The following is a 72,089-nucleotide window of genomic DNA, read 5'->3' as shown; positions in this document are numbered from 1 at the left end:
AAACCATAATTTAAAAAACTTTTTTTTAAATCGGAAAACTATTTTTTTTATAATACATAAATAACTTTAATTTAAATTAATAAAAATTTGTGGTGTATTTTTTCTATTTTTTATTAGAGTTTTGTGTGTTTGAGGGGGATTCTCATTCATTCTCATCCAACTTACGGAGTTCCCATTAATATGAATAAAAACATGCTTTACCTTGATTGGCTGCACAGAGCCATGTGACTGCAGCTCCAGCCCTGAGCATGTCCTGACATGCACACGTGGCGAAGCGCAGTCAGTGGAGATCTCAGGACTGGGAACTCGCGTGAACGCAGCAGGAATAGATAGGTGCGCTTCTTTTTTAAGTTTTCCCCTCGATCGCTGACGGGAAGCAGACGACCGGGATTTCTGGGCCATTACGTTTTTTATGACATTGTTCTGCTGTCCTTAGGGCTGTGAAGTTAGAGCTAACAGCCTCCGCAACTTCTGTCCAAGCTAACAATTGTCCTTTGCGTGGGGCACTCGACTTTACAGTCCCAATGAGCTGCAGGCGCTTTGCCTCAACCTCATTGAGGAGTGTGTTCATGTCATCTTCATTAAAGTTCTGAGCCCTCTTTGTCATCGCAGCTTTGGTTGCTGGTTCCATTTCACTTTGCTGTTTAATTAAAATTATTTTAAAACATTTAAAAGGTTTTTACCCTTTAAAATGCTTTAAAGCTTTTTAAATGTCTTTAAAATTAACTAAAAGTTTCAAAAGTTTACCTTGAAGAAATATAGGTGATTTCAATGTTGAATCCTGTGCAGAGTGAAAGAAGCATCTGTGGGTGCAGCTTATGCAAATGTCAGTTTTGACAGGTCTTGTGGGCGGGTCTTCCCTTCCGTATGAGGCCCTACATTGCGCTCCTGGCCAGCGTGATGTCATTCGCTGCACAGAACACTGCAGCGCTGAAGGGAAGTTCTTCATCTGGGGCCCGACTGAAGGTAAGTTCGCATTTATTTCAGAGGTTGGAGGCGTACTCCAGAGGTTCGCCTCCGACCACAATTTTCAGGCCATTGTATTTTCTCTCTGAACTTGATTGCTCCGTATATTCGTATCCATCAGAAATAATTATTTACAAGAAAAGCACTGGTTGGAATTTTCTGGGGTGTCAGAGGGTGAGACCGGTGGTGGGTCAGGTGGGAAAATAATTTTTAATGTTTTAATGGGCAGATCTGACAGGCAGCGGCGGGCAACCCAACTAAACTAATTATAATGTACTTCCTGACCCTTGACAGGCTTTTTTACCTTACTTTTTAACTTTAATTTCATGGCGACGGGAACCACACTCTTCAGTGACCACATTTTTCAATCTGTGGCAGGAGTTCAGTGGCTATTGCTCCAGCTGATTACTTGACAGCTTCAAATGCTCCCACCTGACAGAGATATCTTCCTTCAGCCACAAGCTGTTCCTCACTGCATTTCCACAACAGATTCAGCTTGCTGCAAGTCGTTCCACAAGTATCCATCCAGTCTGACCGCATTACCTCTCTCACCATTGACAGATCGCTTCTGTCATCGCTACTTCACCTGCCACCTATTCCACCAGCACCGGTGCCAATTATACTGTCTCACTTTGGTCCTCAGAATCAGACCACGATGAACCCCAACACCAGCAGCACCAGGCACACCAGCAGCACCAACAACAACACCAGCATTCTCCACAATCAACTGATGCTGCACAAGACACAGGACATCAGCACCAAAGCTCATTGCTGCCCAGGTAGCCAGGAATTGCCTCACCATGGCTACATTTACTTCACTTGACGCTGTAGACCCTGCCTGCCACACGATGCGCCAGGTTGGCATCACCCCACACCAGCACCATAAAGCATCCCTACAAGTCCCCAAGTCGTTCCTTTCACACTCAATCATCATTGTGGAGTGTACTGTTATGTCTCACCATTCATTGCAACTTACTAAGCCACTTCCAAAGTTGCACACAAATCTGTCCAAGACACAGAAAGTATTGAAAATAAAGATTTTTATGTTTGACACCACATTAACAGAATCTTTACATAAACATTGGCTAAAAGACCCAAGTGGCTACCCTTGTGTACTGTTAGTTGGTATGATTGGACTAGGATGGAGGCGCATGTGAGGGGTGACTAGTGAGATGGGGTGTGATAATGTCGATAGAGACAGAGGGATGAGCAAGGTAAGTTGGTGTGAGTAAGGATGTGCAGGAGTAGGTTACAGAAGGCAGAGTGATGGGGATGTGATGAGGGATACAGCAGGATGAGGTTGAGTGTGGCTTTGTACTAACATTTTGTGGTCTAATGGGATCATTGAAAGGTTTGCGGTACCGCACCCAGGTCCTCCTGACTACATCCTTGCTTATGACCTCCTGTGCAATATGCAATCAGCTTGTTTTGGACTCCTGGGGAGGACACTTATGCATATTGGAAGGGAAGAGACCCCTGCGTGCTGTCATTCTGGAGGGAGTCATGCAAGAACCAGGGTGCAGCCCTCTGTCTCTGTTTAGTTATTGTCAGTGTTTGCAGCACTTCAATGCTGTAGAACACTGACAGCACAAACATCAAAAGTAAGGTGACCATGATCCCTTTAAGGAAACCGGTTCAAGACCCGTCATGAATGACATCACCAGACCCGCTTCCTGTAATTGGCCCGGGAAACACACTGGACGAGCTTTACAAGCCCTATCAACATAAATTAATTTTAGGCAGTAGCAGTAGGGCTGCGACCCACCACCAACATCGCCCGTACTGGACCTGCCCTGGTAAGGAAAATCCTGGCCACTGTTCCAAAATGATGACAATATGCAATTATAGGGCAAAATTTCCTCTGATCGCTAATTTTCGCACATCATTCTTTCAATGAAAATGATCAAAGCTTGCAAAGAAAATGTGTTTATGATTTTGTTAGAAATAGTGATCAGAGGACATTTTCTTGACCATGTTAGCTGTGTTGTTGACTCTCATCGACCAGCGGAAATGAAGGAAACGTGGGGAGGTTAGGTTCCCCACTTTATGCTCTTCTCTTTTGGTAACAACAGTTAGTGGTGGCAGGTATGCGGATAAATTTCCTCAGGACTTCTCCCACTGCGCTACCAAAATTACAGGGAAACTGCAGTGGAAGCCTTGTTTATGCGATCCCTGAGTGACGTCATGTCCCTAAGTTACCTCTACCTATTTCAAGTTTTCCTTTCTTTTCATCATCATAGGCAGTCCCTTGAAATCTAGAAAAACTTGCTTCCACTCTAAAAGTGAGTTCTCAGGTGAATGAACAGTCCCATACGGGAATTAAGTCTCTGTCACAGGTGGGACAGACAGTCGTTGAGGAAAAGGGTGGGTGGGGAGTCTGGTTTGCCGCACACTCCTTCCACTGCCTGCGCTTACTTTCTGCATGCCCTCCCAGATGCTCTTTCTCCACTTAGGGTGGTCTTTGGCCAGGGATTCCCAGGTGTCGGTGGGGATGTTGCATTTTTATCAAGGAGGCTTTAAGGGTGTCCTTGGAACGTTTCCTCTGCCCACCTGGGCTCGCTTGCCATGTAGGAGTTCCGATTAGAGTGCTTGCTTTGGGAGTTTTGTGTCAGGCATGCAAACAATGTGGCCTATCCAACGGAACTGGTCGAGTGTGGTCAGTGCTTCAATGCTGGTGATGTTGGCCTGATCCAGGACACTAATATTGGTGTGTCTGTCCTCCCAGGGGATTTGCAGGATCTTGCGGAGACATAGTTGGTGGTATTTCTCCAGCGATTTGAGGTGTCTACTGTATATAGTCTCTGAGCCATACAGGAGGGCGGGTAACACTACAGTCCTGTAGACCCTGAGCTTGGTGCCAGATTTGAGGGTCTGGTCTTCGAACACTTTCTTCCTCAGGTGGCCGAAGGCTGCGCTGACGCACTGGAGGCAGTGTTGAACATCGTCGTCGATGTCTGCCCTTACTGATAATAGGCTCCCGAGATATAGAAAGTGGTCCACGTTGTCCAGGGCCACGCCGTGGATCTTGATGACTGGGGGGTAGTGCTGTGTGATGGGGTCAGGTTGGTGGCGGACCTTTGTCTTACAGATGTTTTGTGTTTCTTTTAGGTTTCTGTTCTCTCCCTCTCTCTTTCACTTGCTCCCATATGTGTTTATACCCATTCCCCTTGTTGCCTCTGCCTCTCCTTTGCTAAATGACCCCTGTATTTACTGGGGCGGGTTTTCGGAGCAGTGTGGGAGGAGTTATGGTCAGGCCCAAACACCATTGTGTGTCCCTTTTTTGAACAGAGAGGCTTAGGTGCCTGTCAGGCAGGAAACGCTCAAGAAAAGGCTGCGGCCTCGGAGCAGGTATATTTACTTGTTGTTGGGGGTAGAGATCGCGGGGTGGGGTTACAGCATGATGGGGAGGGTCGTGGATGATCGCCGGAGGGTTGAAGATCGCGTAGGGTCGGGGTGAGAGTCAGAGTTTGTAGGGGGGGGGGTCGTGGGGATTGGGGACAGATCAGTGATGGGCCATAGATAGTGGGGGTCGGTATTGGGTGGGGGGGGGGCGTCGGGGGGAGATTGTAGAGGTGGGAGTGAGGTGAGGGTTTACATGTCAGCTTGTTGTTCTGGGGGTCGGGGGGATGCTCCTGCTCCTCCTGGACCACAAGTAGTGCTGTAAAGACACTTACCTGATGGATCCGGCTCTTCTCACCTCTACTTACCTGCCGGGTTTCCCAAGGCCTTGGAAACTCAGCCAACTTAGGTTACAAATAGATATCCTGTTAAAATGGAGCCATGCAGCCTCCTTAAAAGGTTTCCATGACCAGCCTGCCTCTTGGTAGCTGATTGGTTGCCTGCCCCTCGTCCCACCTTTGTTAAAACCGAAAGTGGGTGAGTTTGAGGCAGGTTGGGTTCCTGTTTTTAAATTTTAACTTCCCACCCAAACCAAACCCACCCACTTTTAGGGGTTAAAATTACCTCCTATATCTCTGGGTTCACTTTCCATAATTTGTGCCATTTTGCTACAAATTAGGAATTGTCTGGTGTGCTAAACATGTATTTTATGCTACTAACTCCAGGGTTATGGGAAATGCAGGGGACTAATTAGATAGCTCATTCAAAGAGCCAGCACAAGCATGATGGGCTGAATGGCATCGTTCTATGCTGTATTATTCTCTGATTCGAACTGTACTCCCTTCATGCTCCAGAATGTGTTTTACGGACTAGGAATTTCAACAATTGTCATGTCATTTTAAATTCTGGATATTGTGGGATTTTTGGAATGATGCATAGAAGAGACAGGATAGCAGATGGTATTATGTGAACTTTGAGACTGGACAGCAACATTACAATGTACTCTTCTGGTCCTGTGCCTTTTGACATTTCTATGTCTGCCACGTTTTCCACATGGGACACCATTTTGAAGTTACAGGTAGGTGCATTAAATTCCACAAAAATATTTGAATCTGTATTACAAATCTAAACTAATATGAATTCTTTGTACAGATGAGATAATGATTGAAACTGCATTCAATCAAACATAGAAACATAGAAACATAGAAAATAGATGCAGCAGTAGGCCATTCGGCCCTTCGAGCCTGCACCACCATTCAATAAGATCATGGCTGATCATTCACCTCAGTACCCCTTTCCTGCTTTCTCTCCATACCCCTTGATCCCTTTAGCCGTAAGGGCCATATCTAACTCCCTCTTGAATATATTTAATGTACTGACATCAACAACTCTCTGCGGCAGGGAATTCCACAGGTTAACAACTCTCTGAGTGAAGAAGTTTCTCCTCATCTCAGTCCTAAATGGCCTCCCCTGTATCCTAAGACTGTGTCCCCTGGTTCTGGACTTCCCCAACATTGGAAACATTCTTCCCGCATCTAACCTGTCCCGTCCTGTCAGAATCTTATATGTTTCTATGAGATTCCCTCTCATCCTTCTAAACTTCAGTGTATAAAGTCCCAATTGATCCAGTCTCTCCTCATATGTCAGTCCAGCCATCCCTGGAATCAGTCTGGTGAACCTTCGCTGCACTCCCTCAATAGCAAGAATGTCCTTCCTCAGATTAGGAGACCAAAACTGAACACAATATTCCAGGTGAGGCCTCACCAAGGACCTGTACAACTGCAGTAAGACCTCCCTGCTCCTATACTCAAATCCCCTAGCTATGAAGACCAACATGCCATTTGCCATCTTCACCGCCTGCTGTACCTGCATGCCAACTTTCAATGACTGATGAACCATGACACCCAGGTCCCGTTGCACCTCCCCTTTTCCTAATCTGCCACCATTCAGGTAATATTCTGCCTTTGTGTTTTTGCCACCAAAGTGGATAACCTCACATTTATCCACATTATACAGCATCTGCCATACATTTGCAATCTCACTTAATCTGTCCAAATCACCCTGCAGCCTCTTAGCATCCTCCTCACAGCTCACACCGCCACCCAGTTTAGTGTCAGCTGCAAACTTGGAGATATTACACTCAATTCCTTCATCCAAATCATTAATGTAAATTGTAAAGAGCTGGGGTCCCAGCACTGAGCCTTACGGCACTCCAGTAGTCACTGCCTCCCATTCCGAAAAGGATCCGTTTATCCCAACTCTCTGCTTCCTGTCTGCCAACCAATTCTCTATCCACGCCCGTACATTACCACCAATACCACGTGCTTTGATTTTGCACACCAATCTCTCATGTGGGACCTTGTCAAAGGCCTTTTGAAAGTCCAAATACACCACATCCACTGGTTCTCCCTTGTCCACTCTAGTAGTTACATCCTCAAAAAATTCCAGAAGATTTGTCAAGCATGATTTCCCTTTCATAAATCCATGCTGACTTGGACCGATCCTGTCACTGCTTTCCAAATGCGCTGCTATTTCATCCTTAATAATTGATTCCAACATTTTCCCCACTACTGATGTCAGGCTAACTGGCCTATAATTACCCGCCTTCTCTCGCCCCCCTTTGTTAAAAAGTGGTGTTACATTAGCTACCCTCCAGTCCATAGGAACTGATCCAGAGTCGATAGACTGTTGGAAAATGATCACCCATGCATCCACTATTTCTAGGGCCACTTCCTTAAGTACTCTGTGATGCAGACAATCAGGCCCCGGGGATTTATCGGCCTTCAATCCCATCAATTTCTCCAACACAATTTCCCGCCTAATAAGGCTATCCTTCAGTTCCTCCTTCTCACGAGACCCTCATTCCCCTAGTACATCCGGAAGGTTATTTGTGTCTTCCTTCGTGAAGACAGAACCAAAGTATTTGTTCAATTGGTCTGCCATTTGTTTGTTCCCCATTATAAATTCACCTGAGTCTGACTGCAAGGGACCTACGTTTGTCTTCACTAATCTTTTTCTCTTCACATATCTACAGAAGCTTTTGCTGTCAGTTTTTATGTTCCCGGCAAGCTTCCTCTCATACTCTATTTTCCCCTTCCTAATTAAACCCTTTGTCCTCCTCTGCTGAATTCTAAATTTCTCCCAGTCCTCAGGTTTGCTGCTTTTTCTGGCCAATTTATATGCTTCTTCCTTGGACCTAACACTATCCTTAATTTCCCTTGTTAGCCACGGTTGAGCCACCTCCCTGTTTTATTTTTACTCCAGACAGGGATGTACAACTGTTGAAGTTCATCCATGTGATCTGGAAATGTTTGCCAATAGAGAACTTCTTTTGTACATGGGGGCATTCTTTATTATTCATATTTCTATTTGGTTAGTTGTTGGCAGCCAGCATCGTGTATATATTTTATAATTATATTAAAATCTCTGACTCATTAGTTCAAATCCTCAAGTGTTTAAATGTAGATTTCAGTCAGAGTTGCCACTGGGTAAAACTTTGGTTAAAGTATAACATAGGAATGGAATCGAATGAGACTTTTTTGTTCTACCACTGATCCAGTTACAATCTAAAGATTTACTCACTGGAACCTGACTCTAATAGTTACAATCCTGGCACCATGCAGCAACCCTGGCATCGTGCAGCAACAAACTTGATCAATACCTGCATAGACTTTCAGTTTTAATAAACCACATGGTGCAAATCGTTATTGGTGAGAAAATCGATTCGTTTTTATAAATTCCCTTAAAACTGCATGATTGTTGTCGAAAGGTGAATTCCAACTGTTTGTAAAGTACTGAAGGGTAAGTAACAAAAACACTAACGAGTCAAGTGTCAGCCTTGGATCCGTTAGTAGCAATCTCACCGCCAAATTAGAAGGTTGTGGGTTCAAATTCCACTCCAGAAACTTGACCACATAATCTAGGTCGACATTTTAGTGCAGAACTGAGCAAGTGCTGCATGGTTGGAGATGCTGTGCTTTGATCCTTTGACTGGGAAGTTAAACTGAGGTCCCATCTGCTCACTTAGATGGACACAAAAGATCGCATGGCACTATTTGAAGAAGAAAAGAGGAGTTCTCCCTGGTGCCCTGCGGCAGGTCAGGGCCTTAAAAGGAGCATACCAAGCCAGGGAGCAGCGCGAGTTGGTGTAGGAGGACGACGGCAATGAAGGGGATCAATGTATTGGACGTCAACATAATCGGTGATTGGAGCATGGGCAGGCACAGCAGGAGCGGCGAGGTCGGGGTGAAGGAGCAGTGAAAGATTGCAGAGCGACGGGATCAGGGCCCAGGAGAGATGTGAGTTCAGGGCCCAGAAGAGACGAGGGCCCAGGGCCAGCACGTGCCAGCCCACACTGTGATATGTGTGCATACTAGATCCGTGCTTCAATGCTAGGGATGCTGGCCTGGTCGAGGACGCTAACGATGTCTCTGCAAGATCCTGAAAATCCCCTGGGAGGACAGAAGCACCAACATTCGCATCCTCGACCAGGCCAACATCACCAGCATTGAAGCACTGACCACACTCGACCAGCTCCGGTGGACGGGCCACATTGTTCACATGCCTGACACAAGAATCCCAAAGCAGGCGCTCTACTCGGAACTCCTTCACGGCAAACGAGCCCAAGGTGGGCAGAGGAAACGTTTCAAGGACACCCTCAAAGCCTCCTTGATTAAATGTAACATCTTCACCGACACCTGGGAGTCCCTAGCCAAAGATTGCCCTAAGTGGAGGAAGTGCATCCGGGAGGGCGCTGAATACCTCGAGTTTCACGCCGAGAGCATGCAGAGATCAAGCGCAGACAGCAGAAGGAGCGTGCGGAAAACCAGTTCCACCCATCCTTTCCACCTGTGACTGAGTCTGTGGTTCTCGTATTGGACTGTTCACTCACCTAAGGACTCATTTTTAGAATGGAAGCAAGTCTTCCTCGAATCCGAGGGACTACCTATGATAATGAGATCCGTGTACAGAGCTGGTCTCCAGTCGTCTTAGGTAATCCTTGACACTGGACCAAGCCCGTGTGGTGGCTGGTGTACAACGGCCACCACACGTTAAAAAAATCCACGCACGGCATCTGCCATCCTTCAACATACAGTTCGGGATCTGGAATATTAGATCCTTCATTGAAACACCTGTGAACTCATCCGTTTTTGACAAATCATCCTCGATATGAGGAACCGCCTCAGAAGAAGTTCTGGCCAATATTTATCCCCCAACCAACATGACTAAAACAGATTATTGGTTGTTGTCTCATTGCTGTTTGTGGAAGCTTGCTATGGGCAAATTAGCTGCCATATTTCCTACATTACAGTAGTGATTATACTTCAGATGTACTTTATTGGCTGAAAAGCACTTTGGGTGCTCCTGAGGTTGTGAAAGGCGCTATATCAATGAAAGTTTTCTCTTTCTTTCTTCTTTAAGAGTTTGTTAATGCTCGGAATGGGTTGTTAAATTTTTTGCATTAGAATAATCATTTCTGTCCTCAAACTAGAAACAATTTAAAGAGGGTGAAATGGTCATCTTGTATTGCCCAATGTTAATTTTCAAATCGAGATGCAGCTATCAAAGAAGCATATTTCCTGTGGTAAAGTTCAGAAAAATTAATTTGTTCATCTGTTATAAAGCAGTAAGAGCTCAGCTACAACAATGTATTTGAAAATAGATACATATGAACACCTAGCTATCTGAAGCAAGGTGACTGCTTTTGAAATGATGCAGGTGATTATCCCTCTGTACTTTCCCACCCGTGGCCCTAAATCATTCATGGCCCCTGCATTCAAAAGCTACCTGGGTTGTTAGAAATGAAACTCAAATATAAGAGATACTAGAATATTTTCTTTACTGGACAAACCTATTGTGAAGCGTATATATAGGAAACTTCTGCTAGGATATTGTCGGGCATGTATTTTGGGTTAGTGTTTGTGCGCCACTCACTCTTGAACCCTTATGGTAGGAGCCTTAGCTCTGGCAGTTTAATTCATCTCATTTGGAGGTGGAATGTGCAATCCTTTGGACACTGCTTGGAGGATCCTTCCTTCCTTTTGTTCCATAATTTTCACTCCAAGTGCTACTCTTGTCACTAGTCCTCTTCATATTGTAATGGCCCTGAAATTCCGGTCGGTGGCTTCTTTCGGACGAATGCCTCCTACCGGAGAATTTTTCCGAAAGTACCTGGTGGTCCCGGAGGAGCGTGGAATTCAGTTGGGGAGGCCTTCTCTTCCTGCACTGCGGAGCGCGCTCCCTTCCTCCAGGTTCCCACGCAGGAGATGCAATCATATGTGCCTGTAGGTTATGCACTTTAATATTCTTGTAAATCTCCTCTGCACCTTTCCAGTGCCATCACATCTTTCCTGTAATGTGGTGACCAGATCTGCACACAGTGCTCCAGCTGCGGCCTAACCAGAGTTCGAGCGTCGTCGGGAGGCAGAGCAGGGAGATCAAGGAGGCCTACAAGAGACTCAGAGGCGAAGAGGCTCAGGGGTTCGAGCGTTGTCGGGAGGCGGAGCGGGGAGATCGCTGAGGCCTACAAGAGGCCCAGAGGCGAAGAGGCTCAGGGGTTCAAGCGTTGTCGGGAGGCGGAGCGGGGAGATCGCTGAGGCCTACAAGAGGCCTATCGGTGTAGCTGCAGCAGGGAGAGAAGGCAAAAAAGAAGTACAAAGAAATGGAAAGGCGACGTCACAGCCAAGGGGGTAAGTGATTGGCTGGCGATTGGTAAGTAGTTTTTCTTTTTCTTTTCTTTATCAGTAAGTAACATTTAGCATTGTTGTTGCCAAATTAAGTTTTTCTAAGGGTTAAGTCAAGGCAGGAGAGCTCGGATAAGTGTTATGCTCCCCCTGTACTATGTGGGAAGTCAGGGACGCTTCCGGTGTCCCTGACGACTACGTGTGTGGGAAGTGCATCCGCCTACAGCTCCTGACAGATCGCATTGCGGCACTGGAGCTGCATGTGGATTTACTCTGGAGCATCCATGATGCTGAGAATTACGTGAATAGCACGTTTAGTGAGTTGGTCTTACCGCAGGTAAAGGGTACACAGCCAGATAGGGAATGGGTGACCAACAGGAAGAGCAGTGCAAGGAAGGTAGTGCAGGGGTCCCCTGCGGTCATCCCCCTCCAAAACAGATACACCGCTTTGGGTACTGTTGAGGGGGGTGACTCATCAGGGGAGGGCAGCAGCAGCCAAGCTCATGGCACCATGGGTGGCTCTGCTGCACAGGAGGGCGGGAAAAAGAGTGGTAGAGCTATAGTGATAGGGGATTCAATTGTAAGGGGAATAGATAGACGTTTCTGCGGCCGCAATTGAGACGTCAGGATGGTATGTTGCCTCCCTGGTACAAGGGTCAATGATGCCTCGGAGCAGGTGCAGGACATTTTGAAGAGGGAATGTGAACAGCCAGTTGTCGTGGTGTATATAGGTACCAACGATATAAGTAACAAATGGGATGAGGTCCTACAAGACGAATTTAGGGAGCTAGGAGCTAAATTAAAAATTAGGACCGCAAAAATAGTAATCTCAGGATTGCTACCAGTGCCACGTGCTAGTAATGCAATAGTAAGAAAGGACATTAGCTTGGATGATGTGGAATCGGTATGGGTGGAGCTACGGAATACCAAGTGACAGAAAACTCTAGTGGGAGTTGTGTACAGACCACCAGTAGTGAGGTTGGGGACAGCATTAAACAAGAAATTAGGGATGCATGTAATAAAGGTACAGCAGTTATCATGGGTGACTTAAATCTACATATTGATTGGGCTAACCAAACTGGTAGCAATGTGATGGAGGAGGATTTCCTGGAATGTATTAGGGATGGTTTTCTAGACCAATATGTCGAGGAACCAACGAGGGAGCTGGCCATCCTAGACTGGGTGATGTGTAATGAGAAAGGACTAATTAGCAATCTTGTTGTGCGATGCCCCTTGGGGAAGAGTGACCATAACATGGTAGAATTCTTTATGAAGATGGAGAGTGACACAGTTAATTCAGAAACTAGGGTCCTGAACTTAAGGAAAGGTAACTTCGATGGTTTGAGGCGTGAATTGGCTAGAATAGACTGGCAAATGATATTTAAAGGGTTGATGGTGGATAGGCAATGGCAAACATTTAAAGATCACATGGATGAACTTCAGCAATTGTACATCCCTGTCTGGAGTAGAAATAAAACGCGGAAGGTGGCTCAACTGTGGCTAACAAGACAAATTAAGGATAGTGTTAAATCCAAGGAAGAGGCACACAAATTGGCCAGAAAAAGCAGCAAACCTGAGGACTGGGAGAAATTTAGAATTCAGAAGAGGAGGAAAAAGGGTTTAATTAAGAGGGGGATAATAGTGTACGAGAAGAAGCTTGCCGGGAACAAAGAAACTAACTGCAAAAGCTTCTATAGCTATGTGAAGAGAAAAAGATTAGTGAAGACAAACGTAGGTCCCTTGCAGTCAGATTCAGGTGAATTTATGATGGGGAACAAAGAAATGGCAGACCAATTGAACAAGTACTTCGGTTCTGTCTTCACGAAGGAAGACACAAATAACCTTCTGGATGTACTAGGGGACTGAGGGTCTCGTGTGAAGGAGGAACTGAAGGATATCCTTATGAGGCGGGAAATTGTGTTCGGGAAATTGATGGGATTGAAGGCCGATAAATCCCCGGGGCCTGCTAGTCTGCATCCCAGAGTACTTAAGCAAGTGGCCGTAGAAATAGTGGATGCATTGGTGATCATTTTCCAACAGTCTGTCAACTCTGGATCAGTTCCTATGGACTGGAAGATAGCTAATGTAACCCCACTTTTTAAAAATGGAGGGAGAGAGAAAGCAGGTAATTACAGACCAGTTAGCCTGACATCAGTAGTGGGGAAAATGTTGGAATCAATTATTAAGGATGAAATAGCAGCGAATTTGGAAAGCAGTGACAGGATCGGTCCAAGTCAGCATGGATTTATGAAGAGGAAATCATGCTTGACAAATCTTCTGGAATTTTGTGAGGATGTAACTGCAAGAGTGGACAAGGGAGAACCAGTGGATGTGGTGTATTTGGACTTTCAAAAGGCTTTTGACAAGATCCCACACAAGGGATTGGTGTGCAAAATCAAAGCACATGGTATTGGGGGTAATATACTGATGTGCATAGAGAACTGGTAGGCAGACAGTAAGCAAAGAGCTGGGATAAATGGGTCTTTTTCAGAATGGTAGACAGTGACTAGTGGAGTGCCGCAGGGCTCAGTGCTGGGACCCCAGCTCTTTACAATTTACATCAATGTTTTAGATGAAGGAATTGAGTGTAATATCTCCAAGTTTGCAGATGACACTAAACTGGGTGGCGGTATGAGCTGTGAGGGGAATGCTAAGAGGCTGCAGAGTGACTTGGACAGGTTAGGTGAGTGGGCAAATGCATGCCAGATGCAGTATAATATGGATAAATGTGAGGTTATCCACTTTGGGGGCAACAACACAAAGACAGAATATTATCTGAATGGTGGCAGATTAGGAAAAGGGGAGGTGCAACGAGACCTGGGTGTCATGGTTCATCAGTCATTGAAAGTTGGCATGCAGGTACAGCAGGCGGTGAAGAAGGCAAATAGTATGTTGGCCTTCATATTTAGGGGATTTGAGTATAGGAGCAGAGAGGTCTTACTGCAGTTGTACAGCGCCTTGGTGAGGCCTCACTTGGAATATTGTGTTCAGTTTTGGTCTCCTAATCTGAGGAAGGACGTTCTTGCTATTGAGGGAGTGCAGCGTAGGTTCACCAGACCGATATCCGGGATGGCTGGACTGACATATAAGGAGAGACTGGACCAACTGGGCCTTTATACATTGGAGTTGAGAAGGATGAGAGAGGATCTCATAGAAACATATAAGATTCTGAAGGGGCGGGACAGGTTAGATGCGGGAAGAATGGCCCCGATGTTGGGGAAGTCCAGAACCAGGTTACACAGTCTTAGGATAAGGGGTAGGCCATTTAGGACTGAGATGAGGAGAAAGTTGTTAACCTGTGGAATTCCCTGCCGCAGAGAGTTGTTGATGCCAGTTTATTGGATATATTCAAAGGGGAGTTCGATGTGGCCCTTACGGCTAAAGGGATCAAGGGGTATGGAGAGAAAGCAGGAAAGGGGTACTGAGGGAATGATCAGTCATGATCTTATTGAATGATGATGCAGGCTCAAAGGGTCTAATGGCCTACTCTGCACCTATTTTCTATGTTTCTATGATTCTATACAGTTCAAGAATAACCCCCTTGCTCTTGTATTCCATGCCTCAACTAATAAAGGCAAGTATTCCATATGACTTCTTAACCACCTTATTTACCTGGCCTGCTACCTTCAGGGATCTGTGGACCTGCATTCCCTTGCCTTGTTAGACCTCCCCAAATGCATTACTTCACATTCATGAGGAAAAACATTTTTATGTAGCGAGTGGTTGGTTGTTTATATATAGACTATAGATATACTCTCTGTGTAGTCACTGTATAGTTGCGTAAGATGGAGACTTGTTACCTGATGTACTATCAATAAGGGTTACACTGTGTATATACTGTGCTGGCACTACTGGAGTCTGCAACTGGTGGAGACCGGGGTTTCCTGCCCCTGTGGCAGAGGCTGTCCACCAGAGGGCACTGTGGCAGGAGACCTGAGGGTCACCTGCATAGGTGTGCAGGGCCCAGTATAAAAGGCTGCCCACCATGCTTGTGGCTCACTCTGGAGTTACAAATAAAGGACCAAGGTCATTACAGTTTGAGTACAACACATTGCCTCGTGGAGTCATTCATAAGTACATTACAGACATAACAACTGGCGACGGGAATACGGACATTCATGTGATTATGGCTACTTTTGGCACACTAAGAGACTTCGCAGAGGGTGATGATTGGGATGCCTTCACGGAAAGGCTCGAGCAATATTTCGTGGCAAACGACCTGGCAGTGGAGACGGACACATTGGCGGAGAAGCTGACCAGTTGTGGGCCCGAGATCTACCACCTCGTCAGGGACTTGCTGGCACTATGAAGGCCAAGGATAAGACATCTGATGAGCTGACTGAACTAATTTGCGACCAACTAAAACCAAAACAGGGCATCCTCACGACCAGGCACAGATTCTATACTCACCACAGACCTGAGGGCCAGAAGATTTCAAAATAGGCTGCCGACCTCAGGAGACTTGCGGCACCGTATGATTTCGGCACGCACCTCACTGAAGCATTGCGAGACATCTTTGTTATGGGAATTGGCCACGAGGGTCTCCTTCACAAGCTATGATCTGCCGACACCACAGTCAACCTGCAGAAGGCCATCAGCATCAGTCTGACGTTCATGACCTCAACCTGCAGCACCAAGCAAATTATTCATCCTGTGGACTCAAACCCAGCAAGTACTGTACACAGAATGGTGCCTTTCACAGGCAAGACTGTAGAACATGGCTCTGCCCAGGGCAGAGAGCACAGACCTCAGGGTTCCAGAACTCAAAGTCTGCCGAGGGGTGCTAATCGAGTAGTACCATGCTGGCGTTGTGGAGGAAACCATAGGGCTCACCAGTGTTGGTTTGCTGAGTACGTATGCAAAGCCTGTGACATGAAGGGCCACCTCTAGCGTGTGTGTAAAAGAAATATGACTCACCGCCTAGCCGAGGACTCGGTAGATCAATTTGAATCCAGCGGGGAGTATGATGATTTGGCCAGAGAGGCAGCTCAGCCCCAAGAAGAAGTGTATGGAGTGTATACCTGCACCACCGATTGTCCTCCAAGTTCCAGTCTTCATGGAAGTGGACACGGGAGCGAGCCAATCAGTGATGACCCAGGATGCCTTTGCGAGGTTATGGAATGAAAAACGACCCGAGCTGGTTCCAGTACAGGAAAAGTTGCACACCTACACTAAGGAGCTGATCCCAGGCCTTGGTAGTGTGGATGTAAGTGTAATCCATAATGGCGTGGTGCACAAGTTACCTCTGTGGATTGTTGCAGTTGATGGTCCAACGCTATTCGGAAGAAGGTGGTTGGGAAGATCCAGTGGAAATGGGAAGACCTCTTCACTCCAGCAATCGATGTCCCCCATGCTCAGAGGCAGAGCAAAACCTCACCTACACTTGGGCCAGGCACCAGAGAACAGACTAGCGCAGCACCAGAGAACAGACTAGCGCAGCACCAGAGAACAGACTAGCGCAGCACCAGAGAACAGACTAGCGCAGCACCAGAGAACAGACTAGCGCAGCACCAGAGAACAGACTAGCGCAGCACCAGAGAACAGACCAGCGCAGCACCTGAGGCACAGACCGTACATCACGACTGCATGGCAATGATCCGACGGGAATGACCTCAAAGTACCTTCCCGGCTTAGTGGCAGGACTCCTAGGGAGGAGGATTGAATTCACAGGCACTCTTCCAGCTTTTGTGGCAGAATTGCAGGAGAGAAGGATCAAAGCAGTTGACCTCGAGGACAGAGACAAGAGGATGTCCCTGCTGCAGCGAGGTGCAGCATGGCTGAAAAAAAAGATGGCCGCGGCCATATCACGAGGTGCAACGCTGAGGGACCAACACGTGGTGTCTAACAAAGGATTTGATTGTGGTAAAGCCAGCAGGGTTCTCTTAAAGGAGACCTGCAACCAACTGAGCTTAAAGAGACATTGTATGCATGGCAATTAATGCAACGAACCGATTAAGATTGTGAACAAAATCTTGTTGCGAGATGTCGGTACCAGTCCTAATGTAAAGAACAAAATGTTGTTGCGAGATGTCGGAAATAGAGTGTCCCCAAAAGTAGCAAGCGAGCGAATTCGGGAGGGTAAAGGCGCTGACCCTGATGCCCTGCCCCACGTGTCCCCACAAGTTATAGGCCAGTGATCTCGGGAGGGTGAAGGCACTGATCCTGATACCCTGCCCCAGGTCTATCCCATGCTGCAGGCACCCGATGGCATTATTCACCATGGACCTGGAAACGAAAACGGCACCAATACGCGCAGTCGGCCGCCGTTGCCCACCACCCGGGTGGAGACGGCGCAGCCCCCAGACCCAGTCGCTGCCTCGGCCATGTCTGGGAGCGAAAGGTCAGAACCAACGAGTTCCCCAAACAGGACCTGGAACAGCCAGGTTCCCAACACCATTAGAGAGCAGGCAGAAGATTCTGCATCCCTCAAAGGAGGACAGGGAGGCCACACACATCTGTGGCTCTGCCCACCACTAGGCAACGGCAAAGGCCCTGAGTCCTGGCTAGATGAACGAACCAAGCTCACCCCGCTAGCAGGGGGCGCAGCGCCGCTATCAGACGACTAGGACCCCATCTGGTTGCTCTGAAACCTGCGTCCTCGCATACCTGTACTGCTACCTCAGTATTTACCAAAACTGAACCATGTGTGCAATCTATCCAATCCTTGTGCACGACCGCAAAACATAATGAATGTAAGTCACTGAACAAAGGTGTCACGATACAAACTGTAACTTTCTTTCTTTGTACTTGCACTGTGTCTGATCCTGTATGTTAATGAAATGGGCCTGCTGCATGATCTCGCTGTGGGGTGGGGGGAAATGGATATATGTAGCCATGGACGCACACATGGATCACACCCAGAACCCACTGGAACCTCCACTGCATCATTGAATAATTCAAACTGCTAACCACTACCCAACGTTGTGGCAAAAGGACTTGGGGGTTAACAGGGAGAGAGCCAAGCCAATGCACAGCCAAGGTGCAAGGGCTATTGGCACTTAAGTCTGGGAAGAGCTAAGCAAGAGCACATAGTGCAAAGGTAATCGACACAAAGGACTTGGGGGAGAGTGATGTTATATATGCAGACTATAGTTATACTCTCTGTGTAGTCACTGTAAAGTTGCATAAGATGGAGACTTGTTACCTGATGTACTATCAATAAGGTTTACACTGTGTATATACTATGCTGGCACCACTAGAGGGTGCAACTGGTGGAGACCGGGGTTTCCTGCCCATGTGGCAGAGGCTGTCCCCAGAGGGCACTGCGGTGAGAGACCTGAGGGTCACCTGCATAGGTGTGCAGGGCCCAGTATAAAAGGCTGCCCACCATGCTTGTGCCTCACTCTGGAGTTACAAATGAAGGACCAAGGTCACTGCAGTTTGAGTACAACACATTGCCTCGTGGAGTCATTCATAAATACATTACAGATATAACAGTTCGAATCTGGAATGCACAGCCTGAAAGGGTGATGAAGGCAGATTCAATCATTGCTTTCAAAAGGAAATTGGATAATTACCTGAAGGAAAATAATTGCAGGGTTACAGGAAAAGGGCAGGGAGTAGAATAGCTGAAATGCTCTTGCAGAAAGCGAGCACGGGCTCGACGTGCCGAATGCCTCTTTCTGTGCTGTAGCCATTCTGTGATTCTATTCTGTGACTAGTAGAAAGTTACTTTGCCTGGAGCGGAATATGATAAATTTAAGCCTTCAGATTATGACATTGGTTTTGCTGCATTTTGAATGCTAGATAATAAATGTATTATTAAATGTAAATTTATTATATTCCTGGGAAACATATTCATGTCTTGGCTAAACTTTATGCTCAGCAGTCCAAGGTTGTCCAGCCTTCTCCTCGTCCTTTACTTAGATTTTTTTTTATCTTCCACTGAGAAGAAATCCTTCACCTGCCCACTTAATAATTCATTCTCCTGCCAGGCACACACAAAGTAGATTACTCCTTCCTTTTGCAGACGGATTTTGTTGTCGTAGTGATCCTGTTGTCCGTGCCAAATTTGACAAGATGAAGATTATTCTCTTTCCTATGGGATTGAATACTCAATTATTGCAAGGTTAGCACTCTCTCCTTCAGCTGCTCTTTCTACTGGATTGTTGGAAAATGTTGTCCATTCCACCCTCTACTTTAATAAAAACAGAAAATACTCAGCAGGTCAGGCAGCACCTGTGGAGAGAGGAACAGAGTTAACATTTCAGGTCGATGACCTTTTATCAGAATATCCTCTGCTTTGCCAGGTATGTGTGTACAGGTGATTCTTATTTGGTACCATTCACTTTCATTTGGCTTACTGCATATTTTCTGACCTTTATTCTGATCATTCAGATTTCATTTATTGGCAACAGATGGGCAGAATAATTTATATCTGTGAGGCCATATTCAAAATAGTAATTCGCTCTAAAAAAATTGTCAATGATATTTAAGATGGGAAAATATACACTAAATCGCACAGAGGACAAAGCACAGTAAGTAATGCTGAAATAATTTATAATGCAAATAATATCAGAACATTTATATCTATTGTAAGGAAATAAGGACACTATTTGAGAATTACAATATAGCTAATAGTACTGTGAAAAAAGTGTAGAGGAGGAACAGATAACTGCACGATTAATAAGCTGATGATTAAATCAAGCTATGGCGGAGTGTACTTTGTACAGGATCAGGTTCTGTACTAGGAACAAAGTATGCTATTGAGTCTATCAAGCCTTCTCCATGAATCAGTACATGGTTGTATAACCTACATATATAAATGTGATGTCAGGGATAGTTTCTTCAATTATGATTGGATGCAAAAGATAAGGTATAAAATGTAACAACTAAGCTAAACTAGTCCTGCATGTAGTGTAAGAATCCAAAGTAGGCTGTGGTCATTCAACATCTTTGAATTGTAAATCATTTTTAAAATTCACTTTAGATGTGAGGGGTTACATTCGGGAGCTCCTCATTGCCACCACACAGCATAATTGTTATGCATTTTTATAAAGTATAAATACTCAGGACTAGTTGATATGTTGCATCACAAAGTAACACACTGCCAACTAATACCATGATTTAGAATAAGACCAATGACCTTCATGTTTGATTAGTCAAGCGTGCAAAGATATAAATGAGTGCTCCCCACTATAATGAAATTAGCCCAGTTAGAATTGCGGCAGGTTCTGGAATGAACCAACACGTCCTCTCTGAATGAACATAAGGTTGCCATGGTGAAGATTTTAGTAGATCAGTTGTTTGGTGCAGCCTGGTTAAGCATATGATCAACAAGAGGAGTAATCTTAAAAATATATGAATAGCCCTATTAACTGAATAGATAATGGAGAAAAGCATTTTAGGGATCGTACTATTTGCTGTTTCCTGGCTGAATTAGATAGATGGTGAAATATTGGACCCTGCTACACTTTTAATGAAGGAGCATTTTGTTTTGTAGGTCTGGCGTCAGTACAAGCTTTTTTTCAGAGTGAATTGAAATAATTATCAGTAAGATCTCAAAATGAATACTTGTTGTACACCAGGAGAGTAAAAACAGCAATGGTGGCAGCAGGAAGTATTGCTTCCGATGAACAAACCTTTTTCTGAAAGCCCATGTAGAGCCAGTCACTCTGGTATGTAAAGAGGCAATCAAAGGGAGATATCGAATTGCCCTGCTGAGTCAATACATTTTTATGTCTTTTCTAAGCTCTTTTGGGATAGACTAGAATAATTGTTTCCATTTATTTATGAATAAATTAGATTTTATCCTGCTAGGAAGGGTACTAGAAGAGAATACTCTGATCCTCAAAGGACTCAACTTGTATAACTTCGACATGTTTTCTTATTCATTTATAAAAGGGCTGACTGTCCAGCAGACTCTACATTTACCTTTGAAGTACCTTTCTGAATTCTAAGCCTTGTAAATGAAAGTGATTCCAAAGATGTGGGCAGGCTTCCTGTTCCCAACACGATCAAGTGGAATATCCGCATGTCATATCTAATTGAAGGCCTGGTGTTTAAATACCCCTGGCCTGAAATTTAAGCCAGTGGGGTAGATCTTGACTTTGTACGATGGTATAAACAGGTGATGGCAAGTTTGCACCCTGTTTTACATCTCGCCCCAGTTTTATTTGCTTCAATGGAAATGGCGATTCGCTAACACCCGTTTTACACTATTACACAAGGTCAAGATCAACTCCAGTGAGTGCCTTTTGCAGTTGCTGCACCCAAGCCTGCCTGCCCAAACTCCACTCATCTCAATGCTGTAACCCAGGGAATCCTAGTACAAAAGTGTCTGTATTGATTTTTGCATTTCACTTACAAGTAATTGCTTTTACACTTGTTGTGAATTGTCTAATAAACACAACCAGAGACCGTGAGAAGCTAAATAACACAGCTGAGAAACTCGATCCCTCCTGAAAACGGGTGTGCAGGGGCAGAGCGTGTGATGCACAGATCTGTTTAAGGGTTGCTGTGCACAAACTGGCTTCATTTTCCTATATAACAACAGTAATTCATTTGGGAAGTCCCAAGGATGTGATAAGGTGCTATATAGTGCAAATTCTCTCTTTCTAGTGGCAATTTACAGATTTTATATTCATTCCTGGGATGTGGGCATTGCTGGCAAGGCCAGCATTTATTGCCCACCCCTAAATATCCCTGAGAAAGTGGTGGTGAACTGTTGCATACTTCCTTCCGGTTTGGTACAACTGAGTGGCTTGTTAGGCCATTTCAGAAGGCAGTTAAGAGTCAATCACATTGCCGTGGGTCTGGAGTCACATATAAGCCAGACTGGGTAATGTTGAGAGATTTCCTTCCCAAATGGACACTAGTGAACCAGATAGGTTTTTACAACAATCCGATATAGTTTCATGGTCACCATTACTGATCGTAGCTTTTAATTCCAGATTTATTTAATTAACTGAATTTAAAGCTCCCAGCTACCATGGCAGGATTTGAGCTCACGTCTCCGGATCATTAGTCCAGGCCTCGGGATTACCACTCCAGTAACATGACCACTATGCCACCGTTCCTGATAACTTTATGCTGCTGCAACAAACTTTTTGTCAAAAAGTTAAAGCAAAATACTGCAGAAGCTGGAAATCCAAAATAAAAACAGCAAATGCTGGAAACACTCAACTGTTTGATACCATCTGTGGAGAGATCACTTTCCCTGCCCTCTTTTCCCTGGCTCTGATCTTGCTTAAAAGCTGTTCATCTCCAACACCATCCAGTTATGATGAAAGGTCATCGGACTGAAGTGTTAACTCTGTTTCTCTCTCCATAGATGTTGCCAGCATTTTCTGTTTGCGTTTCTTTTAGGAAAGATTGTTGCATGACTCTAAGAACTGCCTGAAGCTGCAAGTCCTCTGCATGTGTGCCCCAAGTGTGCCTAATTTTGGAGAACTAAGGAAAAAATGGGCAGAGGCTTATCACCATGGAAATGAGGTGGGAGAGGCCTCATGGGGCCTCCGCTTGATCTTTTGCAAAGAACATCAGACACATAGGAAGTTGAGTTTGTTCTGTTACATGCAGGGAATCCGCCCCGCCTGATTTTCCACTATGCCTATGTGGTCATTTATGCCCAAGTGAAAGTGGGAAATCTGTAACTATACCTTCTACATTTATATCGGACACCCCCTCAAGGAACAGTCGTCACCATACATTGTTAAATTAAGCAGCAGCATAGATGTAAATACTTTGCAATAATGTAGGACAAGCAACCCAGAAGTCAAATGGTAAGTTGAATTGAATGTGGGCTGGCACCAAAGAAAACGACCATGGAAGTAGTCAAATTGTCATAAAAATCCATTTGGTTCATTAGAGTCCTTCAGGCACAATGGCCCTAATACTTCTATGAATCTATGCGCAGGGCGGATTGCCCCACCTGAGTTGTCTCAGCATTTAAACTTTAATAGCCCGCTTTCCAGCAGAGGGTTTGACAACACATGGACTGTAAGAACTTGCTACTGTACAGTGTAAGATGATACACTAGGTTGGGCAAATGGTTGTCCATATTTGCCAACCATGTGTCTTTTTCGTGGACGCTCAGCTTTTCCAGCTCCTTTTTGCATTATTCACATGGAGGCCAAGAGGTCCACTATTTTCAGGAGAAAAGGGGAAGAGTCTTTCGAGTAACAATTGTGTTGAGCCCCGTTTGGGGAGCGATAACATCCGGGAGGTGGGACATTCTGCGCAAGGTGCGGAAGTCCCGCCCCGCTGGAAAAATTCAGGTTACTGCCCCCGAAAGGAAATAGAACACAAAATAACGTGCTCACTTTCCTTTACATAAGAACATAAGAAATAGGAGCAGGAGTAGGCCATACGGCCCCTCGAGCCTGCTCCGCCATTCAATAAGATCATGGCTGATCTGATCATGGACTCAGCTCCACTTTCCTGCCCGCTCCCCATAACCCCTTATCGTTTAAGAAACTGTCTATTTCTGTCTTAAATTTATTCAATGACCCAGCTTCCACAGCTCTCTGAGGCAGCGAATTCCACAGATTTACAACCCTCTGAGAGAAGAAATTTCTCCTCATCTCAGTTTTAAATGGGAGGCCCCTTATTCTAAGATTTTGCCCTCTAGTTCTAGTCTCCCCCATCAGTGGAAATATCCTCTCTGCATCCACCTTATCAAGCCCCCTCATAATCTTATACATTTCAATAAGATCACCTCTCATTCTTCTGAATTCTAATGAGTAGAGGCCCAATCTATTCAACCTTTCCTCATGTCAACCCCCTCATCCCCGGAATCAATCTAGTGAACCTTCTCTGAACTACCTCCAAAGCAAGTATATCCTTTCGTAAATATGGAAACCAAAACTGCACGCAGTATTCCAGGTGTGGTCTCATCAATACCCTGTACAACTTTCTGGGGCGGTAGTGTGACGGACAAATCGGGAGCAGGATACAGCGCTATGCGCTGCTGCGTAGGAGGGGCTCACCCCTTCATTAAAGGGAAGGGTCCAAGCTGCAAAGGCCTTCTGCAGGTAAGAACCAGGCCTCCATAGATCATGGGGGAGCAAGGATGCTGTGCCAACAGCCCGGCACTCAAGCAGAATGCCTGGCTGAACGATCGTGGCACGGACCCTGCGATTGCGACACCAATGGACGTAGAGCAAAAACGGCAATTCTTTTTTAACATGGCCGCCACCTCCCCTTTAAGTAGCACCCCACGAGCGGCCTGCAGCCCGGTTCATGTCCTCTGAAGCTGTCGCTGGCATCGCCTGGCGCAGCTTCAGGGGCACTCCCCAATTTTTGTTCCAGCACGAAAACAGGGCGCTGCGCAAGGTGATGACATTGTCATCGCCGGCGCAGTTGAGTGGGGCGCTACAGGTTACCGCCGCCCCTAAACACCCATGGAATTTAGCGAGAGTGGTGCCACAACCGGGCAAAAAATTGATTGCGCCCACCGAGGGTGCTCACGGGAGGCACAAATAATCCGGATATCAGCTCTGCAGAAAAGCAGAACCTACAAATACAAGTACAACTGATTATTGATACCATTTGGTTCATTTTACATCCTCCTCATCCTCGGCCATACCGTGCACATCGACTGTTCCATTCAAACTTTCATTGCAATTAAAGAGACATGAACTAAGTGTGAGCATCACAAACCAGGATCTGAAACGCAATGAGGGAGATATTTAACTTGCACCCAAAAATTGCCCCTTTGTCTTTGCCATTCCTTTTGTCTCCATTTTAACTCCACGGGCAGGAACACGGCAAAGCAAGCGGTATGTTTATCCTAGAGCTTCTGCAGGGTCTGCTGAGCCTCATTAACATGCCACTTACCAACTCACTGACAAAAACAACCGTGAGGTCGTTGGGAAGCGGTTGTCCGGTCGTCAACATGAGGCGGCCTGGGACCCAGGGGTAGGGTCCCCAGCATAAGGTAGGTGCTTCGGATGGGAAAGAAAGGCCAAGGCAGGGGAGACCCAAGGTTTCCTTGTGAGGCCCAAAGGAGCACAAGGAAACTAAAATAATAGTTTAAAATTTTCTTTGCTGGACCACTTCTGTCCCTGCTTGCTGTTCCCTGTTCCACAGCTCAGGCCTCTGGTTCAAATTGCAGATCAGCCCCATCATGACATAATCGGAGCATGATCTGCACATTTAAAGAAGACCCTGCCAGCTTGGGCCGGATGTCTTTGCCACCTGTATTTTGTCATGTATCTCACATAACTGTATTTTACCATGCTATACATGACTGTAACTAGAGATGACCTGTAACCACAAGCTTACCTTACCACCAGGGATGCACTTGCAGGAGACACTGGATACCTGTTCCACACAGGGATATAAAGACAGGTCTCAGGCAAGTGTGGCATTCGAGAGCTGTGTAATAAAGGTGCAGGTCCTGAGTGACCTTGACTTCAGCATGTGCCTCGTGTGAGTCTGTACTGCAGGGACAGGACTTTACATATTTAAAATTGCAATCAGCCAGATCAGGGCAGGATAGAGCTGGGTATGTCCCTGACTCCATGATAAATGCCCCCCTTCTGCTTTCCACAAGGTTGGGGGAGTTAAAATCATGCTCTTTGTTGTTGTCATTTTCCGTGTCTGTCCCTGTCCCTATCATTCTTTATATTCATACTATTATTCTGTTTTTATCCCAGTCCCTGTTTTTATCCATCTCTTTATTGTGTGTCTTTATTGCTCTCATTCTAGCTTTGTCTCTGTCATATTTTGTCTCCATGGCCAGAAATTCAGACGAGTCAATTTTTCTGTATGTGGGGGGTGGGGTTTGGGGTACAGTGTCAAATGCTCTGCACCTGAATGGTGAGTCCCGAGGCTCCCCAGATATTGGGCCGTGGGCCTCATTATAATGAGGCAATTTGAACCTGCCAGTGTGTGCAAGATCAGCCCTCAGGTAGGTGCATCCGGAGGGTTGAGTCGGGGATCAGGGCTCAGAGCCTAAATCCCAGGGGCCGGAGATCTGTAGGCCGGAGATTGGAGATTGAAGGTCCGGGCGTCAGGGGTCAGGGCCAGGATCCCAGGGGCCGGGGATCTGTAGGCCGGAGATCGGAGATTGAAGGTCCAGATTCAGGGGTCATGGGTCAGAGCCTGGATCCAGAGGCCGGGGATCTGTCGGCCGGAGATCGGAGATTGAAGGTCCCGGGGTCCGGGGCCTGAGTGTGCAGCAATAATGACAGTACTTTGATTTTTAATTGAGCAAAATACCTCTTAAAATCATATGATCATAAGTACCAAAATGCAAAAAGCCATATTTTATTATATTTTCTATGAGGACTGTCCGTACAATAATTGAGCATCAAAAACAGTCTGTGCATGTTTAAGCTGCTTTATATTGTATAGTATCCTGGATGTTGGAACATTGGTTCACGTAATTGAGCCACATTCTGCATCAAATTAATGATTCTAGTAACTAATGAAGAAGTGATAATTACCACCTTTCTGCACCATTGGGCAAAGTACTAAGATTCAGATTAAAAAATAGATCATAAGGGCTTGATTTTGCATGTCATGCTCTGCTCTAGCGAGGTTCCACACTGGGACTGGAATCTTACCAGGCCTACGACTGCGGGTTTGGAGGCAGGCCCGCTGTCAAAATGACCCTGATTGACAGCAGGGCGGAATCCCACTCTGAACCCGCCTCCATGTCAGTTTCCAAGTGCCAGGTCTGGCTGCGGTTCACAGACCCAACACCAAGCAGCGGGCAGCTAATTAACATCTTTAAGTGGTACTTTAAAGGTACATAAAAAGAATTTTACCAGGTACTTAACATTTTTCCAAGTTTTTCAGGAGTTTCCTGTCGTTCGGGCTTCATGTCAGGTAAGTGTGTCGGGTTCTCAGTGACTCACCTTTGCTTTGACTAGTTGACAGCTGCAGAAGTGATATAAAAGCTACCATTTCACAGCTGTTCACTTTCCAATCTCAGAAGCTCAAGGGCTAGAAATTGATCTGGATTGCACACGTTTTACTACTACTTTTTCATGGTAAAAGTGCATTTTCTGGTGCAAAATTTCTTTCTGTCATTTTGCAATATTGGCTAGCGGTTTACCACTGGTGGTAAAAAATATGGTCCGCCTTCTTTATGGACCGTTTTTGTGATGGCACTTGGCGTCGGAAAACTGAGATATCGCTGTTTTTGAAAAATTGGCAAATACCATCATTTTTAAAGTCCACGAAAAAAAACTCCCAAAAAATGCAAGCCTTACCAGGTCGGCTTCATGACGAAACCAGTGCTAACGGTGCGATCTTGAAAAACGGAGCTACAGCTCAGTGAATGAAAGCATTTGGAGGGAAGGCTGCGTTTTACATTTGAGCGTTTTGTGAGTTTGCACTTTGTTTTTAAGGACATTTAAGGACATTAAAAAGAATGGGGCCTATACTATCTCTGCCATCATTGCTGGCTGTTTTTTCTATGGAGCAGAGACCTGGAAGAAGGCTTATTCAACAGCATTATCAGCATAATCAAAGAGCTCGCAGACTTATGGGGAGGAGGCCTTACCCCAAACGAGTTTTCAGGGAACAGCGCTCATACCTGCACCTGTCTGAAGCACAGTGCGTTAGAAGGCTGTGTTTTCGAAAAGAGGTGGTCACAGAGATAGGCCAGCTCATAAAGGCAGACATACAGCCTTCAAATGTGAGGAGGACTGCACTGCCCGTCGAGGTGAAGGTGACTGTGGCACTTGCCTTCTATGCCTCCGGCTCCTTTCAGGCATCAACAGGGAACATATGCTGCATCTGGCAGTTCGCTACTCATGGCTGCATTCACCAGGTGACTACAGCACTGTACGCACACAGGATGGACTTCATAAACTTCCCAATGTCCAAGAAGGCACAGAATGAGAGGGCTTTAGGCTTTGCCCAAATTGCTGGCTTTCGCAAGATTCAGGGTGCCATTGACTGTACGTACATCGCCCTTCTGAGGATTCAAAGGTTTACCGAAACGGAATAGGGATTCCACTTGCTGAACGTACAGATCATCTGTGACTATACTCAGCATATCATGGCAGTAAATGCACAATTTTGAGGGAGCATCCATGATGCTTTCATCTTGCGTGAGAGCAGTGTCTCACAGCTGTTTGAGCGTCAGCCACAAGATCAGAGCTGGAAGCTGGGGGACAAAGGTTACGGGCTCGCCAACTGGCTCATGAGCCCCCTCTGGAACCTTCAGACAGAAGCCAAGCATCGCTACAATAACAGCCATATAGCTTCATGCAACATCGTCGAAAATACAATCGGAGTGCTTAAGCAGCGCTTCCAATGCCTGGACCACTCTGGAGGCTCCCAGCCATACTCCACTCAGCAGGTCAATGAGTTTATTGTGGTGTGCTGCATGCTACACAACTTAGCCATCATGAAGGGATAGGATTTTCCACTGGGATCAGCAGGAATACCTCAAGAGAGAGGAGGGGAGGAGGAGGAGGAGGAGAAGGAAGAGGACGAGGAACCCATGCCACCACCACCCTCACGACGACAGGGGAGGAGGCTGTTATGTATGTAAACCTGTAATTACCATGTCTAACCACTAGAGGGCTTATCCCCTGGAGTCCCAAGGGACCCCACAATCCCTTGGGAGCACCTGCATATAAGGAGGCCTCACAGGCTGGAGAGTCATTCTGAGATCTGTAATAAAGGACTATGATCACACTTACTTTGAGCTTGCAGTATCTAGTCTGACTCCTTATCCAAGACATAACAACTGGCGACGAGAAACAGATGACAAACCCCAACGCAACAATGCAGAGAACTGTGGCATCCTGGAGAAATTTTCGGAGGGAGATGATTGGGAAACCTTCGTGGAGCAACTTGACCAATACTTCGTGGTCAACGAGCTGGAAGGAGAAGGGAACGCTGCCAAGTGAAAGGCGATCCTCTTCACCGTTTGTGGGGCACCAATATAAGGCCTCATGAAAAGCCTGCTCATCCCAGCAAAACCCACAGACAAGTCCTATGATGAGTTGTGCACACTGGCCCGGGAGTATCTAACCCAAAGGAAAGCGTTCTGATGGCAAGGTATCGGTTCTACACGTACAAGAGGTCTGAAGGCCAGGAAGTGGCGAGCTACGTCGCCGAGCTAAGGCGCCTTGCACGACATTGCGAATTTGAAGGACACTTGGGGCATATACCCAGGGACTTTTTTGTACTTGGCATTGGCCATGAAGTAATACTTCGCAAACTTTTGACTGTAGAGACCCCAAACTTGAGTAAAGCCATAGCATAGCGATAGCCCAGGCGTTTATCTCCACCAGTGACAATACCAAACAAATTTCCCAGCACACGAGTGCTGCTGCAAGTACTGTGAACAAAGTAATGTTGTTTTCGAATCGAAATGTACATGGCAGGACTTACATGACTGTAGCTGCACGTCTGCAGATGACTCACAGAGTCCGCCATCACGGGTGGTGACTACAAGGCAATTAACACCTTGTTGGCGCTGCGGGGGTGATCATCGATTCTGTTATAGCGAAAATTCTCCCCTAGGGCAGCGGCACCTGTAGCATAAGGTTAGAACTAAATATGTAACTCTAATACCATAAAAATGGCTACCCGTGAAGCCTCAAGGGATTTCTGTTAGCTGAAATAGACCGCATTCCTGGAAACTGATAATTGTTGTTTCACACACACAGGACTAACTCTGCAGATGTCTCCAATCAGCCAGGCCTCAGACAAAATGTTCTGGTGAATGTAAGGACAATACGACTCTATAACAGGATTAAGATAAGGAGGCTACCCAAAGACAGCACCCAAGGACAGTAAGATAAGGGGGGCCTGGGCCATGTTACAAGATACATGAGTCATTCCTAGCAACACATCTCTTAGCAACACATCTCTTAGCAACACATCTCTTAGCAACATATCTCTTAGCAACACATGAGTCACTTTATGTTTAGAAACTAACTCTATCTATTGGTCTAATATGATTGGATAGTGTCCAGCCGAAATGGGCTAATGGAACTGTAGTAAACTGTTGTAAAACATATAAAAATCCATGCAACCCTTTGTTCGGCGGAGAGTGGAATGCCTGGAGTTAACCAGAGGCTCTCTCCCTACCGGTGTAATAAAGGCCGCATTGGCGTTGGAACCGACTCTGAGTGTTGAGTGATTCTTCTGATAAAACACTAACACTAACAATTCCATTCATGATGCTTCAAAGGATGTGTTTGCAAGGGCTGTGGAACAATGGGACACCGCCACTGTATGTGCAGGCGAGCTGCAAACCCTGCTAATCCTGCAAACCACCATGTTGCAGCGGAGGACAAATCCACGATGGATCATGACAAACCAGAGCCTCAGACCGAGGAGGCAGAGGTACATGGGGTGCACAGATTTACCACAAAGTGTCCCCCGATAATGCTAAAGGTTGAATTAAATGGACTCCCAGTGTCCATGGAGCTGGACACAGGCACAAGCCAGTCCATAATGGGTAAAAAGACTTGCGATAAGTTGTGGTGCAACAAGGCTTCAAGGCCAGCCCTGACTCCCATTCGTACCAAACTTAGAACGTACACAAACGAACTGATTCCCGTAATTGGCATTGCTACCGTAAAGGTCCCCTACGATGGAGCGGTGCACGATTTACCACCCTGGGTGGTACCGGGCGATGGCCCCATGCTATTTGACAGGAGCTGGCTGGGAAAGATACGATGGAACTGGGACGACGTCCGAGCGCTTTCATCCGTCGACGATACCTCATGTGCCCAGGTCCTAAACAAGTTCCCCTCGCTGTTCGAACCAGGCATCGGGAAGTTCTTGAGTGAATTTCGTGGTCCTCTTCCTTGCTGAATCACCCTGCATTTTTAATTTTTGATAAATTGTGATGAATAGTGCTGAACTCTGCTGATGTTAAAATCACCTCTCAAAAATGGCTGATTCAGCCTTAAGTGTACTGCACATGCGTGGGCACACCCTGCACATGACCTGGAAGGTGTCAGAAGGATCGGAAGAAAAAAAAGGACAGAAATTATTTTTTTTGCGCATGCACAGAACGGGTGTTTTTTTAACGCCGAAAAATTGTGTTTCGACGCACAAAAGTTTTTGAAAATGGTGCAATTTTACCGCTATAGTGATTGTCAAAAAGTGTTTGGCCAATTTTGCACGTTTATTTTTTGACGCTATTTCGGTGTTTAAAAAAAAAGACGTTAAACACAATTAGCGCAAAAAAAACCGTGCTAGTGCTATTTCGCCAATTTGTAGCCCCAAGCCTTCAGGATTTGGAAGATACTTTTGAGCTGTATGCAGTTTGGAAGTGTTTGCCGTGAACTCTCTATCCACTCTCACCATTGACAGATCGCTTCTGTCATCTTAACTTCAGCTGCCATCTATTCCATCAGCAACTGTACCCTTGAGAAAAGCTCACCTTGGTCCTCAGAATCCCACCACGATCAGCCCCAACACCAGCATCATCACCAAAAACACCAACCTTCTCCACAATCACCTGATGCTGCACAGGACACGGGGCATCAGCACCCAATCACATTGCTGCCTGGGAAGCCAAGGGTGGCTTCACCATGGCCACATTTAATTCACTTAATGCTGTACACCCTGTCTGCCACATGATGCGCCAGGTAGGTACCACCCACACCAGCACCATAAAGCATCCTTGTAATGCCCATGCCATTCTTTTCACACTCATCACCATTGTACTCTTATGTCTCACCATTCACTACAACTCACTAAGCCACTTCCAAAGGTTCATACAAATCTGTCCAAGAATGCAAAAGTGTTCAAAATAAAGATTTCAATGTTTGACAACACATTAGCAGAAACTCAATATGAACTTTGGCTAAAAGACCCAAGTGCTTACCCTTGTGTGTTGTTAGTTGATATGATTAGACAAGGATGAGGATAAGTGTGAGGGGTGGCTAGTGAGGTGGGGATGTGATAATGTAGATAGAGAGAGAGGGATGGGTGGAGGTGCAATTTAAATTGTTGTGAGTAAGGATCTGCAGGAGTAGGGTAGGGAAGGCAGAGTGATGGGAATGTAATGAGTTGCACAGCAGGATGAGATTGAGTGTGACTTTGCAGTAATGTTTCGTGATCTACTGAGATCATTGAAAGCTTTGCATCACTACAACCAGGTCCTCTTGATGACATCCCTGGTTGTGCCCTCCTGTACAATGTACAACCAGGCTGGGTTGGTGTCCTGGAGAGGTCTCTTCCGCCCATTGGAAGGGAAGAGAACCTCCCTGCATATTGTGACTCCCTCCATAAGCATATGGAGGGAGTCATGGGAGAGCCTAGGTGCAGCCGTGCACCTTTGTGCAGTGCTTGTCAGTGTTTGCAGCACCACAATGCTGTAGAACACTGAGAGTACAACTGTCAAAATCAATGTGGGTATGGTCCCTTTAAGGAAATCAGCTGATAACATGTCATCAAATTACGTTTCCAGTGGGGTCAATAGGACTCAGTACTGTGTCCCTTCCTTTTTGTAGTATATATCAACGATTTAGATTTGATGATAGGGAGTATGATGAAGAAGTATGCAGATGACACTAAAATTGGCTGTGTGGTTGATAATGAAGGGGAAAGTCATGGGCTGCAGGATGATATCAATCTACTGATTAGGTGGGCAGAGCAGTGGCAAATGCAATTTAATTCAGAGAAGTGTGAAGTAATGCACTTTGGGAGGGCTAATAAGGAAAGGGTATACACATTAAGCGGGAGGCCACTTAATAGTGTAGATGAACAAAGGGACCTTGGAGTGCTTGTCCACAAATCCCTGAAAGTAGCAGGCCAGGTGGATAAGGTGGTTAAGAAGGCATACGGAATGCTTGCATTTATTGGCCAAGGCATAGAATATAAGAGCAGGGAGGTTTTGCTTAAATTGTATAATATTTTGGTTAGGCCACAACTGGAGTACTGCGTGCAGTTCTGATCGCTGTATTATAGGAAGGATGTGATTGCACTAGAGAGGGTGCAGAGGAGATTTACCAGGATACTGCCTGGAATGGAGAATCTGAGTTATGAGGACAGATTGGATAGGCTGGGTTTGTTCTCGAGAGGCGACCTCATTGAGATGTACAAAATATTGAGGGGCATGGATATAGTGGATAGCAAGGGCCTATTTCCATTCGTGGAGGGGTCTATTATGAGGATGCATAGTTTTAAGGTGGTTGGTGGAAGGTTCAGAGGGGATTTGAGGGGGGGCTTCTTCATGCAGAGGCTTGTGGGGATCTGGAACTCACTGCCTGGAAGAGTGGTGGATGCAGAAACCCTCACCACATTTAAAAGATAGTTGGATGGGCACTCAAAGTGCCATAACCTGCAGGCCGGCACAGATATGATGGTAAGTACTGCAGGGAATTAAATACGGCCAGGGTGATCTCCTGGACTAGTTTCAATCGCATGGGTGGGTTGGAGAGGAATTTTCCCAGATTTTTTTCTCCCTAAATTGGCCTGGGTTTTTATCTGGTTTTTGCCTCTCCCAGGAGATCACATGGCTCTGGTTGGGGTGGAGTGTAGAATGTTTCAGTGTAAGGGATGTCGCAGTTGTGTGGGGCGGACTGGTTGGGCTGGGTGCTCTTTACCTTTCCGTCATTGTTCATTGTTCATTTGGTTTATATGTAACCTTCAGGGCTGCTGACCGAGGGCCGTGTGACTCTTTGTCAGTCGGCGCAGACACGATGGGCTGAAATGGCCTCCTTCTGTGCCTTAAATTTCTAAGATTCTATGTTTCTATGTCATCAGACCCGCTTCCTTCAATTGGCCGGGAACCTCGCAGGGCAGGCTTAACAAGCCCCAGCTACTGAAAATTCGTCACACAGAGCGCGATGGAGCCAGGAGCGGGTCACCACCTGTCACCCGCCACTGACCCCAGCCGCCCCGGACCGCCATGGTGGGCGAGATCGCAGACTGGGAGTGGAGCCCCAAAGATTTATCCTTTAATGTCTATTTAGAAAAAAGAGAAGAAATTGCATTTATATAATGCCTTTCACGATCTTTGGGCATCTCAAAGTGCTTTACAGCCAATGAAGTGCTTTTTTTGAAGTGTAGTCACTGCGGTAATGTAGGAAACATGGCAGCTATATTGTGCTCTGTCGGATCCGTTCCTCCCCCAATGGTAAAAATTGGACGATTAAATATAAAAACTCAGAACTGCATTACAGCCTGCAAAAAGCACTGGGCAGGAAAGGGTTAATTCATACATTGCAGACCAACCATCAGACATCATGAGAGACAATGATACATGATATCTGCCATCGATCTAAATCACTAGACAATGACAACCAAAGAGAGACATTCATCATCAGAGCACCAGAAGAGAGACATTCACACCTTCAATGGTTTTGAAAAAATACAGGAACATTCACATATTTATTTACCTTAAGGGATTACATTGTTTAAAAAGCATACATGGGACTGTGGCTCCAGAAAAGGCTGATATCAGAGTAGGCCTCGACAATGGAACGGACCCTGGCCATTTGAATATGAATTCTACTAGAAACCAACAATTAAGTCACCTTGGGAAGGTTACATTGAAAAGGACCTCACCCTACAGAAAGGCGGTGGCCAAAGTAATCATGGACAATGACCCTAAATGAGAGACAATTAACCATCAAGAGTTCACATTTGATGTGGCCATCGTGTGAAATCGGTTCCAAGATTGCAACTTGTTTTTTGGTATAAAGAAGACCCATTTTCGAAGGCAAAAAACAACAGTACAGGAACAGAATCGAAACAGCAACAGAAGCCAGCCAGTCTTCGGGACATAAGCTGCAACCAAGGAAAGGGCCCACAGTCAACCTCTGAAGGCAGCTGAGGAATTGGTGACTGTATGTTTGTTCCAGTCAAATCATAGAAGGGTTTTGTGTGTGGTTCTGGGTAACTTTATGTGTAACAGCCAAATTGTGATCGGGTTTAACTTTGTCAAGTTGTGCTGGTGTAAATGACGTTTTTGTAGGGGTTTGTATTCTGGGTTTGTTAGTCCCATATAGATCGTAGTGATTTATACAGGAAGGTACTTGTGTGTATGTTCAATATAATGAACAAATCTAGGTTGAACCAAAACCCTGTGCCGTGTGTAATTTTATTCTTCTAAATCCTGTTGTCAAAGAAGTGTGTAACGGGGGACTGGGTATTTAGAAACCCTTGCAGCTCCCACATACAGCAAAGTGATATGACCAGATAATCTGTTTTTAGTAATGTTGGTTAAGGGATAAATATTGGCGGAGGAGCTAAACCAAACATCCAAACAATCATTTCTCTTTAAAAAGACCAGCTTTCAGACAAATTAAAAATTCATTAACTCCCACCTCAAATATTCCACAGTCAAGAAAGCTTCCACAGGAACACTTTCACTTAAAGGCAGACATTCACAGCAACTTTTCATTCAATACAGCTTATCCTATGTTTTTTCAGCAACTTATCCTTGTATGCCATTTCTCGTCTGGGTACGTTTACCCCTCCACCAGATTCCATGTACTGTTTCCAAGCCCTTGGACCCCTCTAACATCCAGCTGGACTAACAATACTGCTTGCATCCCTAATCTGATTCCTCCGCAACTTAAGTGTCGGTTGTATTTTCCTCCTTTCCTGCTAGCATTTATACCTGGGACCCTTTTGGTCCATGTCTCAGAGACCCCCCCTTGGTCTTCATTCCAAACCACTGTCCAGTTTTTCCTAACCATCCTGGGGTCCCACCCCTCCTTTAGGTTGCATTCCTTCTTGTTTGCACCATGCAAGATCAATACAGGCTTCTCCCTGTTATTACCGTGTCACCTGTCATGCTTCAGGGCGTACACCTATCCCCTACCTCAGTTTTTGTCCTTCCGTGGTTCACTATAACTTAGTTATACAGATTACCCCCTCTTAGTTCTTTATACAGATTATGTCCTTCCCCATCAATGCTACAGCTCTGCAGGTGGTACAAAAAACATACTCACCTGAATTGCTAGCTGTCACATCATCCAGTACCCTGCTCACTGCGCCAATTGTTGGGGTTAAAGGAAGACTTCTCTTCCTCGAAGTGGACTCCCTGATAAAAGGAATTGACACCCAGCCTTTGGTATAGAGACCACAGAATCACTCAGACTAAACCTTGGTTCAACCAGTTTTTATTCAAGCATGATCGGGAAGGTTCCAATGAACACTTCTCTGATCAGAGGCTTTACAATTACAATTATACAGTTTTCGAGGTGTGCGACCCTCCTACAAAACCACCGATTGGCCTACTGCTCAGACTGTCTCTGAGTGGTTCGTTCCCACCTGTCCATCACCCATCATATGTCACCCTTCTGGAATGTGTTATTCAGTGATGTCAACTTCGCCTCAGTTCCTCATGACGTGTTGATTAACTTTGTTTTCCAGGGTGATGCCTCCCAAGAACTCTAGTCAAAACTACCAGTCAATCCCATCCTGTTCCCATGCTGCTATAATCTATGTTACCAAACATTTTACTGTCCTTGTTCTGTACTGAATATGTTCGCTTCCATGAGTCTGTTCTAAGGTTAATCCAACGGATGATTCATTAACCATCAGGCATTGCTGCTTCCCTCTTCTTAATCCAATGTAAGCGCGTGTATAAGCGTGCTTTATATGCATAAGCGAGTTTTACATAGAATCGGTCAATCACATTCCTTACCAGAGTACAGAGGAACTCCTGATTCCTCAGAACCTCCTAATACTGATAAGCCCTTTTAATCTGGACCATTTTATGCGTCAGATCAATTCACTACCTTCAGTATCCACTTTCGTGACAATCGGTCAGTCTCCACTGTAGTGATCATTTTTTATTCCCTTACATTCAATGAATCTTGGTTGAGCTAAAACCCTGTGCCGTGTGTAATTTTGTTCTTATAAATCCTGATCTCAAAGAAGTGTGTAACGGGGGACTGGGTATTTAGAAACCCTTACAGCTCCCACATACAGCAAAGTAATAATGACCAGATAATTTGTTTTTAGTAATGTTGGTTGAGGGATAAATATTGGCCAGGACACCGGGGATAACTCCCCTGGCTTTCTTCAAAATAGTGTTATGGGATCTTTTTCATCCACCTGAAAGGGCCTTGGTTTAGCATCTCATCTGAAGGATTTGTGATATGCAAACTGTAAATAGTTTCCTGTGATTCTGTCTTTATTATGCCCCTATGAGGATCTACTGGCAATAGGTAACTTTAAGGATTTGTCTGAGACACTCTATTTCATGTATTTAGATTTTCTCAATCGATGGTTGGTACAACCTGTCTGAGGAGCTGAAGGATGATTCCAAGCGTTAATGCTGTCACTGCTATGGCCAGTGAAGGTGATGGATATTCTCCTGCTTGATGCTGCCAGCACCTTGTTAGAGCTTAGCTAGAGCATTGGTTAGCTAGCAAATGTTGCACTGAGCAAACCAAATCAATATGTGTCAAATAATATTGTCCATACTGTTACTCATCCATCTCTACTCTATGAATGTACCCTAGTTCTTTTCTGTTCCAAATACTCAGCTTCTTGCCATGGTGATTACATCCAAAATATATAGCGATAAACAACTATTGTCGGGATGTGGACAAGCTGATGGAGTAGCTGGGATCCTCAAAAATGCCCAGTCCTATTTGTCACGGCCAACAACTTCAATGTTCTACTTATACTTATACCTACAAAATGGAATATTGTAGCCTTGCTTTTTTGGGAAGGTTACAGACAAAATTCATCTCTAAATCTTGGATTCAGTGCAGGCCAAAGCTATGCAAACCAGTGATCTGAATGAGGGTGCCTACTCCAGGTCAGATTCCATCCTCTACCATATAGAAAAGAAAAACTGATTTCTCTTTACCACTGTATTGCTCAGGAGAATCCACTATCGAAACGAAATTGTCGTAGAAAATGGCAGGCCGGCATGAAGTAGCCACGGGGAATGATCTCTGCACTGGAACAGGTAGGCCCAAGTCCCACCCGATATTGAGCCTTGGGCTTCATTAGCATCAGAGCGGCCAGTTGTAGATACCTGCTGGATGTCCCCAGGCAGCTTGCCGGTGAAGACTTCTGGAATGTCGGAATTAAAGGGGTTTAAAGAAATTGAAACTCACAGCAGCCCGTTTTGTGCCTGAAAATCAGGGACGGGCATCTCGGCTATCCCTTTTGACAACCAAGGCCCGCCTGATGCAATATTCAAGTGGGCCTATAAATGGGCGAGCAGCCCATCTGCCTGAAACAGGGCTAAGGCAGGTTATATGTAACAATCAGATAAATGAAATATGAAAAATTCAGGTACAAACATGCAGAGTATGTGCTGTGCAATCTCCGCTTAGATATACCAGGTGTTGAGCCCAAGATGCAAAGGAATTTTCTTTTTCATCCAAAAAAAACAATTTTTTTCGAAGAGTCAAGGGTTATGGGGAACGGGCAGGGAAGTGGAGTTGAGGCCAAGATCAGATCAGCCATGATCTTATTGAATGGTGGAGCAGGCTCAAGGGGCCAAATGGCCTACTCCTGCTCCTCTTTCTTATATTCTTATGGGATGGCTAGAGGCTGCTCAAAAATTGGTCCAGGAAATTTTATGTGTTTCTTTTCGTGGGCCAAGAAGAAGCCAGAGTGCTCCTCCTGGGATCACATAATAACTCCCGACCACACTGCCAGTCCAATCGAGGTCCCCTCGCGGATTGACTCACCCCTTGACACCCACTCCCCGGCCCCGCACCCCAGTGGCCTGATCTGACGTGCTGGCATATTTCCCCCATCCAATTACTAGCGAGCTGTAGCTGCACACCCTTTGGCATTTTTCTTCAGCTTTCTTCGTTAGGCTAGGAGAAGCAGGGATGGCCCTGCTCTGGACCTCCCTCCCAAGGGACCCTATCGGAAGCCCCTTCCCCACACCTACCTTCATGCCAAGGACACCTGGCTCATTGGAGACTGGCAGCTACTTACCACCCACTTCCCGTGGGAAGTTGCCTAGCAGCATGTTAATGAGATGGAAATTAAAATAGCCCGGGTCCCAATGTTTTCTCCAGAAAGTGTATTCCGCACACGACCCTCCACCGACCCCCAGCCCCCACTCATCTGTTTATCCATCCAAAAACTGTCCAAAGTTAAAATCAACCCAATGGCTTTTGAACGGGAATTGTTAGATCTTGTGTTGCCCTTTCATGGTTTTAGTGACAGATTTCCTTCCAAGCTTCTTTCAGTAATTGAAGCAGAGAGAGTGTAATTACTGTTTTTCTATTGGCATAATTAAAAGCTCATTTTTTTTAAATTGACAGCAGAAATAAAATTTGCAAATTAAATTTCAATAATGTCATGGCATTCACAATATGTCAAGCAAAAATCTCTTTATCAGCTGACAAATAATCCCTTACCTTCGCACTTTGGGGAAACACACAGAATTTCATATTAATTATTTCACCCCATGGGGTGCTTGTTCAAAAGGAAAATCACAGTGTACATACTTTAAAATAGATTTTTATAATGAACTATGCAGCGTACTAGGATACATAAGCCTAAAAGGACCATTAATCTGGTGTTTTCCACATATTTTAAATTTAGTTAGCACAGGAGCAACCAATTTTATGGATATAAAATCTCTTTAATGATTTCTGTTACAAGGACAGATGAAATTTGACTTAATAGATGCAATTATATAGTTTATTTTAACTCTAGTTAAGAAAGGATTCTGTTTCAATAAGGTGCATCCGCGAGGCTGAGAACTACGTGGATAGCATGTTTCAGGAGGTGGTCACCCTGCAGCTTAAAGGCGTTTCAGAGGGGAAGTGGGTGACCACCAGACTTAGTAAGTGTGCTAGACAGGTAGCGCAGGAATCCCCCCCATGAGTCCATCTGGCTTTCAAACCAATATTCACTTCTGAGTATCGGTAAGGATGATGGTGCCTCTGGGGAGTACAGCCAGAGCCAATTCTAAGGCACCACGGGTGGCTCAGCTGCACCAGGGGGAGGGACGAAGAACAAAAGAGCCCTAGTGATAGGGGATTCGATAGTTAGGGGAACAGACAGGTGTTTCTGCGGCCGCAGACGTGACTCCCGAATGGTTTGGTGCCTCCCTGGTGCCAGGGTCAAGGATGTCACAGAGCGGAAGCAGGGCATCCTGGAGGCGGGGGGAGGGTAAACAGCTAGAGGTCATGGTCCATATCGGGACCAACAACATAGGCAAAATAAGGGATGAGGTCCTACAGGAAGAATTCAGGGAGCTAGGAAGAAAATTAAAGGGTACGACCTCAAAGGTAGTAATCTACGGGTTATTACCAGTGCCACGTGCTAATGAGTATAAGAAGAAAAGGAAAGAGAGGATGAACATGTGGCTGGAAAGTTAATGTAGGAGGGAGGGCTTTAAATTCTTGAGGCATTGGGACCACTTCTGGGGGAGATGGGACCTGTACAAACTGGATGGGTTGCACCTCAACAGCGCCGGGACCAATATCCTCGTGGGGAGTTTTGCTAGTGCTGTTGGGGAGAGTTTAAACTAGCTTGGCAGGGGGATGGGAACTGAGAATGAATTCAAAAGGGAAGGAAGCAAAGCTGAAATTGGATAGCAAGAATCTAGAAAGTGAATCTGTAAGTTAGAGGAAACAGGGTTTAGTAAGTAGTAAGCAAGGAGGTCTTCCTGTGCTGAATGGTATATACTTTAATGGAAGGAGTATAGCGAATAAGGCAAATGAGCTAAGAGCACAGGTAGACACTTGGGAGAATGACATTATAGCCATTACAGAAACATAGCTGAAAGAGGGGCAGGTTTGGCAGATCAATATTCCTGGCTACAGGATTTTTAGACAAGATAGAGAGGGGGATAAAAAGGGGGGGGGGCGGGGTTGCGGTACTAATTAAAGAAAATATTACAGCGGTGAGGAGGGATGATATGTTAAAGGGATCATCAAATGGGTCAAATTGAAAAATAAAAAAGGGGTGATCACACTGCTGGGCGTGTATTATAGACCCCCAAACAGTGGGAGGGAGATAGAGGAGCAAATATGTAGGCAAATTGCTGTGAAGTCCAAAAACCATAGGGTAGTAATAGTAGGGGACTTTAACTATCCAAATATTGATTGGGACAAATTTAGTGTGAAGGATATAAAGGGTGCGGAATTCTTGAAATGCATTCAAGAGAACTTTTTTAGTCAGTATGTGTAAATTCCCGGATTCTTTTACCTCAATCTGGTTCAGTAAAATTACTGAGTCGAATACCTCTTGTGCTTTGAACAAAGCAGTCTTTATTACCGGCCAGTATATACTCTCTGGATAGAGCGTACACACTCCCTACGGATAGGTGAAGTTACATCGTAAAGCGTTAACAGTTATACAGTTTTGAAATCAGATAACAAAATACAAATGGATTGACAGTCTAACTCAGCCACTCATTAGTCAATCTATATGAGATGTTCTTCTTGAAAGCTCAAGTATTGCCTCTAAATGTTTCAATCTAATGGTGTGACTACTAACTGAGACCTTGCAATTCTGCAGATGTATTTCATGTTACAATTATATATTATTGGCAGGATTAGTGACTTGAAACCTTGAGACAGACTGTTAGCTATGCTGATGTTGCACTATTTGCAATCTGACATTCTCCCAGCTATTCTTCCATGGCTTATACATTTTCATATATCCCGTTTACTTTACTGTCCTTAATTCCATATATTCCGTTCAGATATCCACATATGTAGCAAGCCCAACACGAGAGGGGGCGGTATTGGATTTAGTTTTGGGGAATGAAGCTGGGCAGGTTGAAGGGGTATTAGTGGGAGTGCCAGTGGCCATAATTCAGTCAGATTCAAGTTGGTTATGGATAAGGACAAGAATAGGCCTGGAATAAAAGTTCTGAATTGGGGAAAAGCTAATTTTGATAAGTTAAGGAGTGATTCGGCCATGGTGGACTGGGTAAATCGGTGTCAGAACAGTAGGAGGCATTTAAGGAGGAGATCCGGAAAGCTCAGGCCAAACATGTGCCCTTAACGAAACAGGTTGGGAAAAATAATTCTCGAGCCCCCTGGATGTCTAGGGACTTACAGGGGAAAATTAAGAAAAAAAGGGACGCTTATGTCATATACCAACGGCTAAATAATATAGAATCTTTAGAGGAATATAGAAAGTTAAGAGGCAAAATTAAAAAGGATATTAGGAATGCTAAGAGAGAGCATGAGAACTTCTTGGCCAATAAAATTAAGGAAAACCCTAAGATGTTCTATAAATATATTAAGAGTAAGAGGGTAACTAAAGAATGGGTAGGGCCTATTAGAGACCATGAGGGTAATCTTTGTGTGGAGGCAGAAGATGTTGGGACGGTTCTTAACAAATACTTTGCATCTGTTTTCACAAAGGAAAGGGGCAATGCAGATACTGCTATCGAGGAGGAGTGTGATATTCTGGATGAAATAAATATAATGAAAGAGGAAGTATTAAGAGGTTTAGCAGCATTGAAAGTAGATAAGTCCCCAGGCCCAGATGAAATGCATCCCAGTCTGTTGAGCAAAGTAAAAGAGGAAATAGCAGAGGCCTTGACTATCATTTTCCAGTTCTCTTTGGATCTGGGCATGGTGCTGGAGGATTGGAGGACTACTAATGTAGTACCTTTGTTTAAGAAGGGAGCAAGGGACAGGCTGAGTAATTACAGGCCTAACCTCAGTGGTGGGAAAATGATTGGAAAGGCAGGATTAATTAGGGACAGTCAGCACAGATTTGTTCAGGGAAGATCGTGTCTGACTAACCTGATTGAATTTTTTGAGGAGGTAACCAAGAGGGTTGATAAGGGTAGTGCGTACGATGCAGTATATATGGACTTTAGCAAGGCTTTTGATAAGGTGCCACATGGTAGACTGGTTATGAAGGTTAAAGCCCATGGGATAAAGGGCAAAGAGTCAGGTTGGATCCAAAATTGGCTTGGAGGAAGAAAGCAAAGGGTAATGATTGATGGATGTTTTTGTGACTGGAAGGATGTTTCGAATGGGGTTCCACAGGGCTCAGTACCGGGACCCTTGCTTTTTGTGGTATATATCAACGATTTAGATTTGAATATAGGGAGTATGATTAAGAAGTTTGCAGACGACACTAAAATTGGCTGTGTGGTTGATAATGAAGAGGAAAGTCATGGGCTGCGGGAGGATATCAATCTACTGATCAGGTGGGCAGAGCAGTGGCAAATAGAATTTAATTCAGAGAAGTGTGAAGTGTTGCACTTTGGGAGAGCTAATAAGGAAAGGGTATACACATTAAGTGGTAGGCTACTTAATAGTGTAGATAAACAAAGGGACCTTGGAGTGCTTGTCCACAAATCCCTGAAAGTAGCAGGCCAGGTGGATAAGGTGGTTAAAAAGACATTCAGAATGATTGCTTTTATTGGCCGAGGCATAGAATTTAAGAGCAGGGAGGTTATGTTTAAATTGTATAATACTTTGGTTAGGCCACAGCCGGAGTATTGCGTGCAGTTCTGGTCGCCATATTATAGGAAGGACGTGATTACGCCAGAGAGGGTGCAGAGGAGATTTACTAGGATGCTGCCTGGAATGGAGAATCTTAGTTGTGAGGACAGATTGGACAGGCTGGATTTGTTCTCATTGGAACAGAGGAGTTTGAGAGAAGAGCTCATTGAGATGTACAAAATATTGAGGGGCCTGAACATAGTGGATAGTAATGGTCTATTTCCATTGGTGGAGGGGTCTATTACAAGGGGGCATAGTTCTAAGGTGATTGGTGGAAGGTTTAGAGGGAATTTGAGGGGGGTTTCTATACGCAGAGGGTTGTGGGGATCTGGGACTCATTGCCTGGTTGATGCAGAAATTCTCACCATATTTAAGAGATCGTTGGATGGGCACTTAAAGTGCAGTAACCTGCAGGGTTACGGACCTAGAGCTGGTAATTGGGATTAGACTGGATAACCTTTTTTTTGACGGAACAGATATAATGCTAAGTACTGCAGGGAATATAATACGGCCAGGGTGATCTCCTGGACTAGATTCGATCACCTGGAAGGGTCAGAGAGGAATTTTCCCAGATTTTTTCTCCCTAAATTGGCCTGGGTTTTTATCTGTTTTTTTGCTTCTCCCAGGAGATCAGATGACTCTGGTTGGGGTGGAGTGTAGAATGTTTTACTATCAGGGGTGTCGCTGTTGTGGTGAGGCAGATTGGTTGGGCTGGGTGCTCTTTGCCTTTCCGTCATTGTTCATAGGTTTATAAGTAATCTTTAGGGCTGCTGACCAAGGGCCGTGTGGCTCTATGTCGGCCGGTGTGGATACGATGGGCCAGAATGGCCTCCTTCTGCGCTGTAAATTTCTATGTTTCTATAAAGTGATAGTTTGCATCTTAATGTAAAACATACACATTACCATGCTCCCATGGTCGCTGTTGTTTTGGTGACTCAGCACATCTAAAATGTGTAGAGTTGTGAGCTATCCTTTGTTACCAGGAACAAAGCAAGCGCACCTACAGATCCTTCCATGACATATCTTTATTGGCAACATCTAGTCATAAACCTTCGTGTAATAAATAGCTCCATCTAGTGGACTACTGCTCCACCTAGTGAACTACTGTGGTAATGCAATTGCTCATGTATAATAATAAAACGTCAGGTCACCTGACAAGTTCCTGAGTTGAAGCCATCTTGTAAGTGTGTGTTTGTGCTGTCATAGAGAATATACCACACTCAGAAACACTAATAAGAAGGTGACATCATTTCAATGCTTGCTTGAATCAAAAGGAGTTTGTCAAAGTTTACATCTGAAGACTGTTACAAAGTCACAGCTATGCTGGGATGTGCTAACACCATAATTGACTCAACTACAATGTTCACAAGACTCAATAAAAGCTATCCTGTAAAGTGAAGCCCTCTGCATCAGTCCAACCACTTTCCTTAATTGCATTTCGATGTCGCACTTGAACCGTACTTAGTGCTTATGTTTGTCATACTGTACATACTACCTCTATGCTTAAGTGCTTTTATTTATAAAGGGTTTGCTGTCCATGTTCATAATAGGCTATTATTAGTGTTTCTCAGTTAGGAAGCACACCATCATCTTGATTAATCTCTTCTCAGCTTTGAAAATTAAATAGTTCTGAATGAATCAAACTGAGGTTAAATCAGTTTTAGATCTCCTCTCCAAGAAGAGTACTGTTATAATTATATGTATATTTACATTTTATGCTTAAAATATATTTTTAAATAAATCTTTATACTGAGGGAGGTCAGTGCTGGGGAGTAGACTATCTTTTCACTTTTGATATGCAGGTGCAGCATTTGCAGGAATAGCATGGTCAACTCCAGAGTAAAGGTCCTCCACTCTGCCCCAGAAATATAGCTTAACTCTAACCTCTGGAGAACAGCTACAATTGTAAATCTTTCCCCCTTTCCAGAAGAACCAACCTTATGGCATCTCTGAGTGGGATGACAAATTTAATATCATATAAATTGTACTTCTTGTTCATTAAAGAACATAAAACAATACCTCTGGTTAGTAGCTCTAGTGTGATAGAGTTTGAAGAGTACTGAACTTGAAGACGTAGGTTGCAGTTATCCTGCAACTATCAATCTTAGACCAGTATCTATGAAGTGTGATGCACAGTTGACCAAACCAAGTTATAGTGCATAAGGGGCCATACGGAGGTGAGCGACAAGACACCTGAGTAGAGCTATACTCGACCAATGGCTAATTTAAGTTTTGGGAGAGTGTGGGCAGAAGCTTCTGCTTTCTCATAAACTTAAAACCATTGAAAAATAATTGTATATAGTCAGCAAAAGGTCAAAAGGATCACCTCTGCACTCAATTTTCCCCAGTTATCTGCGCAGGTCTTTTGCCGGCGCCGCTTATTTTGGTACAAATTAAAAGATTCAAGTTTCCCCAAAGTTTCTGTGCCAGAGTAACTCAATTCGTTACGATTTTTTTAGGTTAGTATTTTTTTTGCGTCATGGGGGCGTAACCTGATGTCTGCGCCAGTTTTTCACATTTAAGCAAGTTTGGCCAACTTACATTTTTCCTAGGACGGCATATGTGACCACTCCCAAAAAACCTTCTGGGTACTTAAGAAAAACAGCGCATGTTAAAAAATCAGTGCCGAAAGACGCCATTGTTTTTAGGTGATGTTTTGGAGGGAGTCAAGAAGACAAAGAATATGCATCATGAAGTTTACATTTTTCAAAGTCAAAATGGAGAAAATGGAAGTTTAATGCAATTCTTTAATTTTTGATTTTTTCCAAGGTACCACGCCACCACCGAATGTCTCCTCACTGGGCTCGGGGGGGCGGAGCGCCGGCCGGCAGAATTGCTCCCTCACCTGGACACAGGGGCTCGGGGCTCAGCTTCAAATGAAGCCCAGAGGGGTGGGAAGTGGGTGGGGGGTTGAAGCTGAACTGAAGGGATGAGGACCCTTCAGCAGCTTCAAAAGAAGCTCAGGAGGGGTGGGGTACGGTGGAAGCTCGCTTGATCTTGATTTTCAGTATGAATACAGACCGTGAAAGCTGGGCCTCATGATCCTTCTGACCTTTTGGGTTTTAAGCAGGACCCTGTGTCCAGGCGAGGGAGCAATTCTGCTGGCCGACCCTCCTGCCCGGTGAGGAGACACTCGGTTGGTGGTGCGGTGGTACTTCGAAAAAAATCAAAAATGAAAGAATTGCATTAGACTTCGTTGCCCCAAATGTCTTCATTGAATGCCGAGCTTCCCATTCTAAGCAAGCCTAATGTGTATGCGCAGACCAGGGTATGATCCATACTAGGGCGTCGACCTTGGGGAGAGAGAGGAACGAATGTTTGAGTGCTTTGTCCTGCTGTTTTCAGCTTCTTGCAAAGATACAATTTAATTTTGGGGACAATAATTGACAATGCCATACCTCATGCAAGCCTTCTGCATGATGATGCTGCGGAAGAGACAATTGATTCGACATCATCACATGAGGAACCTCGGAGCACATAGGATGATGGGTAGGAGGCCTTACCCACATCGGGTATATCAAGACAGGTGTTCATATCTGCACCTGAGTGATGCAGACTGTGTGAGAAGGCTGTGTTTCCGCAAAGAAGTTGTAACCGAGATCTGTGAGTTAGTAAAAGCAGACCTGCAACCTAGAAGCATCAGGAGGACTGCTTTGTCAGTTGAAGTAAAGATTACAGCTACACTTTCATTTTATGCATCTGAATCATTCCAGGCCACAACTGGGGATGTGTGCGCCATTTCTCAACAGGCAACACATATCTGCATTCGGCAGGTGACTGCTGCACTATATGCCTGGAGGAATGACTACATAAAGTTCCACATGACCACCAAGACAATGCATGACAGGGCTGTGGACTTCTCCAGGATTGCTGGCTTCCCAAAGCTACAGGGCTGCATTGATTGTACCCACATTGCCTTGCAAGCAACTTTGGAGGATTCCGAGATGTACAGGAACAGAAAAGGCTTCCACTCCATGAATGTGCAGCTTGTGTGTGACGACATGCATCGCACCATGTTAGTTGATGCGAGATATCCTGGGAGCACCCTTGATGCGTTCATTCTATGCGAGGGCACTATATCTGCTATGTTTCAGCAGCAGCCAGAAGAGCAGAGCTGGCTGCTCGGAGACAAAGGGTACGGCCTCACCACCTCTTTCATGACGCCTCTACGTGTAACCCGGACGGAAGCTGACCGGGAATACAACTTGTTGCACATTGCGATGCACAGCATACTAGAGTGGACCATTGGTATTTTGAAGCACCATTTCCGATACCAAGACCATTCCAGAGGCTACTTGCAATACTGCCCTCAGATTGTCGGTCAGTTCACTGTTGTGTGCTGCATGCTATATAACTTAGCCATCATGAGGCAGCAGCAGCTAGTAATAGAAGACCCACCTGAGGTGAGAGTGGCTGATGATGAGGAGGAACATGCAGATGACGAGGAGGATAAGGAGGAGGAAGAAGCTATGCAACTACCTGAACCCAGAGCACGACAGTGGAGAAGGGCGGGCTGTCGTGGCCTTTTAACGATTGCTTGAGCCTTGCGCCAGCAGTTCATCCGTGAACGCTTTGCTGCCTGAAGACTCAGCGGCAACTATTCCAAATGGACCATGTTTACTGTTGGACCTGTTCCATAATGTTGTGTTGTGTTAATGGGACAAAGAATGGAAATGATTCTTCTTTAGTTCAAAAAGTTGTGTTAATAATGGAACAAATAATGGAAATGATTCAGTTATAATTAAAAATATATTTTATTCAAAAGTTTAACACATAAGAACATAAGAACATAAGAAGTAGAAACAGGAGTAGGCCATACGGACCCTTGAACTGCCTCCACAGCAAGTATATCCTTTCGTAAATATGGAAAGCAAAACTGCACGCAGTATTCCAGGTGTGGCCTCACCAATACCCTGAATAGCTGTAATAAGACTTCCCTGTTTTTATACTCCATCCCCTTTGCAATAAAGGCCAAGATACCATTGGCCTTCCTGATCACTTGCTGTAACTGCATACTATCCTTTTGTGTTTCATGTACAAGTACCCCAGGTCACGTTTACTGCAGCACTTTGCAATCTTTCTCCATGTAAATAATAACTTGCTCTTTGATTTTTTCTGCCAAAGTGCATGACCTCACACTTTCCAACATTATACTCCATCTGCCAAATTTTTGCCCACTCACTTAGCCTGTCTATGTCCTTTTGCAGATTTTTTGTGTCCTCCTCACTCATTGCTTTTCCTCCCATCTTTGTATCATCAGCAAACTTGGCTACGTTACGCTCAGTCCCTTATTCCAAGTTGTTAATATAGATTGTAAATAGTTGGGGTCCCAGCACTGATCCCTGCGGCACCCCACTAATTACTGGTTGCCAACCAGAGAATGAAGCATTTATCCCGACTCTGTTCTCTGTTAGTTAGCCAATCCTCTATCCATGCTAATATATTACTCCCAACCCCGTGAACTTTTATCTTGTGCGGTAACCTTTTATGTGGCACCTTGTCAAATGCCTTCTGGAAGTCCAAATACACCACATCTGCTGGTTCCCCTTTATCCATCCTGTTCGTTACATCCTCAAAGAATGCCAGCAAATTTGTCAAACATGACTTCCCCTTCACAAATCCATGCTGACTCTGCCTGACTGAATTTTGCTTTTCCAAATGTCCTGCTACTGCCTCTTTTATAATGGATTCCAACATTTTCCCAACCAGAGATGTTAGGCTAACTGGTCTATAGTTTCCTGCTTTTTGTCTGCCTCCTTTTTGAAATAGGGACGTTACGTTTGCAGTTTTCCAATCTGCTGAGACCTCCTCAGAATCCAGGGAATTTTGGTAAATTACAACCAATGCATCCACTAACCCTGCCGCTACTTCTCTTAAGACCCTAGGATGCAAGCCATCAGGTTCTGGGAATTTATCTGCTTTTAGTCCCATTATCTTACTGAGTACCACCTCCTTTGTGATTGTGATTGTGTTAAGTTTCTCCCCGACCGCCCCCCCATATAGCCCCTAGACTATCCACTGTCGGAATATTGTTAGTGTCCTCTACCATAAAGACCGATACAAAACATTTGTTCAGAGTTTCTGCCATCTCCATGTTCCCCATTACTAATTCCCCGGTCTCGTCCTCTAAGGAACCAACATTTACTTTAGCCACCCTTTTCCTTTTTGTATACCTATAGAAACTCTTGCTATCTGTTTTTATATTTTGTGCTAGTTTACTTTCAGTCTATCTTCACTTTCTTAATCATTTTTTTAGTCATTTTTTGCTGGCTTTTAAAAGCTTCCCAGTCTTCTGTCCTCCCACTAGTTTTGGCCACTTTGTATGCTCTTGTTTTTAATTGGATACCGTCCTTTATTTCCTTAGTTAGCCACGGATGGCTATCTTTTCTCTTACACCCTTTCCTCCTCACTGGAATATATTTTTCCTGAGATTTGTGAAATATCTCCTTAAATGTACATCACTGTTCATCAACCGTCCTACACGCTAATCTATTTTCCCAATCCACTTTACCCAACTCAGCCCTCATACCTTCATAGTCTCCTTTATTTAAGCTTAGTACACTGGTTAGAGATCCAACTTTCTCACCCTCCATCTGAATTTGAAATTCAATCGTGCTACGATAACTCATTCCGAGGGGATCCTTTACTAGGAGATTGTTTATTAATCCTGTTTCATTACAGAGGACCATATCTAAGATAGCCTGCCCCCTGGTTAGTTCCGCTACATACTGCTCAAGGAACCTGTCCCTTATGCACTCTATGAACACCTCCTCAAGGCTACCCTGACCAATTTGATTTGTCCAATCAATATGGAGGTTAAAATCACGCATGATTATTGCTGTTCCCTTTTTACAAGCCCCCACTATTTCCTGGTTTATGCTCCGACCAACAGAGATGCGACTGTTAGGGTGCCTATAGGCTACACCCAGCAGTGACTTTTTCCCGTTATTGTTCCTTATCTCCACCCAAACTGTTTCAACACCCTTATCATCTGAGCCAATATCGTTTCTTAATATTGCAGTGATTCCATCCTTTATCAATAGAGCTACCCCACCTTCTTTTCCTTTCTGTCTGTCTGTCCCTCCGGATTGTCACGTAGCCCTGAATATTTAATTCCCAGTCCTGGTCACCTTGCAACCACGTCTCTGTAATGGCTATCAGATCATACCCATTTGTCTCAATTTGTGCCATCGACTCATCTATTTTGTTACAAATGCTATGTGCATTTAGCCAAAGTGCCTTCAAGTTTGTTTTTTTACCCTTTTTTCTTATTTGTTTCCTCTCTCCTTCAAACTCACTTTCTTTATTTTTGCTTTCAAATTCCCTCTTTACTCCCTTCCCTACTGAATCTAGTTTCAGGTTCCCATCCCCCTGTCAAGCTAGTTCAAACCCTCCACAACAGCACTAGCAAATCCCCCCCATGAGGATATTGGTGCCAGCTCTGTTGAGGTGCAACCCGTCCGACTTGTACAGGTCCCACCTCCCCCAGAAGCGGTCCCAATGCCTCAGGAAACTAAAGCCCTCCCGCCTGCACCATCTCTCCAGCCACATATTCATCTGCTCTATCCTCCTATTTCTGTACTCACTAGCTCGTGGCACTGGGAGTAATCCGGAGATTACCACCTTTGAGGTCCTGCTTTACAATCTCTCTCCTAGCTCCCTAAACTCTGCCTGCGGGACATCATCCCTCTTCCTACCTATGTTATTGGTGCCGATGTGGACCATGACCTCTGGCTATTCACCCTCTCCCCCCAGAATGCACTGCAGTTGCTCAGTGACATCCTTGACCCTGGCACCAGGGAGGCAACATACCATCCTGGAGTCACGTCTGTGGCCGCAGAAGCACCTGTCTGCTCCCCTGACTATTGAATCCCCTACCACTATAGCTCTTCCATTCTTCTTCCTCCACCCCTGTGCAGCTGAGCCACCCGTGGCTTGTACTTAACTTAACGTTGACAATAATATTCTTGTATCATAGAAACATAGAAACATAGAAAATAGGTGCAGGAGTAGGCCATTCGGCCCTTCGAGCCTGCACCACCATTCATTATGATCATGGCTGATCATGCAACTTCAGTACCCGATTCCTGTTTTCTCTCCATTCCCCTTGATCCCTTTAGCCATAAGGGCCACATCTAATTCCCTTTTGAATATATCTAACGATCTGGCCTCAACAACTTTCTGTACTAGAGAATTCCACAGGTTCACAATTCTCTGAGTGAAGAAGTTTATCCTCATCTCGGTCCTAAATGGCTTATCCCTTATCCTTAGACTGTGACCTCTGGTTCTGGACTTCCCCAATATCGGGAACATTCTTCCTGCATCTAACCTGTCCAATCCTGTCAGAATTTTATATGTTTCTATGAGATTCCCTCTCATTCTTCTAAATTCCAGTGAATATAAGCCTAGTCGATCCAGTCTTTCTTCATATGTCAGTCCTGCCATCCCGGGAATCAGTCTGGTGAACCTTTGCTGCATTCCCACAATAGCAAGAATGTCCTTCCTCAGATTAGGAGACCAAAACTGCACACAATATTTAAGGTGTGGCCTCACCAAGGCCCTGTACAACTGCAGTAAGACCTCCCTTCTCCTATACTCAAATCCTCTCGCTACAAAGGCCAACATGCCATTTGCCTTCTTCACTGCCTGCTGTACCTGCATGCCAACTTTCAATGACTGATGTACCATGACACCCAGGTCTTGTTGCACCTCCCCTTTTCCTAATCTGTCACCATTAAGATAATCTTCTGCCTTCCTGTTTTTGCCACCAAAGTGGATAACCTCACATTTATCTACATTATACTGCATCTGCCATGCATTTGCCCACTTACCTAACCTGTCCAAGTCACCCTCCAGCCTCTTAGCATCCTCCTCACAGCTCACACTGCCACTCAGCTTAGTGTCATCTGCAAACTTGGAGATATTACATTCAATTCCTTCGTCTAAATCATTAATGTATATTGCAAATAGCTGGGGTCCCAGCACTGAACCTTGCGGTACCTCATTAGTCACTGGCTGCCATTCTGAAAAGGCCCTGTTTTTTCCTACTCCTTGCTTCCTGTTTGCCAACCAGTTCTCTATTTACCTCAATACATTACCCCAAAACCATGTGCTTTAACTTTGCACACTAATCCTTGTGTGGGACCTTGTCAAAAGCCTTTTGAAAGTCCAAATACACTACATCCACTGGTTCTCCCTTGTCCACTCTACTAGTTACATCCTCAAAAAATTCTAGAAGATTTGTCAAGCATGATTTCCCTTTCATAAATGCATGCTGAGTTGGACTGATCCTGTCACTGCTTTCCAAATGCGCTGCTATTACATCTTTAATAATTGATTCCAACATTTTCCCCACAACCGATGTCAGTCTAACCAGTCTATAATTCCCTGTTTTCTCTCTTCCTCCTTTTTTTAAAAGTGGGGTTACATTAGCTACCCTCCAATCCATAGGAACTGATCCAGAGTCTATAGAATGGTGGAAAATGACCACCAATGCACCCATTATTTCTAGGACCACTTCCTTAAGTACTCTGGGATGCAGACTATCAGGCCCTGGGGATGTATCGGCCTTCAATCCCATCAATTTGCCTAACACAATTTCCTGACTAATAAGGATTTCCGTCAGTTCCTCCTTCTCTCTCGACCCTTGGTCCCCGAGTATTTCAGGAAGGTTATTTGTGTCTTCCTTCATGAAGACAAAACCAAAGTATTTGTTCAATTGGTCTGCCATTTCTTTGTTCCCCATTATGACTTCACCTGATTCTGACTGCAAGGGACCTGAATTTGTCTTCACTAATCTTTTTCTCTTCACATATCCATAGAAGCTTTTGCAGTCAGTTTTTATGTTCCCTGCAAGCTTACTCTCGTACTCTATTTTCCCCCTCCTAATTAAACCCTTTGTCCTCCTCTGCTGAATGCTAAATTTCTCCCAGTCCTCAGGTTTGCTGCTTTTTCTGGCCAATTTCTATGCCTCTTCCTTGGATTTAATACTATCCCTAATTTCCCTTGTTAGCCACGGTTAAGCCACCTTCCCCGTTTTATTTTTACGCCAGACAGGGATGTACAATTGTTGAAGTTCATCCACGTGATCTTTAAATGTCTGCCATTGCCAATCCACCGTCAACCCTTTAAGTCTCATTCGCCAATCTATCCTAGCTAAGTCTATCCTAACATACCATCGAAGTTACCTTTCTTTAAGTTCAGGACCCTAGTCTCTGAATTAATTGTGTCACACTCCATGTTAATGAAGAATTCTATCACATTATGGTCACTCTTCCCCAAGGGGCCTTGCACAACAAGATTGCTAATTAATCCTCTCTCGTTACTCAACACCCAGTCTAGGATTACCAGCTCTCTAGTTGGTTCCTCGACTTATTGGTCTAGAAAACCATCCCTTATACACTTCAGGAAATTTTCCTTCACCGTATTGATACTAGTTTGGTTAGCTCAATCTTTTTGTAGATTAAAGTCACCCATGATAACTGTTGTACCTTAATTGCACGCATCCCTAATTTCTGTTTGATGCCATCACCAACCTCACTACTACTGTTTGGTGGTCTGTACACAACTCCCACTAGCATTCCCAGCGTTTTCTGCCCTTTGGTATTCCGCAACCCTATCCATACAGACTCCACATCCAAGCTAATGTCCTTCCTTACTATTGCGTTAATCTCCTCTTTAACCAGCAACGCTACCCCACCTGCTTTTCCTTTCTGTCTATCCTTCCTGAATATTGAATACCTTTGGATGTTGAGTTCCCAGCCTTGGTCACCCTGGAGCCATGTCTCCGTAATCCCAATTACATCATATCCGTTAACAGCTATCTGCGCAGTTAATTCATCCACCTTATTACGAATGCTCCTCGCATTGAGACACAGAGCCTTCAGGCTTGTTTTTTTGACACTATTTGTCCTTTTAAAATTATGTTGTAATGTGGTCCTTTTTGATTTTTGCCTTTGATTTCTCTGCCCTCCACTTTTCCTTATCTCCTTTCTCCCTTTTGCTTCTGTCCCCTTTTTACTTCCCTCTGTCTCCCTGCATAGATTCCCATTTCCCTGCCATATTAGTTTAAACCCTCCCCAACAGCACTAGCAAACACTCCCCTTAGGACATCGGTTCAGGTCTTGCCCAGGTGCAGACCGTCTGGTTTGTACTGCTCCCACCTCCCCCAGAACCGGTTCCAATATCCCAGGAATTTGAATCTCTCCCTCTTGCACCATTCCTCAAGCCACGTATTCATCTTAACTATCCTGCTATTTCAACTCTGACTAGCATGTGGCACTGGTAGCAATCCTGAGATTACTACCTTTGAGGTCCTACTTTTTAATTTAACTCCTAGCTCCTGAAATTCAGCTTGTAGGACCTCACCCCATTTTTTACCTTTATCATTGGTACCTATATGCACCACGACAATTAGCTGTTCACCCTCCCCCTCCAGAACGCTCTGCAGTCGCTCTGAGACATCCTTGACCCATGCACTAGGGAGGCAACATACCATCCTGGAGTCTCGATTGCGGCCGCAGAACTTTAAAGTTTTCAGTTAAGATCACTTACAAACTTTAAGATCACTTACAAACTTTTAAACTTGTAAATTTAAATCACTTAGAAAAAACTTTTAATTTGAGAAAAGTTACAACAGTAACAACTATAATAACAACAACAACAACATCAGCATGAAAGAAAGGCTGCACCCATCTCTCCTCCATCTTATTCTAAGACCACCCGCTGCGCTCGGTCTTGTTGAATTCACCCCTGCTCGCAGGCGATGTAGCAGCATTTCTCTGGTTGGTACCAAGCTTATTCTTTCAAACATCTCGGGTAACGCGCACTTCTTGATGGGGGTGGGGGGGAGTGGGCAGGTGGTAATGTGGAAAGCCTGGCTTGGGCCACTTCAGAGGCTGGTCTGAGGATTGGAGCGGGAGTGGCAGTTGATTCCGTCAATGGCTGCGGGGTCTGGGTGCGTTTCCTTAATGCAGCAGCTAACTCCGACATTCCCTCCCTCATGTGCCCTAACAGTGTACCAACAACCTCCAACATTCCCTGCCTTTGTGCCCCGACAGTGTCTCAACTATCTGCAACATTCCCTCCCACATGTTCACCAACAGTGTATCAGCTAACTACGGCATTCCCTCCCTCATGTTCCCGGACAGTGTTCCCATTTCTCGTGAGAGTGATGTTACTTCTCCCGACAGTCCCGATACCTCATCACCCACCCCACTGATGGAGTGAGGAATGATCATGTAAGGTCAATGCTCTCTGCATTCATTGCCATCATCTGAACCACATCTGTTAGATCCTGCACCTCAGGAGAGCGCTGTTGAGTTCTCCTTCCCCTCCTCACCCTGGGTGTGGCTCGCTGCATCCCACTGGGACCTGTAGCCTCGGACAATGGGGCGTTGGGTGTGACTCGCTGCACCCCATTGAGACCCACAGCCTCAGACTGTGCGAAACCATATAATGTTCCAACACTCATACCACTCAGGAAAGAGGCTGGCACCTCAATGGGCAGCACCTGCACCTCCTCCAAAGTGAGTACAACAGTGGGGGCTTTCATCCTGCCCCTCCCCCTCACCCCCATGCTCTTGGTCTGGAACATGGGATTGGAAGATGTTCTCCTCTTCAGCCTCATCCGCGTCTGAATCTTCTTCTGCATCGGCTTCAGCCTCGTCAGGGTTGGCTTCAAGTTCTGCAAAATATAACAGAACAGACAAATGGTTAGCAGCAGAGGAGGGGGCAGGGTGGGTGGCATGTGTAGGCTCACACAGCGCAGGCAGCAGGCTGATTTGAAGGATCACAATGAATGATAGCGCATTGCATCAACTGAAGCGTAGCTGACGGAGACATCCCCATGAACCGAAGCATGGCTAGCCCGCGCAGTGTTTAACATTTAGCAAAGCCAGAATGTGGAATTTGCAGGACTTACCCTCTCTCTCGAGTGTGGGCCCAGCTTGTGCAGTGGTGGTTGCTTTTCTCCAGGCAGGACCCATTAAAGCAGCGACCCTGTTTTCCAAGGGTGTCAGCGGGTGCAGATTGGCTGGGCCTCCTCCTGTTCGAGTTCTCTCTCTTTTGTTGTGTGCCACCTTCCTCTGCAAAGATGAAAATCTAACTTTTTAGAGAGGGTGTCTTTCTGCTGGGTGGGACATACAGATGGTCACATTTACAATTGAAATTCCAGTGAATAAATGAAAATATTACTTACACTAACTACTTCACTAAGGTCCTGCCATTTCTTTTTGCACTGGCCTCCAGAACCCGGAGTGGTCACCATTGCACAGTAATCGTCTGCAAGTTGGTTGTTGCGTTTCTTCGTTTCTTTTGGTGAAACTTTTATGTGACCTCTGCTGGTGTCCAGCTCATGCCAGTTGGCCTCAAATATAATAACTAATGCCTCCACTTCATCCTGTGAGAAATTCTTGGTCCTTGAGCTGCGTTGCATATTGCAGCTCCGATTTTTCCAATGTGAATTAAAGTTCTCACACTCAACTGGCTCTTTAAAAATGGCCAAATGCAGACCGGGAGATGTACTGGGCATGCGCGCCCATAACAGTCGCATAAAAAACCTCTTTTTTTTTTAGCGCATGTGCAGAAGGGGGGCATAGTTTTTTCGACACAGACATTAGGCTCCACCCCCCCGAAGCTATAGGACAGGCTGCGCAGCACCAATTTCAAAAATTAGAACGGGGAAACTTGCAAGTTATTTTTTTTGAGCAGTCAGGCCAAAAGAAATGGTAGTAACTCTTGTAATACGCCAAAAAATGGCACTGCAGAAAATTGAACCCTTAGAATGTGGCTTTGTACCAGACCAGAGTTGCATTGCATCATATGTAAACTTCCTGGAGAAGATCACACTTTGTGCATTCAGCAATCACATTGGAATCTGATTTCCAATTTATATTGCCAGTTTCACATTGACGTGCATCTTGAAACCACTTTGCATTAATGTAAAATTGGCAGTATGACTTCACTCTTCAACAATAAGCAGGCACATTAAGCAGTGACAGATATATATTTAAATAACATATGAACCTCTTTGTTCTATGCACACATTTTTCTATTTATCCTGAGCCCAATCTCTTTACTGCAACTTTGAGAAGAAGGTCACCCGAAAAATTTCTGTGAGGTGGTTTTCATCGGTTCCAAAGGCGACAGCAATTTGTATTATCAGATACCACATGAAACTTCACTATAGCCATCTGTTGTTTTTATTGTCTAATGAACATAAAGCCTTTCATTAATGTACAACAGAGAGTGAATCACCATTTGGCATTGTTGTATGCCAAATGTTCCATCAGAAAGAAACATGTTGTATGACTGTTTCCCATATAAGGCCCAAGTTTCGGGCCGCGCCGAGAACGGTGCAGCCCCGACCTGGACGCCCGTTTTTCGTGCCTGAAAGTGCGCCTATAAAATACCTGCAGATTCTCTGGCTCCCTGCAGGTCCTTTGGAGCTTGGCGCGGCGTAGCACGAGCTGTGGGGGGCGGAGCCAGGTCCCTGCGCTGAAATCAGTGCTGGGACCTGTGCACAGCCGCGCTACAGTGGACGCGCATGTGCAGTAGCTCCAGGCACCCGGAACTGTGTGGAAGGGGCCCGAAACATGCAGCCCCTAGCCCTGGCCGAATGGCCTCACTGGGGCGGCGAAGATCAGGCTGCACCCCCCCTCATTCAGCTCCTACTCTGGCTCCAATTTCCTCTTCTGTTCAGCTGGCTCTCTCAACCCTCCAACCCACCCCCAGCTCCCGCTCAGACACCCCACCCCAACTCCTGCTCCGACCAACCCCCCAGCTCCCGCTCCGACTCCCCGCCAGCTCCCGCTCCACTCCCCCCCACCCCAGCTCCCACTCCGACGATCCCCCCACCCCAACTCCCACTCCGACGATCCCCCCACCCCAGCTCCCGCTCCGACGAAACCCCACCATCCCCAGCTCACGCTCCGACGACCTCCCTTCCCCCCCAGCTCTGGCTTCCCCCGGCCACCTACCTTTAACTCCGGTCCGCTCCCTCTTCCTTTGGCAGGGCCCGCCGCCTGGCATCTTGCTGGGGGCGGGCCCCGCCCGAAGTCTTGGGCCCATTCAGCCTCCTCCCTCTCCTATCTCCCTCCCTCCCTCTCCCCCTCTCCTCCCTCCCTCTCCTCTCCCTCCCTCCTCCCTCCCTCTCCTCTCCCGCTCCCTCCATCTCCTCTCCCTCCCTCCCTCTCCTCTCCCCTCCTCCCTCCCGCTTCTCTCCCCCCTCCCTCTCCTCTCCCACTCCCTCCCTCTCTCCCCCTCCCTCCCTCCCTCTCTCCCCCTCCCTCTCTCCCCCTCCCTCCTTACCTCTATCCCTCCCTCCTTACTTCTCCCCCTCCCTCCCTCTCCCCACCCCGCCCTTTCCCTCTCCCTCCCTCTCCCCACCCCTCCCTCCCTCTCCCCACTCCTCCTCCTCCCCTCCCCCCTACTCCTCCCCCCCTCGCTGTCAGAAACACATAGACACTGACAGACAGAGAGTGAGAGAGAGACACATAGACAGACAGAGAGAGAGAGAGACACTGACAGAGACAGAGGGAGACACACTGGGGGGGGCGGGGGGGAGGCGGGGTCAACCCAGCATGCTGTTGGAGGGCTCCCGGTGCTGCAGTCGGTGAGTAGAACATTTTTTTATTTATTGATTTTTTTAATTTTTTTTTATTTTTATTCATTTTTTTTGATTGATTTATTGGTTGATTTATTGATGTATTTATCATTTATTATTGATGATGGTTCTTTATTTGCAAATCTGAAGTGTTTAATGTTTGTAAACTTCCCTTTTCCCCCCCCACCCCCACCGTTCCCTACGCCTGATTTGTAACCTACGCCTGATTTGTAACCTACGCCTGATTTTCTAAGTGTTGGCAAGGTTTTTCTGAGCGTACAAAAATCTACACTTACTCCATTCTAAGTTAGTTTGGAGTATGTTTTCACTGCCTAAACTTTCAAAACGGGTGGAAATGGCCGGACACCCCCCCTTTTGAAAAAAAAATCTGCTCCAAACTGAAACTGTTCTAACTGACTAGAACTGGAGCAAACTAAATGCCGAGAATTGCAATTTCTAAGATAATCCATTCTAAACCAGTTGCTCCAAAAAAACAGGAGCAACTCAGGCCGAAATTTGGCCCTATAGAAATTATTTTAGAAATCACACCTTGTACTGCAGACATCACATTCTGCTCATGCGGCTTCTCAAACTCTGCTTAACCCATCAAAGTTACTGACTAATCAATGAAACAATTTATTGTACAAACAAAATGGGAAGCTGAAAATCCTCGAAATTTGAAATAATAAAACCACAAAATGCTCGAAGTGCACACTCGGTTGAATAGCCTAGGAACGTAATTTAAGTGCAAGTCTGGTACAACTCAAAGACTGCTGGGAAAAATATTACGGTATTCAACTACTTACACTGGCTGGAACGGCTGGTATGCCTGCAGTGCTCACACTACACCTTGAGTAGCAACAAGTCCGAATAATATTCTTCCTCTAATGTACTTGAACCTCCTGGACTATCTTTTCCTGATGTCTTGGCTCCTCCTCCTCCTTCAATGCACCCATCAAATATATACTTGATTCTGCACCCATGCTGCTGTGCTCACTGAAGGTATTCTATTTGACTATATCTATAAGATATATCATGCTCTGCTTGCTCCTTGAATGCTGCTGGCTCTCTTGCAGACAGAATAATGCCTCCACACTCAATGCCTCCAAGAGAAAAAGAAGCAACTTCCATTTTAACACTAGCCAGTCAATAAAATTAATTTGCCTATTCTCTATACATTTGTGATTAAAGAATAAAGGAAGAAATCCATAAGAACCCAATCCAGGACAGACCTCAAGTCTGATATAGCTAAGAATGACCATTAAGATGGTCAACAACTGTTATTACACAAATCATTTTCAGTGAGGGGGAAAACGTAAGCTTTTGCTGTGCTAGCACCAACACACAAATGCTAATCAATAAAGCTCACTTTGCAAGTGTGCAACCCCTTACACACAGAGGAGTTTTGCCCCACACCTCAAATGTTTTATTTTTCAGTGTTTCTGCCTGTCCTGAAGGGCTGACACGTGGGATATAATTCTACAAATGTCAGTAGCCTTCCAGTATCTCCCCAAGTTGCAATTCTACATCAGTGAGCGAAGAAGGTAAATGTTGGTAGGCTGCTTGGCCATCAGAGCCAAGCGGATCCTGTTGACACCTAGTATCCAGTCACACCACTTTCCAACAGAGGTCATTGGATAGCAATGAGTAGCAGGAAACCTTGGCTGATTTTCTATTCATCCTAAGTCCAATCTCTTTATTGCAACTTCTGGAAGAAGGTAACCCCAACAATTTCTGTGAGGTGGTTTTCATCTGTTCCAAAGATGGCGGCAATTTGCATTAGCAGATACCACTTGAAACTGCACAAGGTGAGGTGGGAGTGACTGCCCTTGATAGCAAGGCAGAATTTGACTGAGTGTGGCATCAAGGAACCCTAGTAAAATTAAAGTCAATACAAATCGGGTAAAACTCTCCATTGGCTGAAGACATACCTAGCACAAAGGAAGCCGGTTGTGGTTGTTGGAGGCCAATCATGCCAGCCCCAGGACATCGCTGCATGAATTCCTCAGGCAGTGTCCTAGGCCCAACTATTTTCAGCTGCTTCATCAATGAGCTTCCCCCCATTATAAGGACAGAAGTGGGGATATTCGCTGATGATTTCAGTGTCCAGTTCCATTTGCAACACCTCAGATAACCACCTGATACATTCGCTCCTTCCATCACCAGCACATAGTGGCTGCAGTGTGTACCATCTACAAGATGCAGTGCAGCAACTCGTCAAGGCTTCTTCGACAGCACCTCCCAAACCCACGACCTCTACTATCTAGAAGGACAAGGGCAGCAGGCACATGGGAACACCATCACCTGCAAGTTCCCCTCCAAGTCACACAGCATTCTGATTGGGAAATATATCGCTGTTCCTTCATCATCGCTGGGTCAAAATCCTGGAACTCCCTCCCTAACAGCACTGTGGGAGTACCTTCACCTCACAGACTGCAGTGGTTCAAGGCCGAGGCTCACCACCACCTTCTCAAGGACAATTAGGGATAGGCAATAAATGGTGGCCTGCCTGTGATGCCCACATCCCATGAATGAATAAAAAAAAATTACACTACCTAAGAGAGGGTTATTAACGGCAATTATAGCACCCTTCTGCCACCCAGCTAAGATCAACTAACACACCATTAACTGGACATCAAACCTTACATGGCCACAATAGGTGGTGTTTACTTATTGAGCCCTTGAAAGAATGTTATAATTATTATAGAAAATAAATAAACACAAAATGCTGCAAATCTCAGCAGATCAGGCAGCATCTGTGGTGAGGAACAGAGTTAACGTTTCAGGTCTGTGACCCTTCGTCAGAACAGGAAAAGTTCGAGATGTAACAGATTCTTAAAGAAGTGCAGGGGCACTGAAAGGGGAAGGGGAGGAAAGAACCAAAGGGAAGGTCTGTGATAGCGTAAGAGATTTAAGAGACAAAAGGGATGATGGGCAAAAATGAGATAGTAATGGCACAAGTTAAGAAACAAAAGATGAGTCTAGATGGTGTGTGAATGGCAGAGTCATCACCAGCTGCCATGGGAAAGAGAAAAAGGGAAGGGGTGGTTTGTAAAAAAAGAAGGATGAAAGGGTAAAAAATACATGGGCAGAGGTTATGGTCTGAATTTCTACCCTTCTCTCACCTTCACATGGTCCATCTCCGACTCTTCCCTTCCCTTCCTCGATTCTCTGTCTCCATTTCTGGAGATAGTCTACTGAGGGGAAGGGAAGATGTGATTGGTGGTGTTATCACGCTGGAGGTGGTGGAAATGGCAGAGGATGATCGGTTGAATGTGATGGCTGGTGGGGTGAAAGGTGAGGACAAGGTGAACCCTTTCATGGTTCTAGGAGGGAAGGGAAGGGGTGAGAGCAGAAGTGCGGAAAATAGAACAGACACGGTCGAGGACCAGGTTAACCACGGTGGAGGGGAATCCTTGGTTGAGGAAAAAGAAAGACATATCAGAGGCACTAGTGTGGAAGGTGGCATTGTTAGAACAGATGCGACGGAGACAGAGAAACTGGGAGAATGGAATGGAGTCCTTTCAGGATGCAAGGTGGGAGGAAGTGTAGTCCAGTTAGCTGTGGGAGTCAGCGGGCTTATAATGAATGTTTGTCAATCGACTATCCCCAGAAATGGAGACAGAGAAGTCGAGGAAGGGAAGGGAAGAGTCAGAGATGGACCATGTGAAGGTGAGGGAAGGGTGGAAATTCAGACCATAATCTCTGCCCATGTATTTTTTTCCCTCTCTTCCTTTTTTTTTACAAACCACCCCCACCTTTTTTCTCTTTCCCATGGCAGCTGGTAATGATCCTGCCATTCACACGCCATCTAGACTCATATTTTGTTTCTTAACTTGTGCCATTACTGTAGTGTCCCTGCACCTTGCCAGGGCTGGGTGAATGAGGGTCAGCCGCGTCTTGAGCGTGCGTTTCATGAGGAGTTCCGCTGGCGGGACTCCCGTGAGCGAGTGCAGGCAGGACCTGCAGGTCAGCAGGAGGCACGATAGGCGGTACTGAAGGGAGGGTGCTTGGATGCGTAGCATGCCCTGTTTTATGACTTGGACTGCCCATTCCGCCTGGCCATTGGAAGCCGGCTTGAACGGCGCTGTCCGGACGTGCTTGATACCATTGCCCGACATAAACTCCTGGAATTCATGGCTGGTGAAACACGAGCCATTGTCGCTGACCAGGATGTCCGGCAAGCCATGGGTCATGAAAACCATACGCAGACTCTCCATATATTCAAAAAGGAGTTAGATGAGGTCCTTACTGCTAGGGGGATCAAGGGGTATGGCGAGAAAGCAGGAATGGGGTACTGAAGCTGAATGTTCAGCCATGAACTCATTGAATGGCGGTGCAGGCTAGAAGGGCCGAATGGCCTACTCCTGCACCTATTTTCTATGTTTCTATGGTGATGGATGTCGTGCACGAGTTCAATATGATGCACTCGATCCACTTCGAGTATGCATCGACAATGATCAGGAACATTTTCCCCATGAACGGGCCCGCATAGTCTATGTGAATACGTGACCATGGTCTGGTGGGCCAGGGCCACGGGCTGAGTGCAGCCTCCCTGGGGGCATTGCCCAGCTGGGCACACGTTGTGCACCTGGGAACCCAGTGTTCCAGGTCTGAGTCAATCCCCGGCCACCATACATGTGACTGGGCAATGGCCTTCATTAACACGATGCCAGGATGCTCGCTGTGGAGATCCCTGATGAACGCTTCCCTTCCTTTCTGGGGCATGACTACCCGGCTGCCCCATAGCAGGCAGTCGGCTTGGATGGAGAGCTCATCCATCCGTCTCTGAAACGGTCTGACTTCCTCGGGGCATGCCCTGTGCGCGGGCGCCCAATCCCCAGTCAGGACACATTTCTTTATCATTGATAGGAGGGGGTCCCTGTTGGTCCAGAGTTTGATCTGGTGGGCTGTGATGGGGGAGCTCGCAGTGTCAAAAGCCTCAACGGCCATGAACATCTCGGCACTCTGCTCCGATGCCCCCTCAGTCGTGGCCAGTGGGAGCCTGCTGAGCGCGATAGCGCAATTTTCATTGCCAGGCCGGTGCCGTATGGTGTAGTCATATGCAGCCAGCGTGAGGGCCCAGTGCTGTATGCGAGCTGACGCATTGGCATTGACAGCCTTGCTGTCGGACAACAAGGATGTGAATAGCTTATGGTCCGTCTCTAGCTCGAACTGTCTACCAAAAAGGTACTGGTGCATCTTTTTCACACCGTAAACACACGCGTGTGCTTCTTTCTCGACCATGCTGTATCCACGCTCTACCTGGGAGAGCGACCTGGAGGCGTAAGCCACCGGTTGGAGTCGACCGTCATCGTTACCCTGCTGCAACACACACCCAATCCCATAGGATGAGGCATCGCATGTTAAGACCAGTTTTTTACAGGGGTCATACACAATCAACAGTTTGTTGGAACACAGCAGGTTCCTTGCCTTATTGAAAGCCCGTTCTTGACAGTCCCCCCAAAACCATTCACAACCTTTACGCAGGAGCATGTGTAATGGCTCAAGTTCGGCAGAAAGTTCCCAAAATAGTTCAAAAGTCCCAGGAATCATCGCAACTCCGATGTGTTGCCGGGCCTGGGCGCCCGTCGGATCGCCTCCGTTTTTGATTCAGTGGGCCGGATCCGTCTGCGGCAACCCTCCTGCCCAAAAACTCGACCTCTGGGGCCAAAAACACACACATGGCCTTTTTCAGCCGCAAGCCTACCCGATCCAATCGGCGTAGCACCTCCTCCAGGCTGTGGAGGTGTTCTTCGGTGTCTCGACCAGTTATGAGAATGTCGTCTTGGAATACGATCATTCCAGGAATGGATTTGAGCAAGCTTTCCATGTTGGTGAGAGGCGGGAGCAGCGTCGGAGTGGCCTGTAAAGGCACAGCGGGAGCTCGAGAGTCAGCGGCAGTTGGTGAGAGGTGGGAGCAGCGCGGAGCGGCCTATAAAGGCCCAGCGGGAGCTCGAGAGTCAGCGGCAGTTGGTGAGAGGTGGGAGCAGCGTCGGAGCGGCCTATAAAGGCGTACCGGTGCAGCTACAGCGGGAGAGAAAGCAAAAAAGAAGTAGAAAGGAATCAAAAGGTGACGTCACAGCCAATGGGGTAAGTGATTGGCTGGTGATTGGTGAGTAGCTTTTCTTTTTATTTTTATATCAGTAAGTAAACTGTAGCATTGTTATTACCAATTTAAGGGTATCTAAGGGTTAAGGCATGGCAGGAGAGATCGGTCACGTGATATGCTCCTCCTGTGCCATGTGGGAATTCAGGGACGCTTCCGGTGTCCCTTACGACTATATGTGTAAGAAGTGTATCTGCCTCCATCTCCTGATGGACCGCGTTGCGGAATTGGAGCTGAGGGTGGATTCACTCTGGAGCATCCACGATGCTGAGATTGACATAAGTGGCACATGTAGTGAGTTGGTCTTACCGCATGAGAAGGATCCACAGCCAGCTAGGGAATGGAAGACCAGCAGGAAGAGTAGTACAAAGAAGGTAGTGCAGGGGTCCCCTGTCGTCATCCCCCTGCAAAACAGATACACTGTTTTGAGTGCTGTTGAGGGAGATGACTCATTAGGGGAGAGCAACAGCAACCAAGTTCATGGCACCATGGCTGGCTCTGTTGTACAGGAGGGCATAAAAAAGAGTGGGAGAGCGATAGTGATAGGGGATTCAATCATAAGGGGAATAGATAGGCGTTTCTGCGGCCGCAATCGAGAGTCCAGGATGGTATGTTGCCTCCCTGGTGCAAGGGTCAAGGATGTCTCCGAGCGAGTGCAGGACATTCTGAAAAGGGAGGGAGAACAGCCAGTTGTCGTGGTGCACATTGGTACCAACGACATAGATAAAAAAAAGGGATAAGGTCCTACGAGACGAATTTAAGGAGCTAGGAGTTAAATTAAAAAGTAGGACCTCAAAAGTAGTAATCTCGGGATTGCTACCAGTGCCATGTGCTAGTCAAAGTAGGAATCGCAGGATAGCACAGATGAATATGTGGCTTGAGCAGTGGTGCAGCAGGGAGGGATTCAAATTTGTGAGGCATTGGAACAGGTTCTGTGGGAGGTGGGACCGGACGGTCTGCACTTGGGCAGGAACGGAACCAATGTCCTAGGGGGAGTGTTTGCTCGTGCTGTTGGTGAGGAGTTAAACTAATATGGCAGGGGGATGGGAACCAATACAGGGAGACAGAGGGAAACAAAAAGGAGACAAAAACAAAAGACAGAAAAGAGATGAGTAAAAGTGGAGGGAAGAGAAACCAAAGGCAAGAAACAAAAACGACCACTGAATATAAAAGGGCTGCAGGAGGGGCAAAAACTAAAAATCATGGTTTAAAAACTAGGATGAAAACACTCTACCAAAATGCACGCAGCATTAGAAATAAATAAATGAGTTGACGGCACAAATCATTACAAATGGGTATGATTTGGTGGCCATTACAGAGACATGGTTGCAAGGTGGCCAGGACTGGGAATTAAACGTACAGGGGTATCTGACGATTCGGAAAGATAGGCAGGAAGGGAAGGGAGGTGGGGTAGCTCTGTTAATAAGGGATGATATCAGGGCAGTTGTGAGGGATGATATTGGCTACAGTGAACAAAATGTTGAATCATTGTGGGTGGAGATTAGAGATAGTAAGCGGAAAAAGTCACTGGTCGGCGTAGTTTATAGGCCCCCAAATAATAACTTCATGGTGGGGCGGGCAATAATCAAGGGAATAATGGAGGCATGTGAAAAAGGAACGGCAGTAGTTATGGGGGATTTTAACCTACATATCGATTGGTCAAATCAAATCGCAGGGGGTAGCCTGGAGGAGGAATTCATAGAATGCATACGGGATTGTTTCTTAGAACAGTATGTAACAGAGCCTACAAGGGAGCAAGCCATTTTGGATCTGGTCCTGTGTAACGAGACAGGAAAAATAAACGATCTCCTCGTAAAAGATCCTCTCGGAATAAGTGATCACAATATGGTTGAATTTGTAATACAGATTGAGGATGAGGAAGTTGTGTCAGAAACAAGAGTACTATGCTTAAACAAAGGGGACTACAGTGGGATGAGGGCAGAGTTGGCTAAAGTAGACTGGAAACAAGGACTAAACGGTGGCACAATTGAGGAACAGTGGAGGACTTTTAAGGAGCTCTTTCATAATGCGCAACAAAAATATATTCCAATGAAAAAGAAGGGCGGCAAGAAAAGAGATAACCAGCTGTGGATAACCAAGGAAATAAAGGAAAGTATCAAATCAAAGACCAATGCGTATAAGGTGGGCAAGGTTAGTGGGAAACTAGAGGATTGGGAAGATTTTAAGCAACAGCAAAGAATGACTAAAAAAGCAATAAAGAAAGGGAAGATAGATTACGAAGGTAAACTTGCGCAAAACATAAAAACAGATAGTAAAAGCTTTTACAGATATATAAAACGGAAAAGAGTGACTAAAGTAAATGTTGGTCCCTTAGAAGATGAAAAGGGGGATTTAATAATGGGAAATGTGGAAATGGCTGAGACCTTAAACAATTATTTTGCTTCCATCTTCACAGTGGAAGACACAAAAACCATGCCAAAAATTGCTGGTCATAGGAATGTGGGAAGGGAGGACCTTGAGATGATCACTATCACTAGGGAGGTAGTGCTGGACAGACTTATGGGATTGAAGGTAGACAAGTCCCCTGGTCCTGATGAAATGCATCCCAGGGTATTAAAAGAGATGGCGGAAGTTATAGCAGATGCATTTGTTATAATCTACCAAAATTCTCTGGACTCTGGGGAGGTACCAGCAGATTGGAGAGCAGCTAATGTAACGCCTCTGTTTAAAAAAGGGGGCAGGCAAAAGGCAGGTAACTATAGGCCGGTTAGTTTAACATCTGTAGTGGGGAAAATGCTTTAAACTATCATTAAGGAAGAAATAGCGGGACATCTGGATAGGAATAGTGCAATCAAGCAGACGCAGCATGGATTCATGAAAGGGAAATCATGTTTAACTAACTTACTGGAATTCTTTGAGGATATAACGAGCATGGTGGATAGAGGTGTACCGATGGGTGTGGTGTATTTAGATTTCCAAAAGGCATTCGATAAGGTGCCACACAAAAGGTTACTGCAGAAGATAAAGGTACGCGGAGTCAGAGGAAATGTATTAGCATGGATAGAGAATTGGCTGGCGAACAGAAAGCAGAGAGTCGGGATAAATGGGTCCTTTTCCGGTTGGAAATCAGTGGTTAGTGGTGTGACACAGGGATCAGTGCTGGGACCACAAATGTTTACAATATACATAGATGACCTAGAGGAGGGGACAGAGTGTAGTGCAACAAAATTTGCAGATGACACTAAGATTAGTGGGAAAGCGGGTTGTGTAGAGGACTCAGAGAGGCTACAAGGAGATTTGGATAGGTTAAGCGAATGGGCTTAGGTTTGGCAGATGGAATACAATGTCGGAAAGTGTGAGGTCATCCACCTTGGGAAAAAAAACAGTAAAAGGGAATATTATTTGAATGGGGAGAAATTACAATATGCTGTGGTGCAGAGGGACCTGGGGGTCCTTGTGCATGAATCCCAAAAGGTTAGTTTGTAGGTGCAGCAGGTAATCAGGAAGGCAAATGGAATGTTGGCCTTCATTGCGAAAGGGATGGAGTACAAAAGCAGGGAGGTGTTGCTGCAACTGTATAAGGTATTGGTAAGGCCGCACCTGGAGTACTGCGTGCAGTTTTGGTCACCTTACTTAAGGAAGGATATACAAGCTTTGGAAGGGGTACAGAGACGATTCACTAGGCTGATTCGAGAAATGAGGGGGTTACCTTATGATGATAGATTGAGTAGACTGGGTCTTTACTCCTTGGAGTTCAGAAGGATGAGGGGTGATCTTATAGAAACATTTAAAATCATGAAAGGGATAGACAAGATAGAGGCAGAGAGGTTGTTTCCATTGGTGGGGGAGACTAGAACTAGGGGGCACAGCCTCAAAATACGGAGGAACCAATTTAAAACCAAGTTGAGAAAGAATTTCTTCTTCCAGAGGGTTGTGAATCTGTGGAATTCTCTGCCCAAGGAAGCAGTTAAGTCTGGCTCATTGAATGTTTTCAAGTCAAAGATAAATAGATTTTTAAGCAATAAGGGAATTAAGGGTTACGGGGAGAGGGCGGGTAAGTGGAGCTGAGTCCACGACTAGATCAGCCATGATCTTATTGAATGGCGGAGCAGGCTCGAGGGGCTAGATGGCCTACTCCTGTTCCTAATTGTTATGTTCTTATGTTCTTATGTTTCTCTGAAAGATGGCTGCTGCCGAACGAATGCCAAACGGACACCTGTTGTAGACAAATAATCCCTTGTGCGTTTCAGAGGCTTGGATTCTTCAGCCAGTTCCTGAGTCATGAAGGCCGAAGTGAGGTCCAACTTTGTGAACAGCTTGCCACCTGCCAGCGTGGCAAAAAGGTCGTCCGCTCTCGGAAGCGGGTATTGGCCTTGCAGCGATACTCGGTTGATGGTGGCTTTGTAGTCGCCACAAATCCTAACCGAGCCATCTGCTTTGAGGACGGGAACGATGGGACTTGCCCAGTCATTGAATTCAATGGCCGAAATTATGCCCTCTCTGAGCAGCCTATCCAGTTCACATTCAATTTTTTCACGCATCACATATGGCATCGCTCTGGCTTTGTGGTGCACTAGTCTGGCATCCGGAGTGATGCGTATCAGTACTTTAGTACCCTTGAACATTCCAACACCAGGTTGAAACAGTGACTCGAATTTTTGCAGGACCTGTGAGCATGAACTTCGCTCCACGGATGAAATAGCGTGCACATCCCCCCATTTCCAATTCATCTCAGCTAGACAACTCCTCCCCAAAAGCGCGGGGCCATTTCCCAGAACGATCCAGAGTGGCAGCCGGTTCTGTAATCCATTATGTGTCACCATCAAGTTTGCACTGCCCAGCACTGGGATGATCTCTTTGGTGTACGTCCGTAGCTGCGTCTCAATGCGTTCCAGTTTGGGCCTGCTAGCTCTGTGTGGCCATAGTCTCTCAAATTGTTGGGCGCTCATGAGTGACTGGCTAGCTCCCATATCCAGCTCCTTGTGCACCGGGATGCCATTCAGTAAGACTTTCATCATCATGGGTGGCGTTTTAGTGTATGAGCTGTGGACGTCAGCCACATGAACCTGCTGAACTTCAGCATCTATGACTTTACCACAGGCCTCATCCTGCATTGTAGACCCCTCGTCTGGTTTCTCTGTCTTGCAGATTAGCCTCGCTACTGCCTTTTTGCACATCCTGGCCAAGTGTCCACTGACATTACAAATCCTACAGGTATATTGTTGAAACCTGCAGCTTTTCGCAGTGTGTCTACCCCCGCGCCTCCAGCATGAGCTGAGATTGAGATTGCTGTTAACAAAAGGACTATTACCAGACATTCCTCTCTGATTGCCCATTTGGTTGTTTCTAAGCACTCTGATGGTGGGTGTTAATGGTCCCATCGTGGGATGCATTGTTCCTCGAGATGGTGTGAATTGCCGATCCCGTTTTCATTGTCCTTGTTGCGGGCCCACCCTAGAGTCTGTTGCTGCCTGGGCGGTTTCGAAATGTCCTTGCCTGCCTGCAGGGTCCCGAGCCGTGTTCACCATGTTAACTCCCTGGTCCGTCGCCACGTTTGGATCAGGGCTGCACGCGTAAATTAGCTTGGTTTCCTCTTCCCCTGCCATAAAGGTCTGAGCTATCAACGCCGCCCCTTCTAAAGTCAAGTCCTTAGTCTTTATGAGCTTTCTGAAAATGCCCGCATGGTTAATGCCCTCGATGAAAAAGTCCCTTAACATCTCCCCCTGCAGGCATCGGAGAACTTACAGAGACTGGCCAAGCGCCACAGTTCCGCCACGAAGTCCGAGACGTTTTGTCCCTCCCGACGCCAGTGAGAGTAGAACCGGTGCTGGGCCATGTGTATGCTAGTCGCCGGCTTGAGATGCTCACTGATCAGCTGGCTGAGCTCTTCAAAGGACTTGTCTGCCGGCTTTTGGGGAGCGAGCAGGTCTTTCATCAGCGCATACGTCTGTGGTCCGCAGCTGGTCAGTAGATGCGCCCTCCGCTTGTCAGTTGCTGTCGCTTTCAGCCAGTCCTTCGTGACAAAGCTCTGCTGGAGTCATTCCACGAAGTCGTCCCAGCCTTCACCCACACGGTAACGTTCCTCTGTGCCACCGGTGGCCATCCTCGTGGTTCGGTGATTCCCGTTTCTCGTCGCCAAATGTAGTGTCCCTGCACCTTACTACAAACTCACACAAGGCATAGATATATCAGCTACGATCACTCTGTGACCTTCATCTTTATTGTCAGGACTAAGGAGTTCTGACCCTGGGTGGGACCTCCCCTTTTATACCTGGAAACCCAGGTGAGGAGTGTCTCCTGCAAGTTCACCCCCTGTTGTCAGGGTGTGCATTTCTAGGATACAGGTACAGTGTACATGAGTTACAGTTGCATGAGTATGTCATTGCAAGATGGTTAAATACATGACAATTACCATCTCACTTTTGCCCATCATCCCTTTTGTCTCTTAAATCTCTTACGCTATCACAGACCTTCCCTTTGGTTCTTTCCTCCCCTCCCCCTTTCAGTGCCCCTGCTTTTCCTTAAGAATCTGGTACATCTCAAACTTTCCAGTTTTGACGAAGGGTCACAGATGTGAAATGTTAACTCTGTTTCTCCCCACAGACACTGCCTGACCCGTTGAGATTTCCAGCTTTTTCAGTTTTTATTTCAGATTCTAGCATCCGCGATATTTTGTCTTTGTGTTATCATTATTATATTTATTGAGGTTGTTTAACATTACAGAAACATCAGAATGTTCAGAATTGTATTGCTTTGTCCACTGTGAAATCCTTGGCACTGTATACATAGTATGTGCTTGAAGTATGAGTTAAAAATAGGTATTCAGAGGCATAATTTCATGCAAACTAATAAATGGATCTCGCTCTCTTGAAATACTGGCAGTTGGATATGTCTGGGGGCAAGTATAATAAAATAGCAACAGAAGGTGATTATACCAGTATTACCATTTCAAAATTTAGCTACAGGGCATTTGCTGTGTCAGTGTTAAAAGCATACTTTATATAAAACCTAAACCCAATTTAGTGTATAAGTTTTTCTTTGTGCAGCAGGGTTATTGAGGGTCGGTGTGTCAGCCACAGGCTCATGAGAGTCCTGATTCCAGAGGAAGGGTATGGCCCCTTTACAAACCT

This window comes from Pristiophorus japonicus, chromosome 4 (genome assembly GCF_044704955.1).
Source record: "Pristiophorus japonicus isolate sPriJap1 chromosome 4, sPriJap1.hap1, whole genome shotgun sequence".
Taxonomy (NCBI): Eukaryota; Metazoa; Chordata; class Chondrichthyes; family Pristiophoridae; genus Pristiophorus; species Pristiophorus japonicus.
The sequence above is the reverse complement of the archived record's forward strand: the minus strand, read 5'-3'. Positions refer to the sequence as shown.